The sequence below is a fragment of the Euphorbia lathyris genome, chromosome 5 (assembly GCF_963576675.1).
Source record: "Euphorbia lathyris chromosome 5, ddEupLath1.1, whole genome shotgun sequence".
In the NCBI taxonomy this organism is placed as follows: domain Eukaryota; kingdom Viridiplantae; phylum Streptophyta; class Magnoliopsida; order Malpighiales; family Euphorbiaceae; genus Euphorbia; species Euphorbia lathyris.
This window is the reverse complement of record NC_088914.1, coordinates 1,137,087-1,209,175: the sequence shown is the minus strand read 5'-3', so window position 1 is coordinate 1,209,175 and position 72,089 is coordinate 1,137,087. Positions and strand designations below refer to the sequence as shown.

The 72,089-nt window shown below is 34.5% G+C and overlaps 3 protein-coding genes and 1 long non-coding RNA gene across 4 annotated transcripts in view; 2 read left to right on the top strand and 2 right to left on the bottom strand.

Moving 5' to 3' along the window:
• The first annotated feature begins 47,696 nt into the window (after positions 1–47,696).
• Positions 47,697–55,650, top strand: LOC136229531 (beta-glucosidase 42). The gene is made up of 13 exons (XM_066018387.1): positions 47,697–47,956; positions 48,069–48,135; positions 49,573–49,631; positions 50,622–50,697; positions 51,469–51,543; positions 52,366–52,453; positions 52,594–52,819; positions 52,959–53,074; positions 53,254–53,468; positions 53,572–53,606; positions 53,692–53,794; positions 53,917–54,022; positions 55,245–55,650. The coding sequence occupies exons 1-13, from the start codon at positions 47,846–47,848 to the stop codon at positions 55,438–55,440; spliced, it is 1,473 nt and encodes a 490-aa protein (XP_065874459.1). The 5' UTR covers positions 47,697–47,845; the 3' UTR covers positions 55,441–55,650.
• Positions 48,304–57,327, bottom strand: LOC136229532 (uncharacterized). The gene is made up of 2 exons (XR_010689160.1): positions 57,013–57,327; positions 48,304–48,658 (listed from the first exon to the last, which is right to left on the bottom strand). It is a non-coding gene; the product is annotated as an uncharacterized lncRNA (long non-coding RNA).
• A 4,534-nt stretch (positions 57,328–61,861) lies between these two features.
• Positions 61,862–65,253, top strand: LOC136230106 (sm-like protein LSM36B). The gene is made up of 4 exons (XM_066019045.1): positions 61,862–62,041; positions 63,968–64,097; positions 64,734–64,847; positions 64,944–65,253. Exons 2-4 carry the CDS (start codon positions 63,983–63,985, stop codon positions 64,988–64,990), a joined length of 276 nt encoding a protein of 91 aa, XP_065875117.1. The 5' UTR covers positions 61,862–62,041; positions 63,968–63,982; the 3' UTR covers positions 64,991–65,253.
• A 3,568-nt stretch (positions 65,254–68,821) lies between these two features.
• LOC136229387 (sister chromatid cohesion 1 protein 4) overlaps positions 68,822–72,089 on the bottom strand; it is a 15,822-nt gene continuing 12,554 nt past the window's right edge. Inside the window, exons 11-15 of the mRNA XM_066018141.1 lie at positions 71,324–72,089; positions 70,430–70,463; positions 69,910–70,006; positions 69,353–69,482; positions 68,822–69,271 (exon numbers count right to left, since the gene is read on the bottom strand). The exon at positions 71,324–72,089 is cut by the window's right edge and continues 706 nt beyond it. Coding sequence (XP_065874213.1) covers positions 69,173–69,271; positions 69,353–69,482; positions 69,910–70,006; positions 70,430–70,463; positions 71,324–72,089 — 1,126 coding nt within the window. The 3' untranslated portion in view covers positions 68,822–69,172. The remainder of the gene's footprint in view (positions 69,272–69,352; positions 69,483–69,909; positions 70,007–70,429; positions 70,464–71,323) is intronic.

The window sequence follows — 72,089 nt, the reverse complement described above, 5'->3', positions numbered from 1 at the left end:
AAACATCGGAAGAAAGTGCGGTGAGAGCGGAATGACACGGAGGTGAAGGAGACGAACTAGACACGACTGGATAGAGATCCCCGGTACTATTACATCTCATGATACGCGTTCCCGTCTGTAAATCCTTCACAGAGAAACCCAAAGGATCAAATTCAACAGAAACTTGGTTATCAGTAGTAAATTGACGGACAGAAATGAGATTTTTGATTAATTGAGGGGCATGCAGTACATTTTTCAATTTAAGGGGGTGGTGTTTAGTGGCTAAATATGCATTACCAGAGCCCAAGATGGGTACACAATTACCATTACCAACAACAATATTACCATTGAGGCGCGAATCAAAATAAGAAGTGAGTGTACCTTGATGAGCCGTCATGTGTGAGGTAGCTCCGGTGTCCATGTTCCATTGATCAGGAGGTGTGATGGACATGGTGTGCATGGCTTGTTCAATGTCGGTCGGAGCATAAGAGGGGCCAGCCATGTTGAGGTGTGCCTGTGGCAAGTTAGGTCGCGGGCCAAGGATGCCGGACTGTGATTGGGGATGACCATGAGGGGACGGCTGAGGCCAGGGTGCCGTCGGGTATGGACAGGGCGGACTGGCCCAAGGTTGCTGCGGTGCCCAGGGGTAGTACGGAGCCCACAGGTAAACCGGAGGACGGTAGGAGGAGCCGGACTGACGATTGCTGTATCGCCCTCCTCTGCCGCGATAGGGCCGATCGACATGGCGATCGCCACGAGGAGCGTGGTGCGATCGGTTTGGCACATGCCGAGATGGTGTGTAGTGGGATGGCGGGTTGGTGGTGTCAGTAGCGGTGGTGAGAGCTACCGTGTCAGGGGAAGGAGTAATCTTGCGAGCTCGTGCCGTTTCTTCGAGAATAAGCATAGATCTGGCCTTGTGGAAAGGCGGAAGGGGGTCACCATGGCGAATCTGGGTGCCGACAGTGCCATAGGCATCTGTTAAGCCAGAAATAAGTTGCAGAACCATTTGGTCATTAGTAACAGGACAGTCAACATTGGAGAGCTGATTAGACAGGGATTTGAGATGTTGACAGTAGGAGGAAATGTCAGAGAAGCTTTCAAGCTTGATTTTGGAGAATTCTTGTTGGAGAAAGAGGGCACGGGAGTTCTTATTGTCTGAGAAAATATTGTTGAAACACCTTTCCACATAATTTTGATTTGACAAAATTGTTTAAGTATAAATTAAAATACATATTCTAAACACACTAAGTTTAAATGCTTTGATTTATTCTACTAATGTGTTTGTTCAATGTTGAGTTATAAATGTTAGAAGTATTGGAAGGCCCAAGCCCAATACGGAAGCCAAGGCCCAAGTCAAACAACTCAGTATACTCGGCCCACGTATGTCAAGACGTTGCCGTTTTGACGCAAAACGCAACTCAGCAAACGGAAGGATCTAGAAGACCTTCGGAAACAACTTCAAAATGAAGCTGCTGAGTAGTCTCGACAAAGCGTACAAGACAGCAGCTGGCAAAGGAAAACTTCCAGACAAAGTGTTTCCTCTTTTGGCAAAGTTCAGACGACACAGTATGCTGTCCAGTTGACTTTACCATAAAAGGAGAGACCATCTGCTGAGCTGACCGAGGACAGAAGATACACGATTCTGATTGGCCGAGAGCTCTGTGCAAGTCAGGATGACAACGACATATAGCCGTTTCCCTCCAACGGTTATTTCGAAATTCGAAATGACCAAATGCCCAGACGTCTCTATAAATAGTGCCATCAGAAGCTTCACAATTGATAGAACTTGATCAAGCCATTACGCTGACCAAATCTCTACAAGTTCCGCAAGCTAAGAAGCAAAGCAAATTTCTTACACTACAATTTTCTCATCTGTGTAAAAGTCTAGAGTGATTGTAAAATCGTCTAAAGTGTCTTAGCACATCTTTGTATTAGGACAAAAACACTTATCATTTCTAGAGATAGAAATGAGAGGCTGAGTACTCGGTTTTAAGTACTCAGCGGAGAGATTAGGATTGAGTAGAGGTATAAAGGAAGGTACTCTTGTCATACTCAATTGCTGATATTGTAAAAGGTTTGAGGCTCTACCTTTAAAGAGCTCAGTAGAGGATTTGAAATCTCGGAAGTGTTCCGGGGACAGGACGTAGGCTTAGAAGAAGCCGAACCTGGATAAATCTGCTGAGTGAAGTATTTCTTACCTTAACTCCTTATTTATATTGCTTGCTTTAAATAATCAAAACTGACCAAGTGGAGAGGCCAAGTTGAGTTGTGGGCGTTGAACGTCTGAGCTCAGGAATAGACTCTAAGTGCTATCTCCTGACTCAAGCTAAGAAACTGACCTAGTCACCTGTTGACTAAGCCAGTATCTTGCTGTTTACCCAGCGCTGCTGTTCAAACCTTCTTCTTTAAAAGAAAAAGAAGTCTGCCTAAATTGAAAAAAGTTTAAATAGTTCCTAACCCCCCCTTTGGAACTATACTTGCAACTAAACAATGGACCAACAAGTGGTATCACAACATAAAGGCTCACCTTAAAAGGTCTAACAACCTTGAGCTGATCCCTACCATGGGCGAAAACAGCACTCGGTTTCTCCCTGGAAACCAAACAACTCAAATACTACCTGAGGGGCTGTCCATTACTAGGCCTCCCCTATTCTTCGGGTCAAACTATACCTTCTGGAAGAATAGGATGAAAAACTTCATTCAGGCTACAAACATGAGTGCCTGGCTATCTATAGTCAAGGCCCGTTTGTACCTGTCGAGGTTGTGGCTGGCCAAACAGTTATAAAAGCTGAGGCCAAATGGACAGAGGATGATCTTAAGAAGCTTCAAAACCATGCTTCGGCTATCAATATGCTTCACTGTGCGCTCGATGCTGCAGAATATAACAAAATCTCAGGTTGTGAGTCGGCACAAGAGATCTGGAAAAAGCTGGAAGTCACCTACGAGGGAACAAACAAAGTAAAAGAATCCAAGGTGAATCAGCAGATGAGACTGTACGAGCTGTTCGAGATGAACAATGATGAGGGCATTTCAGACATGAACGCAAGGTTCACCAACATCATTAATGAGCTCAAGAGACTTGGGAAAATCTTCACTGAGGAAGAACAAGTCAAAAAGATACTCAGGAGTCTTCCGAAAGACTGGCAAGCAAAGAAGACAGCAGTTGAGGAAGCTCAGGATTTAACCACCTACAAATATGACGAACTCATCGGTTCATTACTGACCCATGAGATATCCATGAAAAACTTTGAGGTGAAGGAAAAATCTGATGACAAGAAGCAGAAGTCACTTGTCATGAAAGCCGACTCCACTGACGGGAGTTCAACTGATGATGAGGAGATGGCTATGTTCACAAGGAAGATGAAAAGGCTATTCAGGAAGAGTGACAAATACTCTAAAAAGCCTTACAAAAAGTTTGATAAGTATAAGGCTGACTCAAGTGACAGCAAATACAGAAAGGATAGCTCAAAGCCCATTACATGCTTTGAGTGCCATCAAACTAGCCACATTAAGTCAAACTGCCCCACGCTGAGGAAAGACAAGAAGAGTGGGAAGAAGGCAATGGTGGCTACTTGGAGCGACAGTGATGAGTCTTCATCCACAGAAACTGAGGCCACCAAGTCAGCGAAGATATGCTTTATGGCTGACGAACTTGCTGAGCCATGCGTCTCTGAGCATGCTGACCCATCTATCGCATCAGATGATGAGGAGCAATCAAATGAGGTAATTTCTCTTCCCCAGCTCAGAAATGATATGGTTAATGCCCTGAGTGATCTCTATACACTTGTCAAGAAGTGTAATAAGAAAGTTAGAGCACTCAGCAGGCGCTGTGACGAAGTGGAAGAGGTCAAACTCAGTGACCTCAGATTCCTTCTTCAGGACAACTCAACTCTGCATGATAATATGAAAATCATTGCTGAGTCTGTCTCTGAAGTCCAGTCAGTTTCAAAGAAACTGAGGAAGGACGTCACAACTATCCAGAACCAACTAAAGGTTCCTAAGAAAAATAACATTCCTCTGAGAACTCAGTACCAAGGTACTCAGCAGAGATAGAATCCCCAGCGAAAAGTCCAGTGTGACTTTTGTGGGAAGTTAGGACACACCACTAAGGTGTGCTGGCACGCTCAGCACTGGGGTGCTGACAAGTCAGTAAAAAATCCTAAACAGAAGGTCAGTTGTGACTTCTGTGGAAAGAATGGCCATACTGTCCATGTATGTCGCCATAAAATAAAATATGATGCTATACCTGTTGCACTTAACAAGTCAGGACCCAAAAAGAATTGGGTACCTAAAAGTAACTAGTTACAATGCAGGTAAGTCTGAGATGTGCCGAGAAGTCAAAGATGTGGTATATTGACAGCGCATGCTCAAGGCATATGACGGGTGATGAAACTCAGTTCATCATGTTTGAACGTAAACGAGGAGGGAGCGTAAGTTTTGGAGACAACAAGAAGGGTAAGATAGTAGGCTCAGGAACCATCGGAGGTAATCCTACTATTGAATCTGTCTCCCTAGTCAGCGGACTCAAATATAACTTACTCAGCGTAGCTTAGCTATGTGACAATGGGAGAAAAGTTATATTTGATGCTACTGGATGTAAAATATACGAGGGTGAAACAAATGAGTTAATCTTAACTGCCCCTCGGATAGATAATGTCTTTATGCTAGATTTAGAGAAAAAGTTTTCAAAAACTGTGTGCTTAGTAACAAAGGAAGAAAATTCCTGGCTATGGCACAGGAGACTTGGTCATGTAAGCATGGACCTCCTGGCCAAACTAGCAAGAAAGCAATTGGTTGAGGGACTGCCCGAACTTAAATTTCAAAAAGATCAATTATGCCACGCTTGCCAAGCTGGAAAACAAACCAAACAATCCTTTCACAGTAAAAACATTGTCTCAACTAAACGTCCGTTAGAGTTACTACACTTGGATCTCTTTGGTCCAGTCCAGCCGCTGAGTCTGGGTGGAAGAAGATTTTCCTTGGTCATTGTAGATGACTTCTCTCGGTATACGTGGGTCATCTTGCTGACCAGCAAGGATGAGACTTTTGAGACATTTTCAAATTTGGTTAGAAAAATTGAAAATGAAAAAGACCTAAAATTAGCTCATATCCGTAGTGATAACGGTGGAGAATTCAAAAACCAAAAGTTTGTTGAATTTTGTGAAGCCAGCGGCATTGACCATAATTTTTCTGCTCCTAGAACACCTCAGCAAAATGGGGTTGTAGAAAGGAAGAACAGAACTCTGGTTGAAATAGTCAGGACAATGCTGGATGAGCATAGGCTTCCAAAGTATTTTTGGGGAGAGGCTGTTAACACAGCATGCTACATTCTTAATAGGGCTCTAGTTAGACCTATACTTAAGAAAACCCCCTATGAACTTTGGAAAGGACGAAAGCCCAATATTGGATACTTTCATGCCTTTGGCTGTAGATGTTTTATTTTAAATACCAAAGATAGCTTAGCAAAGTTTGACTCAAAAGCTGATGAGGCTATCTTTTTGGGCTACTCAACAAACAGCAAAGCATACAGAGTTTTTAATAAGCGAACTCAAGTTTTAGAAGAGTCAATACATGTAGAGTTCGATGAAACTGACCCTGCAGGTAGATACCAGCCGCTGACCGAAGATGATCCAAACTCAGTAACCATCGCTGACCCAGAACCAGCTACTGAGTCATTCACAAAAAGGCTGACTAAGAGTAAGAGTGAACCCAAGATTACTTTTGCTGACAAGCCCAATACGGAAGCCAAGGCCCAAGTCAAACAACTCAGTATACTCAAAATTATGTGGAAAGGTGTTTCAACAAACTCCCCCATTTTGTCAACTCCGAGTATAGTAGATTGACAGAGTATGTGAATTTGTCCATAATAGTAGATTGGCTCCCTAAACTTTGCAAGTGTCTCACCAACTCCCAACACTTGTCCATAAAAGTAGATTAGCTCCTTAAACTTTATAAGTGTCTCACCAACTCTCTAAACTTGTTTATTCCGTAACAACTAAATACAAAAACCTATTAAATGTAAATTTTAAAAATACATCTTCATCTATTCGAGAGGTAATTTTTTCTCTTCTACCTTTCAACCTATTATAATAGATTTAGTGTTGCAGGTTTGAAAGATTGAATGGTTGAGGATTGAGAGCTAGTATTATGATTTTGGTATTTAGTTGTTACCGAATAAGCAAGTCTAGGGAGTTGGTGAGAAACTTATAAAGTTTAGGAGCTAATCTACTTTTATGGATAAGTTCAGGTAGTTGGTGATACAGAATGATCAAGTTCAAGGAGCTGGTGAGACACTTACAAAGTTTAGGGAGCCAATCCACTATTATGGACAAGTTGATCTTATTTATTTCGTTGGTAAACATGGCTTGGAACAAATTTATATCTTCAATTTCATGAATATCGAGTAACACATTGTAAATCACAGTGGTGTACCTGATTTTATGGAGCGACTTCTAGGTGCTGCACGCTTACTATCACAGGTATATGTTTCCTTTTTTTATCATCAGACGTTTCTGTTTTTGGTGCAGCATTTCGTACTTTTACTTGTCTGTATATATAGATTGATAATTCATCTTTTCTTTCATTTGATAATTAACCTCATGAGGTGAAACTAATTATTCACTTCTGCTGTTTTAGATGGTTGAGCCAATGCTGAAGGCAGCTACGTATCCTTTTTCTTCAATGAGATCATTTTTTCTGGATTCGTTTGTGACACAATTTTCTTTTGTGAATACTTTTAAATTATGTGATTTCAAGGTTTTAATAATTCGGTTATTTGAGTATATAATTTATTCATTTTTTTACTTAATTAAAATTTTATTCTAGGCTTTGCAGTGTTAATGATAAACTTGTTTATGGTGTCATCACTAACCAAGTTTTATTTTGTACATGGCACGCTCTAACTGTTTTACTTGCACTTTTAGAACAATTTGTTTGAGCGAATACGTTGTTAGTAGACTATCTCATATTGAATTCTTCAATTTCAGACCTTCAGTTACCATTTTCTTTTTTTCCCCTCTAAATGTGGTTTGTTTATAGGGCTTGAAAAACACTTAATACCTTCGTAGCCCCCAAGTTGTTCCCATATTGCAACTGACCCCTCGAACTTAGACTTGTGACAACTATCCCCCTCAACTTGTTTATTTGGAACAAATAACCCCTCAAATAGGTTAATATTTGTGATTTCGGGAGTTTTTTTACCCTTCAGTTATTGTATTAGTAGATTAGTTAGATATTACCAACTGATATTTTGGAAATATTTTATTTCTGATGTAATATTATGTTGAATGCTTTTTCGGGTTTAGGGGTTATCTGTTCCAAAATAACTTGAGGAGTTCTTTTTTCCAATTGAGCAATTTGAGTATTTGTTCCAAATAAGCAAGTTGAGGGGGGTTAGCTGTCACAAGTCTAAGTTCGGGAGTCAGTTGCAATATTGGGACAACTTGGGGGGCTACTTGGGGGGCTGGGAAGATATTAAGCCATCTTTTTTTAGACTGTTTATATAAGTTGATTGAAAAGAGGCCTAAGTTTAGAGTTGGCCTAATACGTTACCAGCTCCTTGAACTTGTCCAAAATAGTAGATTAGCTCCCTGAACTTTGCAAGGGTCTCACCAGCTCCCTAAACTTGCTTATTTCGTATCACCAGCTCCCTAAACTTGTCCATAAAAATAGATTAGCTCTCTGAACTTTGCAAGTGTCTCACCAACTCCCTAAACTACCTTATTTTGTAACAACTAAACATAAAAACTTATTAAACCTAAATTCTAAAAATACGTCTTCATTTATTCAAGAGGTAATTTTTTCGCTTCTCCTACCTTTCAACCTATTATGAGAGTAAGTGTTGCAGGTTTCAGAGATTGAATGGATGAGGATCGAGAGTTAGTATTATGGTTTTTGTATTTAGTTGTTATAGAGAATAAGTAAGTTTGGAGAGTTGGTGAGACAATTGCAAAGTTCAGGGAGCTAATCTACTTTTATGGCCAAGTTTAGGGAGCTGGTGATACGAAATAAGCAAGTTTAGGGAGCTGGTGAGACACTTGCAAAGTTCATAGAGCCAATCTACTATTTTGGACAAGTTTAGAGAGCTAATGATGTATCAGGCCTTTAGAGTTTGTAATTTTAGGTTCTCATTGTCTAGCTAGGTGGTGTTCACATTTGTTTGTAAATGTTGTTGGATGAGTTCGTTCTTTATTAATTTTTACTTATAATCTTGAACCAATTGTGAAAAAGTAGAGTAGCTGCATGGTTGCCTATTTTCCATATGGATAATTCCCTTAACCATTCTGAAGTGAGATATCTATTTTGCTTGCACAATCTTTTTTTATGGGATTTTCTTTGACAATTCTGGCATCGCTTGCACGCCTTCGAGTTTTAGTTCAGCAAGTAAGTCCTATATATTCTCTAAGCTTTTATTTAATGCGCAAGTTAGGGTGTAAGGCAAGATATGGATGATGTTTGAAATGGTATATGCTAGCTTGATGCTTAAGAACTCACATTGATATGGAGCATGTTCCTGCAGCAGTAGAAAATATATAACATGAAGATAGAACAGTTGATTGATATAGCGGATAGATGAGTGAGGCATGTCGAAATTGGGTTTTCTTTTAGGCCTAATACATTACTAGCTCCCTGAACTTGTCCATAAAAGTAGATTGCCTTCCTGAATTTTGTCAGTGTTTCAACAGCTCTCTAAATTTACTTATTTCGTATCACCAGCTTCCTAAACTTATACATAAAAGTATATTAACTCCCTGAACTTGTCCATAAAAGTAGATTGGTTTTCTGAACTTTGTTAGTGTCTCACCAGCTCCTTAAACTTGCTTCCCTAAACTTGTCTATAAAATTATATTAGCTCCTTAAACTTTGCAAGTGTCTCACCAGCTCCCTAAACTTTCTTATTCCGTAACAACTAAATACAAAAATTATTAAACCTAAATTCTAAAAATACATCTTCATCTGTTCGAGAGGTAATTTTTTCTCTTCTCCGACCTTTCAATCTATTATAAGAGTTAGTGGTGCAGGTTTGAGAGATCGAATAGATGAGGATCGAGAGTTAGTTAGTATCATGACTTTTGTACTTAGTTGTTACGGAATAAGCAGGTTCAGGAAGTTGGTGAGACATTTGCAAAGTACATGGAACTAATCTACTTTTATGGACAAGTTTAGGGAGCTAGTGATACGAAATAAGCAAGTGGAGCTGGTGGGACACTAACAAAGTTTAAGGAGCCAATATACTTTTATGGACAAGTTTAGGGAGCTGTTAATGTATTAAGCCTTTCTTTTATGTTGGTATTGATTATCTTTCAATTAGTGTCCGTTTGTTTTACCTGGATTCCCTGCTTTTATAAAAAAAAGCTACTTTTCAGCTAAAAAGGCAAACAGGAGAAGTCTAACCAAGCACCTAAAACTCTTATTTTCAAAGTGAAAAGGCAAATAGGAAGTCAGAAAGCAACAACCAAATCTGGATATTTAGTTTTCAGTTGGAAAAGCAATCTAATTTGAGCCTATGAGATGTTTGTTGTTAGCATAAAACATAGGGTAAATAATTTATTAGTACTATCTTTTTATGTAACATACTGTTTAGTCTCCTTATTTTGAAAAATACATTATAAGATTCCTATCTTTTATCAATATTAACCCTTTGATCGTTCTGTGTATTTTTTTTTTTAGATTTTTAAAACATACTAACATGTTCATTTTGTACCGTGCTATGACTGTCTTGAAAGTTAAGATATGTTTGGTTAAAAAAAATTAAAAAAAAATGACCAAAAAGTTAATATTGACAAAAGATAGAAACCTTATAATGTGTTTTTCAGAATAAAGGACTAAACAGTGTGTTACGTAAAAAGATGAGGACTAATAAATTATTTACACTAAAACATACGTTGCTGCTTCTAATAGAAATTACCATCTGATTTTCTCCTATAGGTATTACTTGATTTTGTCTCTACATTCAACATGGTGTCTTCTCTCTCCCTAAAGAAGCAATCACTCAAGCAGGAATTGAGGTTTGTCTCGGGTATTTCAAAACCCTTCTATTGTGGAAAATTTTCTTATCATCTTTTGCTTAAATGCTTTCTTACCTTTTTTCCTTCAAAATTCATGCAGGTTTTTAGAGATATTTATCCAACAAATAAGTATTTCATCACTTTAGAATGCACATGGGAGACAGACAAGTTTTTGTTGGTTGAGAGAACACACAAAAGAAATCTAACAAATCAAGTCGGGTATGTTGAAGATGCTTTTCTCTTGAAAGCGACCGTTGATGGTCTCAAAATAAAAAATTTGAAAAGTTAATAATATACTAAGGAACTTTAATTCTTAAAAAATTTAGTTTTGAGGTCATTTAGAGTGAAGTTTTAGAGAGAGAAAGCTTCAATAAAAAATGTGGTTTGATAGTAAATGTCATTCTGAACAACTTCTAAGGAATTTTAATTCTTGAAATTTTTTGTTTTGAGGTCATTTATGTGTTGTTTGGTTAGAAGAGAGAGTGAATTTTTAGAGAGAGAAAGTTTCAATAAAGGAATGTGGTTTCATGGTTAATGGTTATTTTAAGGAGTTAGTTAAAGTTGAGTAGCAACCCGTATTAAAAAGTGTAAAGTTCAATGATCATATTATTAAGAATTGAAGTTGAATGGTCCGCCATGGGTATAATTTACCCGAGGCTGTGGGATTATTGATGTGCTGCAAAACATTCTGAACTTGTAATATCCAAATGTTTGTAATATATATTAACTTATCAAGTGATGTTGTTTTTGAAATAAATAATTGTTTGCGAGAAGTTGGTGTTTTTAAATGGTATTATCTAAGTACTGAAAGGGTTATTGTAAAATTTCTCAATAATAATGATTTAGTGGATTATTAAATTTAGCCACCATTTCCCACCTCTAGCCCCGTGAAAAGACGAAATTGCCCTTTCAACAAATTCACTCATCTTTTCAAATTTTCAAATCCTCTCAAAAACACAAAAAACACAAAACTCTCCAAAATCTAATCCGGACTAATTTGGTAAAGGAAAAACGTGGGAAATCACTAATGATACATAATTTTGTTCAAAAATATGTTTTATTTACGATTGTTATAAGTAAAATCGAATGATTTTTTAAAAATCAAATTTTCGGTGTCGGGGCATGTGAAGAATATGCATATGTGGTGGTGGCATATTCTTCACATGCCTACGTGAGAATTTTTTTTTTCTAATTTTACATTTTAATTATTATTATTCTAAACAATTATAAATACTACAATTATTCTAACAAATTGTAAATATTATTTTGAGATTAATATTTATAAATTCGGTGAATTTTTTACTCTAATTCGTACAAAACATAGTATATTTTTTCTTATTTCTTTCACATCCCAACATATGTTTGTGATTTGTTACTGATAAAATAACGCATGTGTGAAGTGTAGTATGACCGAGAAAATAGTTTGATGAATTATTTCTCAAATTGACCCAATTTATCAACGTTAGGGGTAAAATTGCTCTCGGCTTCCAATATTAGGGATACTTTTTTTTCTAATTTTACATTTTAATTATTATTATTCTAAACAATTATAAATACTATAATTATTCTAACAAATTGTAAATATTATTTGGAGATTAATATTTATAAATTCGGTGAATTTTTTAAATTTTTTACTTTAATTCGTACAAAAGAGAGTATATTTTTAATATTTTTTCTTTTATTTTTTCACATCCCAACATATGTTTGTAATTTGTTACTGATAAAATAACGCCCGTGTGAAGTGTAGATGACAAGATTCATGACCGAGAAAATAGTTTGATGAATTATTTCTCAAATTGACCCAATTTATCAATATTAGGGGTAAAATTGCTCTTGGCTTCCAACATTAGGGATAAAATTGTACCATTTTAGACGTTAGGGGTAAAATTGCTCCTAACCCAAAACGTTAGAGGTATTTTTGCACCTTAACCCTAAAAACAATAAGTTCTAAACAATTCTAAATATTAAAAATTACAACAAGTCAATTCGTCTGGTTCCATGGAATAATAATAATTAAAATGTAAAATTGGAAAAATAAATTCACACGTGAGCATGTGAACAGTCTTTCTTAAATCTATCATACATCGATTCATTGAGGAATGGAACTGGACGAATTAACTTGTTGTAATTTGTTAATATTTAGAATTCTTTAGAACTTATTGTTTTTAACACATGTTTGATACTTAATGTATATTATTTAATTATAATGTTAATAATTATAATTCAAATTATAATGTTAATATTTAGAATTTTTTAGAATAATTATAATTTTTTAGAATAAAAATAATTAAAATCTAAAATTAAAAAAAAAAATCACGTGGTGGGGCATGTGATAGCCACACGCCCGTGTTTCGTAGAGAGAGATTTTTTTTTCCAAAGACTAAAACTAATAAGGGTAGTTTGGTCATTTCATGGGGCTAGGGGTGGAAAATTGGGGCTGGGTTTAACAACACCCTTCATATATCAATATAACCAATTCGAATCCTCCAAAACTAAATTTTTACTTTAAAAACACACCCATAAGACCTAAAACACCCCGAGTTAATGTTTAGGTTCAGAGGAACGAACGGTCTGTCCAATTTTCCAAGAACAAACGCATGATTATTTGTTAAAATTAGAGGATATGAGAGCAAAAACACTGAATGAATTACGTCCAAGTTGATATATGGGAACGCTTTACAAACATAGCGTGATTATGATGACTATAGAAGATAAAGTTAGATATGAATATAATTAATGAAGTTTGTACTTATAAATGAATATAATTACATTTATCAAGTTGCGAAGAAGTTCGTGTTTTTAAATGGTATCATCTAAGTACTGATTCAGGATTGTAAAATTACTCAAAATATAACCAATTTGAATCCTCCAAAACTAAAATTTTACTTTAAAAAAAACACACTCCTAAGACCTAAAACACCCTGAGTTAAAGTCAATGTTTAGGTTCAGAGGAGCGAACAGCATGCTTAATTTTCCAAGACCAAGCACATGATTTATTTGTTAAAATTAGAGGATATGAGAGCAAACACCTGAAAACACTGCAATGAAATGAAATACGTCCAAGTGGATATATGCGAACGCTTTGCTTATTGAACTTGGTGTTTCATGCACACTTGAAGAGGGGCAAATAAATACACATTAATTTGACTAAACCGAACAGAAAAAACCGAATATCGAAATGATCAAAATAATTGACACCGACACTGAACCGAATAATACGTTAAACCGAATTAAAACCGGACTGAAATATGCGGTTCGGTTCGGTTTAAACCGAAGAAACTAAATGAAGTTAAAAATAACAAATAACAAATAAAAATCATTATATTTTCTTATTAAATTTACCTTAAGAATAAAAAAAAATTGAAATACTTTCAAAATATATTGGGTTATTATCTCAACAATAATAAAAAAAAAAAACTAAACCTGTAAAATCAAATACATGTGCGTGTATATATATAAAATACTAGTTTTTGACCCGTGCGATGCACGGATTCATCTTAATATATAAATATTAATAAAAATATAATTTAAATTCTGTAGAACTCTTAGATATAGTACGAATAAAATAATCTTTTTATAAATAAATATAATAATATAACTAAATATAATAATATAACTAAAGTTAATATATTATATTTTTTATCACTAAAAAATGAGAAAATGACACATCAGCTCCATCGTTACTGTTTTATATTATATATATATATGCAGAGAATTAGAGAGATTTTAGGGATTAATTTAAATTATGTAGAACTTTTAGATATAGATATGCAGAGAATTAGAGAGATTTTAGAGATTAATTTAAATTCTGTAGAATTCTTACATATAGTACGAATAAAATAATCTTTTTTATAAATAAATATAATAATATAATTAAAGTTAATATATTATATTTTTTATCACTAAAAAAGAGGAAGTGACACCTCAGCTCCATCGTTACTGTTTTATATTATATATATTTTTGACCCGTGCGATGCACAGATTCATCTTAATATATAAATATTAATAAAAATATAATTTAATAATTATAATTTAAATTCTGTAGAACTCTTAGATATAGTACGAATAAAATAATCTTTTTATAAATAAATATAATAATATAACTAAATATAATAATATAACTAAAGTTAATATATTATATTTTTTAGGGTAAAGTTCAAATAAAACCTCTGTGGTTTCACTAATTTTCAGATAAAGGACTGTGGTTTACTTTTTGTCAAAACCAGGATTGAGGTTTTTAACTTTAACAAAATAAGGACTTTTTCGATTGACACTATTAAAATCACATTTGACGACTTCAAAAATGACATATTTTAAGAACTACTAATATTCTAAGCAACTTTAATTCTTCAACTTTTTTATTTTGAGATTGTTTAGATGATGTTTGGTAAAGAGAGAGAAAGTTAGTGTTTAGAGAGAGAAAGTTCCAAAAAAGATGATTTTCGAAAATCGAAAATGTAGTTCCATCGAAAATATGACATTGAACAACTTTAATTCTTGAAAATTTTCATTTTCAGGTCGTTAAAGATGGTTTTAATAGCATTAATCCAAGTTTGAAACCTCAATCCTTGTTTTGACAAAAAGTAAACCACAGTCCTTTATCTGAAAATTAGTGAAACCACAATGGTTTTATTTGAACTTAACCCTATTTTTTATCACTAAAAAATGAGGAAATGACACATCAGCTCCATCGTTACTGTTTTATATTATATATATATATATATATATATATATATATATGCAGAGAATTAGAGAGATTTTAGGGATTAATTTAAATTATGTAGAACTTTTAGATATAGATATGCAGAGAATTAGAGAGATTTTAGGGATTAATTTAAATTCTGTAGAACTCTTAGATATAGTACGAATAAAATAATATTTTTTATAAATAAATATAATAATATAACTAAAGTTAATATATTATATTTTTTATCACTAAAAAAGGAGGAAGTGACACCTCAGCTCCATCGTTACTGTTTTATATTATATATAGATTAGATATAGTACGAATAAAATAATCTTTTTATAAATAAATATAATAATATAACTAAAGTTAATATATTATATTTTTTATCACTAAAAAATGAGGAAATGACACATCAGCTCCATCGTTACGGTTTTATATTATAATATATATATATATATATATATATATATATATATGCAGAGAATTAGAGAGATTTTAGGGATTAATTTAAATTATGTAGAACTTTTAGATATAGATATACAGAGAATTGGAGAGATTTTAGGGATTAATTTAAATTCTGTAGAACTCTTAGGGATCAGAATCCTCCCCCGTTCAAGATCTCAGCCCTTATTCAGTTTCAAGGGCTAAGATTTCAAGTTTTATAATACTCATTTTTATATCATTAATTACTCTGCTGAATTGTTTCTTTTTCAACATTTCCACCCCACCTTTCGGATAATTATATCAATTTTTTTTTTCATGTATTGGCTAAATTACATTTATGACTACTAAATTTTATCCATTTTTATAATATAGCCACTAAATGTCACAATATAGCATAAAAACTCAACTTTATGGTGTCTTCTATGGTTACTTTGTTTTTGACAAAGTACCATTATTTGGTGTGTTTTCACCATTGAATGATGGAGTATAAAATTAATCCAATGGTGAAAACACACAAAGTAAGGCTTACTTTGTTTTGGGAAAGTATCAATTTAGGCTTCATGTACAAAATAGCACCAATATAGGCTTAATGTTTAAAAAATAATATCAACTTAGACCTCGATAACGGATTAGACACATCATTCTTATTACTCCGTTAAATTCTACTTTCTCCCTCCATGTACAATTAACATAACTTAATGAGGTAATATCAATGACGTTTCTCGTTCCGTTATCGATGTCTAAATTGGTACAATTGCTTAAACGTTAAGCCTATATTATTATTATTTTGTACATAGAGCCTAAATTGATACTTCCCCAAAAAGCATAGACATATTTTGGTACCTTGTCCCATTATTCATCAAATTGTTTTCTTGGTCATGAATCTTTTCATATACATTTCAACTGTATGTCATTTTATCACTCATTAGTAACAAATCACAAACATATAATTAAACGTGAATTAAAAAAAATAAAAAAAAATATACCGTATTTTGTACAAGTTGGATAATAAAGATTCAAATATTTCACCGAATTTAAAAATATTAATCTTCAATTCTATTATTAAATCACGAAAAATATGATTTTTTTTAGAATCAACTTACGTGCAATTGTTGCAAAATAAGGAACAAAATATCTGTATTTTATAATAATGTCTAAAATTGACCCAACTTACTAACCTTAACGGTAAAATTACTCTTGATTATCAATATTAGGACTAAAATTGCACATTTTAGATGTTAAAGATAAAATTGTTCCTACTTATAAACCTTAGGGATAATTTTCTTTTCATAATTAAATATTGAATTAGAAGCAAATGAGTTTATTGCAAATATAATTGTTTTATAGGTGGCAATGTGGAAAAAGAGATTATGAAATGTGGAAAAAAGAAATGAATAACGATAAAAATTAGAGTAATTAATGATATTAAAAGTATTATTATAAAATTTGAAATCTTAGCCCTTGAAACTGGATCAAGGGCTGAGATAATATTAACAGGACCTCTCCTGTTTGACTTGAACGGGGGAGAGGATCCTGATCCAACTCTTAGATATAATACGAATAAAATAATCTTTTTTATAAATAAATATAATAATATAACTAAAGTTAATATATTATATTTTTTATCACTAAAAAAGGAGGAAGTGACACCTCAGCTCCATCGTTACTGTTTTATATTATATATAGATGTGTAATTCGATGTGGTTCGGTTTTTAATATTTTTTATCAAACCAAACCGAACAGAGTACCTGAATACACTTAAAATTAAAATCGATGTCGAACCGAAAATTTGAAAAAATCGAACCAAAAACCGAATCCAATCGATTCGGTTCGGTATGCGGTTTAAACTGAACCAATACACACCCTAATGATGATACACCAAAACTCTTAAAACCTCCTTTCATTTTCAACCCGCACAGCTACTATCAATTTAAGCTCCACATATAAAATAGCACCAATATAAGCTTAACGTATAAAAAAAGTACCAATTTAGGTCTTGAACTTAACGGATTAATATAAATGACGTGTCATATTTCGTTATCGAGCCTAAATTGGTATTCTTTTTTAAACGTTAACTCTGCATTAGTGTTATTTTATATGTGGAGTCTAAATTGATACTTTTCCAAAAACGTCAGACCTATTTTGGTACCTTATCTCTTGTTTCTTTAACCTCTATTAGAATATGTAACTCCTATATTATATAAGGGTATAATTATAGATATATTATTGAATAGGTTGTCATATTGTAGTACAAGTACAAATACAAGTGTTTTTTTTATCAAAAATAAATAAATAAATATATATATAATAAAACCTCTATGAATTAATACTCGATAAATTAATAAACTCTTTAAAATAATAATTTCTTCTGGTCCTGACTTGGGCCAGTTCAAAAAATGATCAATTTTAATAAATTAATAAGATAATAATTTTCTGAAACAACCCTTTATAAATACATTGTATTATTCCCTCTATAAATTAATAATTTCTCAAATACATATGCGAAATATATATAGATATACATACTTAGGATAATTTAGCAAAAATATGAATCTATAGTATTTTATTTTTTTAAAATTTAAATTAGTTGAATTTCAGCTCTAACTATTTTCATTGCATTCAAAAGTTCCCGCGTATCCTTGTCAAATTGTAACAAATTGTAAAGAGTTGATGATGCTATAATCGCTTCATTTCTTGTGACTTGTTTCAAAGGTACCGAATCATCCTCAGCTTCATCCTCAATTGAATTTTGCTTAACGCTCGACACAATTTCTTCTAAACTTGAGCATTCATTGTTTTCACTTGGATAATATAATATTTGATTGACATCCATTGGACTGCGGTAACCAAACTGACCAATCATTCCCTCAAGTTTATGAATGTCTTCAGTGGTTGCTTTCTCTAAATTCGTTGTGACAGATTCATAAGAAGTCTATTTTTGGTATGATTTAAAACAACATTCCATATAAATTTATATAGTAATTCATTAACTATGATACATTGAATATTTTTAACATAAATACAATAAACTTCCAAGTTCAATTAACTTATATAATGCACATTTAATCTTATTTGTTCATTGATTTTAGAGAAAAACTTTATTTAAATTAATAATTTAAACTTTATTTTAAAAAAGAATTAAAATCACTCTATAAATTAATAATTATTAATTTATCGATTAATTAATAAATTTCAAAATTAATAAAATTCCATGGTCCCAACATTATTAATTTATAGAGGTTTTACTGTATAGTATTCATTATGATTGCTCCTTGTGAGAGTCGTCCCTTCCACGTAAGAGTTTTGTAGGGTTTTGTTTTCTTTTTTCTCCCTGACGGTTGGGACGTCTCTTCTATTCCGTTCTATTACGGACGATCAACTTCAGCAATTAAGGATTGTGGATGACGGTCTAAAATTCTCCAACGAATGGATACAACAGGTAGTCGACGAGTATAAGTTGTCTTAGTTGGTCGGGTCTCTCATTACCGATCGAACATTTAATTTCAATATTTTCAAAAGTAGAATGGCGAGCATTTGGAGACCAGGTCGGGGTTTAACGGTAAAAGATTTGGGAGGCAAACTGATTTTATTCATATTTTATCACAGACATGATTTTCAGTGGGTGATGGACGGCAGTCCGTGGACATTTGATAACAACCTTCTTGCCCTTCAAGAAATACGAGCAAAATAACCGGTAACCAATTACCAAATCGATAACCGAATTGAAGTTCTAGTTTGGTTCATTTATTTTAACATTCTAGTTCGGTTCTGTTTTAATTTTGGCTTAGTTTGGTAATCGGTTATCAGTCGGTTACTAAAAAATATATCGGTATAACCAATAACCGAACCAAACTTATTATATAAATATAAAAAAATATAATTTTATTTACATATATAAATAACTTATAAAATATAAAATCCAATTCCTAAAAAATATATTTTTATCTTTATATATATAAAAATTTTGATTCATTAGTCTTTAGTTTCTTCAATTATAACTTTTATATAAGAACATTATTTGAAAACCAATTAAACAAAACTATAAAAAAAAATATTATAAGTTTCGGTTATTTGGTCGGTAACCGAACCGAACCGAAAATTTTCAGTTAAATAAAATTCGGTTACTAATCTTATTCGGTTCAGTTCGGTTATGAAAATTGATTTTCTTCTTTTCTCTGCATTTTCAGTAACCAAACCGAGTATTGAAATACACTTAAATTTAAAATCGATGTCGAACCGAAATGTTAAAAAAACAGAATCGAAAAATTGAATTCAATCAATCCGGTTCGGGTAGACTGGATGCGGTGCAGCATTACGGGACTCCATCGATAACTTTATCGCGGCACGAATAACATTGACAGATGGTCTAATGGAGGTTCGAGAAGGGGAAGCATGGACGCTGCTGCAAGCAATACAATGCGTAATTGGAATGCATGTGTTGAATATCATATTCGAAACAGACTCGAATCTAACATGTGATGCCATTCACTCAATAAAACTGGATCATTCTGAATTTGGAGATCTAATTGATTATTGTCGAGCCTTATCGTCAGTCAAAAACAGCTTCTCAATCCGTTTCATTAAAAGGCAAGCAAATAGTTTAGCTCATGCTTTGACACAGAAGACTTCTCAACATGCTAGCCTGACAACCTTTGATGTTATTCTGAGCTTTATTTCGTTATCTGTACTAAAAAAATCATACCACGACCCATTAATGAAGTTCCTTTAAAAAAATAAACTTAAGAATTTATATTTTATATTTTAGTTTCTCTCTCCTATAAACTATACATGGTATTAGAGCAGGATAATTAGTTGTTTTTCTTTTTCACCATTACTTTTCATTACCTTTTATACTTCTCGAAATATCCACATGGCTAAAACCCTTCAACCTTTCATTTCCCTCAAAAGACGATATGGTTCCTCTTCTTCCAAAGTTTTTCTTCTTGTTTCTCTCATACCATTCTTCAAGATCTTTGAGTTTTCTACGGACTATCAATGACGAATCCCCTTGAGCTCGGTTTTGTTGACTTCGAGATAGATGATCTTTTGTCGGATTCCTCACAGCTGCCATTTGAGCTCATGAAATCTCACATGTCACTGTCGGCGCTACAATTGATAGAGTTATCTTTTCAACACCGATCTCCTCCTGCGAAGTACCGATCTCCCTCAAATCATCGATCTCTTTCATTAGAGAAGCTCTGTCATGGTGGATCTGTTAAGATCTTAAGTTTTCCTCCTTCAGGTACCTCTATTCTCAAAGAGAAGAATAATATTCTCCGCTAGGGAAGACTGAGCATAAAACAAAAGATTATTCTTCTCTTTGAAAACGGATGTACCTGAAGGAGGCAAATAAGGGATCTTAATAGATCCACCAAAACGGAGCTTCTCCGATGAAGGAGATCGGTGATTTAAGGAAGATCGACTCTTCGAAGGAGGAGATTAATGTTGAAAAGATAACTTTATCAACTGTAAATCTGACGGCAACATGGGAGATTTCACGAGCTCATATGGTAGCGGTGAGGAATCCAACGAAAGATCGCTTATCTCGAACTCAATAAAATCGAGCTCAAGGGGATCCACCATTGGTAGTCTGCATAAAATTCAAAGATCTTGAAGAACTGAGGTATGAGAGAGACGGGAATAAAAACTTTGGAAGAAGAGGAACTAAATCGGCTTTTGATGGAAATGAAAGGTCCATAGCCCGTGGATATTTCGAGATGTACAAAAGGATTTTTCTCACTTCTGCATACATTTTTCTATTCGTTGATTTATTTTTCTAATCAAACAAACACAGGAAAATCCAAAAAATATTTTCATAGACTATATTTTTCGTCAAACAAACAGTGTCCAAAATTGTTCATTTTTTTACCAATTGAGATTGGCTCGAGTGCAGAGAACCTCTAGTCACTTAAACTAGATCTTCCTAGTGTACACAGGAAACCTTAACTAGGAAAGAAGCCACTAAACAACCTTAAACCGAGTAATTAAATTATTTAAAAACAAATGTTGGTTTTTTTATTTTTTTAACAGAAATAATCGTTAGAAGTCAACAATATATAAAAAATGTGATTTTTTTAAAGAAATATTAATGAGAAAATCCAAGTTTTTCTCACCATTATCATTCTTGGATGAAAACGAAGTAGCACAGATGATAAGTAACTTGTAAAAAATCTTTGACCAGAGTCCCTTCCTTGTAAGGTACCGTTGAGATCGGCGAGTGTGTAAGAATCAATAAATGTCCCTCACCGATCCCAATGGCACCTCACAGGAAGGGATTCCGATCCAAGATTTTTTACAAATTATCAATCTCCATTAATAATCTTCGGGAACCGTTGCAGATTCAAGAATGTGAAAGGCCTAAGGTATGCTTTTCTTTATATAGGAGAGAAAGCCATTTTTTATGGAAATTTTTTTTATGGTAAATTTTATTGAATGCTGATTAGTAAGGAATTTTTAGAAAAGGTAAATAATAATATTTGTTTGGGAGAAAAAAAAGGAAGTATGTGAAGGGTAATAAATAAGTGTACAAAAATAATAATAAGAAATTTAGTGCAAAAATATATCTAACGGTGACAGTCTGGAGCAATTTTATCTTTAACGTTAAAAATAGTGTAATTTTACTCGATATATAGACAACAATGAGCAATTTTACTTTTAATATTGACATGTTGAGTCAATTTCGGGTATTATTAAGAAAACACAGATATTCTGTTCATGTATTCTACATCAATTTGCATAGGAGTTGGTTCTAAAAAAAGATTTTGCGTTTTTTATAATTTTATAATAAATTAGTGATTAATATATTTTTAAATTTAACGAAATATTTCATTTTTTTTATCCAACTTGTATAAAATACAGTATAATTTGTTAAAAAAATTACACTCATATGTTTGTGATCCGTTACTGATGAATAATAAAAATGTATATGAATTCTTTGAATGGTGATTTTTTTCGTGGAAATCTTTTAATGATAAATTTTATCGAATGCTGATTAATAAGGAAAATCTTAGAAAAGGTAAATAATAGTTTTTGTTTGGGAGAAAAAGGTATATGAAGGTTAATAAGGGTATTAAAAAAAGGGGGGGATTTAGTGCAAAAATAGTCATAAAGTCAGGAGTAATTTTATCTCTAACGTTTAAAAATGATGTGATAAGTATGTGAAGAAACTCTTGAATCGACCCAGGTCCTCGATGTCAGACCCCGTTGGGCCCGGACCCGATCCATCGATTCCAGGCAAAACCCTTAGCCTGGAGGAACCGCACGAGGGTAACCTTTCCTCTCTCTAAGCACTTGGAATTTCTCTCTATAATACTTTTACTAACTTGACCGTCATAGTGTATTCAGGGGACCCCTCCCAGCGCAGGTCGACCTACAGTATACAGTGAATTCGACTACTCAACAATATGTGTATATGACATTTTTTTAGAATGTAATTAAGAATATCAACTATTAAAAAAGAAAATAATATCATAAAATATCAATGTCCTTATTTGTCATTTTACATAAACAGCTCTTAACAATTAATTAAGTTTTACCAAACAAAGTTACACAAACTGTTAGTCAAATCAGCTAACTAAAAAGATAATCAGCTAACAGTTAACATGTAATAGTTTTTGATGGGATGAGAGTGATAAGCTTTTCTTCTCTAATGAAATTAGTTTTTGAAAGATAGAGAAAATAGAGATTCAAGAGAAAAATAGTGATAAAAAATAAATGAAATGAAATGATAAAAATATCCTTTCTACTTTTGACTTTGATTTTTTTAATTTTTTTAATATCATTAGTCAGTTTGAATTGTCTTTGCTCGCGGGATGAACCTCAAAACCTTTGTTTGTCACATTTTGAAATACGGGACTGTGTTTGAAAATGACCGAAACCACATAATTTATATTTGTACTTTTCTCTTATTTTTATTATATTTTAAGAACCAGCATTTATAAATTAGGGGTCTAGAATATATTTTTATAGGGTTTAGGATTTATGAATTGGGACTTAGAATTTTAAAATTTTGTCATTTGACTCATGGTCTATTATTCGATCATATTTGGCCCCTAAAGTATCCCAATTGGTGAAATTTAACAGAATTTGGATTGAGATTTTACAAAACTGTTATTCTCTTGATATATAGTGATATTTTGACACATGGATTTAATACGTCTTAAATTTTATTTTCCATATAGATTTTATTATATGTAAAACAATTAATTAGATTAAAAAAGAAAAAGAAAAAAATATAACTCCTTAAACTAAAATTTATCAAGTTTATGTGTCAAAATATAGTCACGGGTTAATAGGATAACGGTTATCTTGAGTCTTCATTCAAATTGGATGAAATTTCACCAATTGAGATAGTTCAGGGGTCGAATGTAACCAAATAATAGATCAGATGTTAAATGATAAAATGTTGAATAAGTTAAGGGCAAAAGAGTAGTTTAAGCCTTTGAGAGCAGACTTGTTCATGGGCCGAGCTCGGGTTAGGCCAGCGGGCTTTTATCTAAAAATGTTCATCATGTGCCTAGCCTAGCTTGCTGTTAATTTAGACGGGCTCGGACCGGACCGAACTCGGATTTAAAAATCAAATCTCAAGCACAACCCATATATATATAATTTTTACTAATAAAAAAGTATTTTTAAAATAAATATTAATATATAAATATATAAATTTATTAATTAATATTAATATGCGGATTGGGCTAGATCGGCCCGTGCTATTTTTATAAATCCTAAACCCGCCCAAAATATAAACGGACTTTAACGGACCTGAGCCGGGATTTTGCCCCCATTTGAGGCTTCTATAAAAATTTATTCCTATTACAAATTTTGATTTAACATATTACCCACTGTGGACCTCTGTTAATTAAGATCGAAACCAGTAAACTTTTTACCGGTTTTATTTTGTAAAGAATCCGGTAAATTAGCTACTGGTTTCATAATTTTTTTTTTTTACTAGTTTCACTTTTATATTGAAATCTGTAGCTACCAGTTTCACTTTTATATTGAACTTGTATGTGGTACTGTAACAAGTGTAGGCTTTTCAAAATTTCAGAAATGGTCCTCTATTTTTAAATTTTTTTTAATTTAATTTCAATCTTTAACTTTATTTTTTAATTCATTAATTAAATATTTTCTTATTAAATTAGTTAGTAGTGAACATCTAATTCCGTTAAAAAAATTTTATTCTTTTAAATGTGAATTTGAAATTATATTTTTTACATTTTAAATTAGAGTTTTTACAGTTTCTTGATAGTCACATTATAGTTTGAAATTATATTTTTTACATTTTATTAGAGTTTTCACAGTTTCTTGATAGTCACGTTACAGTTTGAAATTATAAATTTAACCATAACGTTTTCAAACAAGATCAATTTTAGCTTTACGTTTCTGAAAATTGAAAAAAATGGTTTAACTGTTATTTAACTGTCACATCGAATCTTTCAAACGAGTTTGTGGATAAATTGAAATAGTTTCATACGTTTTTTGTTAATAATTTGTAACTATATTAGTAACACAATAAATGTTTTAGACATTTTGACAATATTTCTTTTTTGTGATTAACTTATACGTGACAACTTTTTTATTGATAGTTTATCCAATTTCTCGGTTCGAGACTCGTAAGACACCTTTAGATGGAAATTAAAAATGCTTTATTCTTTTAAATGTGTTTGAAACTATATTTTTTTTACAGTTTCAATAAAGTCACACTAAAGTCTGAATTATGGTTTCTATAGTTTGAAATTATAAATTTAACCATAATATTTTTAACTGAGATCAATTTTAGCCTTACGTTACTGATATTTGAAAAAAAAAATTGTTATTTAACTGTCACTTGGAACTTTCCAAACGAGTCTACTAATAATTGATGTTTGGAATATATGAAGTGACAGTTAAATAACAGTCAAAACTGTTTTTTCAAATTCCCGGCGAGGTTAGGTTAAAATTGATTTTACTTAGAAACATTAGGTTTAAATTTATACTATTTCATATATTAGGGTTAAATAATCATTTTTTAAAAATTAAATAGTAAAATTTAAAAATTAATAGTTTGAAGTTAAATTAAAAAAAATTAAAAGTAAAAGGACTACTTTTGAAAATTTTGAAAAGCTAACAGCTTTGAAAAAAAATATTAGATGAAACTGGTAGACTAGCAACCGGTTTCATAATAACATAAAAAAAAATTATGTTATTATGAAATCGGTAGATTAGCTACCAGTTTCTTTACAATTTAAAACCGGTAGACTAGCTATCAGTTTCAATTAAAAAAAAATTAAGAAAATAATTTTTTTATGTTATTATAAACCGATAGATTAACTACCTGTTTCTTTGCAATTTCTAACCGGTAGGTAAACTACCGGTTTCGTCCGTAGTTAGTAAAGACCCACAATGGGTAATATGTTAAACCAAGACTTTTATGATGATTAAATCCTTGTTAGACAAACAATTATGTCCGTCTTAAAAATATTAAATGTGATTAACCAAAAAAACAAAATGAACACAGAAAAACATTCGAACAATAAAAACAGAAATTAAAAAGGAAAGAGACAATTCCTTAAGACAGATGTCGTCGCTATTGACGATCGTCTCCCATGACACAAAAGATTACGCAAGCGAACTCAACCGTATGTAGCCTAGTTATCACCGGAGTAGGAAAACAAGAACAATGTGAACAGACAAAAAGTATTTTGAAAAACTTCAACAACAGCTTTTCCATTACATATGAATTTGACAATCCATTCTATATAAATAGAACTCGAAAGGATATGTCATTTCACGAACAAACACGACTATACACGGACAGACACGACTGTTTACGTACAAACACGATTGTTCACGAAGGACACGACTGTTCATGTAAGAAGGTGTTTGTTGATATTAAAATTAACAAATAATTTTATTCAAAATTTCCCAACAATCCTTATAAGGAATCCAAATGGAGGGAAATCGACCTAGGTTTAAGGATAATTTTTTTTATCCAAACTCGGTCCAGAAAACATAGATCTGGACAGACCGAGTGGGTATCCGGACCCGTAAAAAGGTCTATTTGAGAGTCGGATCAAATACATGAATATCATAATTAAGTACAAAATTACAACTAAGTCATATCACCAAACCTAATTCTTAATATGTCATTATTCATTATATATTTATAATTTTACACCATAATTTAAAAATTCTAGACTGCAATTCATGAACAATAAACCCTAGAAAATATATTCTAGACTTCTAATTTATAAATTTTAATCCTAAAAATATATTAAAAGTACTAATTTTACTAGTTTGATATAATCCAAAATTATGACTTGACATAGTTGTAAATAGTTTTTAAAAGATGAATTTCTGTGTAGTTTTTAAAAAGATATAATACCGATTTCGCTCTTTAAATTAAGAGGAAATTACATATAAAATTATATTTGAAATTTTTATTATGTTTTTGTCAAATATACAGTTATTGTTTTTTAGTTTGAAAAAATAAAAAAACCTACCAGTTTTCACGGTTTGAAAACATGGTAAGCCACTAAAAAAATATATGCTAAAACCACTTTTACTATTTAAGTACTTCACATTTTAAGAAATTCTTTATAAAAATGAGATAGTTGTAAATAGTTGGCTAAATAATGACTAATACGTAATTTACCCTTAAATTAAAGCTTTAATCCGACAGCCTTCAGGGGAGTAGAACTTGGAATTAATTAATGGGATCTTTGTAGATCGGGATACAGAACTTATTCAGAGGATTCCTCTAAGTCGCCGTTTGGTGTCTGATGCGTGGGGATGGTATTGGGGAAAGAGAGGCAAGTTTTGTGTGAAAAGTGCGTATAAACACTTGTGGTCTGAAAAATATGGCAATAATCCATCATTGACAGTTGATGGAGTCAATTGGGGTTCAGTATGGGCACTTCAGGTTCCGCCCAAGGTAAAAAATCTAATTTGGAGAACATTGGCTGGTTGTTTACCGTCGCTGAGCGCTTTATCTGCTAGAAGGGTTCCGATCAATAACTTGTGTCCTTCATGCCTACAATCTGAGGAGGATGACTTCCATGCCTTAGTTGGCTGCAGTCAGGCTCGACTTTTCTGGGATCTGACTAGTGTTGCGGGTCTGGGAGATTCTTGCTCTTCGTTTAGAGAGTTCTGGGAGAAGTTGGGGTTGTTGTTCCCGTCGGAAACTGGTACGGTGGCAGTCTGCTGCTGGTTCTTATGGCTTAACCGGAACAATAGAGTATGGTCAAAACAAGTCATGACACCTACCATACTCTTCTCCACTGCCATGCAATTTATCTCAAGTTGTAAAGCTGCCCAGAGCCAGGGAAGTGGTGCGGTGGTGACGACTGCTGAAGTAACTCAGAAATGGTGCAAACCCCCGCCAGGTATGTTAAAACTTAATATTGACGGGGCCATATTTTCTGCCTCAGGTACTGCTGGTTATGGATTCATCCTGCGGGATAGCGATGGCGGGTTCCAAGCTGCAGGTAACGGTACTATTTACTGTTGTCTTGACCCTTTTCTAGTTGAGGCGATCTCGTGTCGCGAGGCGTTGAGCTGGCTGAAGGATTCTGGTAGACAAAATGTGTTGGTAGAATCGGATTCACAATTGCTAGTGTATGCTATTCAGCGAGAAGCTAGTGGCAATTCGGCTCTAGATCTAGTTATTGAAGACTGCAAAATCCTTATTAAGGATATAGGTAATGTGTCAATCTCATTTATTCGTAGGTCAGCGAATTCCGCTGCTCACTTTTTAGCCCGTGCAGCTACACCTGCTTTTGAGAGGAAGGTCTGGATTTCAGTACCTCCTTCTTGTGTCTGTACTGCTCTTGCTGCTGATATTTAATAAAATTACCTTTGTTGTCAAAAAAAAAAAAAAAAAAGCTTTAAAGTCAATTAGAACCTTAAATTATTAAAATCATCAATTAGATTTATGAACTAATTAAATATTATCAATTGAGTCTTCATTCTAAACAAAAATTATCAATTGAGGTCTCGTCGAAAATCACTAGGTTGAACAGTTTGAGACCATCTTTTCCAAACCATTTTGTATCAGCACATAAATTATTACGGTCTATATCAAATAGTCACAGTTTCTGATTTTAGGATAGAATGAGGATTAGTTTAAAAAAATGATAGGATAATGACTCAATTGATAATTTTTACTTAGCTCAGAGACCTGATTGATAATTTTGATAGTTTAAAGTTGTAGTTAACTATGAAACTTTAGTTTTAGGATTCGAAAAGATGTAATGCCTTTAATCAATAATCCATTCAGTATTTATAACTAAGTTTTTATATAATTAGACATTTTTTTTGAAACCATATAATTAGACATTTAATATGTATAATTGTTAATTTAATTAATGCCAAATTAAAAAATTTAAAGAATTAATGAATAAAAATCGAAAAGATTATAAATTTAAGAGTAAATAATTTATTAGTCTCCACCTTTTTACGTAACATACTGTTTAGTCCTTTTATTTTGAAAAAAATATTATACGGTTCCTATTTTTTTATCAATATTAATCATTTGGTCCATTTCTATATGTTTTTTAGATTTTTAACCGAAAATATCTTAGTTTTCAGGATAGCCATAGTACTATACAAAATGGTCATGTTACTCTGTTATTTTCTGTCTGTCTATTTATGCTAAATATAACGGTTAAAAATCTAAAAATAAATAGAGATAATGACTAAATGGTTAATATTGATAAAAGATAGAGACATCATAATATGTTTTTCAAAATAAGAAAACTAAACAGTGTGTTAAGTAAAAATGAGATGACTAATAAATTATTTACCCTAAATTTAAAGATGCTTTTCTTTTTTCAAATAATGTAATATATTTTAAATTCAAATTGAACTAAAGAGGTTAAGGTGTAAATATACCCCTAACGTTTTGGGTCAGGAGCAATTTTACCTCTAACGTCTAAAATGGTGCAATTTTACCCCTAACATTGGAAGCCAAGAGCAACTTTATCCCAACGTTGATAAGTTGGGTCAATTTCAAACACTATTATAAAAAAAACAATTATTTTTTTTCTTTATTCTACACCAATTGCATAACAATTCGTTCTATAAAAAATGATTTCATGTTTTTTATAATTTAATAATAGAAATTCGTTGAATTTTTTGAATTTTTTATCTAATTCGTACAAAAAGACAGTATATTTTTTTATTTTTTTTCACATCTCAACATATATTTGTGATTTGTTACTGATAAAATGATGCACGCGTGAAGTGTAGATGACAAGATTCATAACTGAGAAAACATTTTAATGAATTATTTCTCAAATTGATCCAATTTATCAACGTTAGGGGTAAAATTGCTTTTGCCTTCCAACGTTAAGGGTAAAATTGCATAATTTTAGACGTTAAAGATAAAATTACTCCTGATCCAAAATGTTGGAGGTATTTTTACACCTTAACCCACAATTAAAGTATTGAACTATCAAAATCATCAATTAGTTTCGTGAACTAACCAAAAGTCATCATTGAGTTTTTATCCTATTCTAAAATAAAAAAATTGTGACTATTTGTCGTTTAAACGACAATGATATATGTGTTGGCTCAAAATGTAGAGACAAATAGAAGAGAATTCACTTGACTCAATAATCTGAGCTTTATTAATAAATACCAAAGGCTTATATAGCCATACAGAAAACTGAAACAGAGAAAAAATAGGAACTAAATACATAACGTGATTTGGGTAACAGCAAAACAGAAAATTCAAAATCAGATTACCCTAAACAATAGGATCTTATTCTAACAGACAAATCCTAACTCAAACCAACTACTTTCAACAATCCCTCTCTTGAACTTATTGCTTCTAAAACAATCAGTTCATATCTGGAACTATACAAACTCCAAGTTCTTCACGAAATCTTTGAAAATTTTCCAGCTTCAACGGTTTTGTCATCAGGTCTGCGACTTGATTTCGGGTTCCACAATGAATTAAATTAATAACCCCTTCTTTGGTGAGATCTCTGAGGAAGTGAAATCGTACATCTATGTGTTTAGATCGACCATGTAACACTGCATTCTTTGAAAGCTTAATAGTAGAACTATTATCACATTGCACCATAGTGCTTCCTTCTTGTGAATGATCAAGTTCTTTCAACACTCTTCTCATCCAAATTGCTTGACATGCACAAGCTGCTGCTGCCACAAATTCAGCCTCAGTTGTTGATAGAGTAACAATGGGTTGCTTCCTTGATGACCAGGCTACTGCACCTTTACTTATCAAAAAGGCATAGCCAGATGTGCTTTTCCGATCATCCACATCACCTGCATAATCACTGTCTGTGAAAGCCACTAAATTATCATCTCCTCCTTTCTTGTATAGGATTCCATAATTCATGGTTCCCTTTACATATCTCAAAACTCTCTTTGCTGCTAGTAGATGTAACTCAGTTGGATTAGACATAAAGCGACTAATCAAACTTACAACATACATAAGATCGGGTCGTGTTGCTGTGAGATACATCAAACTTCCGACAATTTGTTTGTACAACGTTTCATCAACTTTGATTCCCTTCTCATCCCTGCATAATTTGTGACCTGGAACTATTGGATTGCAGACTGAATTACACTCCTTCATACAAAAACGATCTAATATTTCAGCTGCATATTTTCTTTGACATATAAAAATGCCATTTGTTCTTTGCAGCACTTCAATCCTAAGGAAAAATCTCATTTTCCCTAAATCAGTCATATCAAATTCCCTTTTCATGGAGCATTTAAACTCACACAACATATTTTCATCATTACTAGTGAACAACAGGTCATCAACATAAATACTCACAATGAGAATTTTACCTTCTTTGTTCCTTTTGATGAATAAAGTCTCTTCACTGTGACTTTTCTGAAACCCCTCCTTGATGAAGTAAGACTCAATTCGAGTAAACCAAGCTCTTGGGGCCTGTTTTAGCGTAGCCTGTACACCTTCTGCTCGCTTCCTTTCTTTTCATATCCCAAGGGTTGCTCCACGTAAACCTCTTCACTTAACTCTCCATGTAGAAAGGCAGATTTGACATCTAGTTGATAGAGTTTCCAGCCTTTATTTGCAGCAAGTGCTATGATTAGCCTCACAGTGTCCATTCTGGCCACAAGTGCAAAAACCTCTGTATAGTCTACTCCATGTTGCTGCGAGTATCCCTTAACAACCAGCCGCGCTTTGTATTTATCAACCTCTCCAAGCTCATTGAGTTTAGTCTTAAAGAGCCATTTTACTCCTATTTTTTTCGCTCCAGCTGGTAAATCGACTAACTCCCAAGTATGATTTCTCTCAATGGACTTAATTTCATCATCCATAGCCAAACACCACTTTGAACTTTTTACTGCTTCATTAAAATTCAATGGATCTGAAGATACATTAAATGCCAAATTCATCTCCTCTTCTTCAGATAAATCTTCTCCTGCAACATAATCTTTCATCCACGAGGGAGGACGTTGATTTCTTTTTACCCTTTCTTCATTGTTGGTGCCGGTAGGGACAGGTTCAGCTTCAATGACTTCTTCAATTTCAGTGTCGTCTGCTTCAGCTCCTTCAATTTCACTTTCAGATTCTCCTGCTCCAGCCTCCTCTTCTTCTGTATTTTCTCCATATTCCTCCTCCACATGTTCGTTGTCATTCCATTCTATATCCATCAACAGCTCATTTTCATAACTTGCATCCTAATCCCATCGTTTATTTTCTTCAAAAATTACATTTTGGCTCACAATAATTTTTTTGGCAATGGGATCCAACAATCTGTACCCTTTGGATTCATCGCTCACACCAAGAAGCACACAGCTAACACTTTTGTTGTCGAGCTTTGTTCTCTTAGCATCAGGTGTATGGACATGTGCCACACATCCGAATACTCGAAAATGTCTTACCGAAGGATTTTCACCACTCCAAGCCTCTTCTGGCGTTTGGTTTTTCACAGCTACCGTAGGCGAACGATTCAATACATACACCGCCCATCTAACTGCCTCAGCCCAGAAACTTTTTGGCAATCTTTGCTCTGACAACATTGATCTAACAAGATTCATCATAGTTCGATTTTTGCGTTCATCCACTCCATTTTGTTGCGGAGTGTAAGCCGTGGTTAGCTGCCTTTTTATCCCATTCTGCTGGCAATACTCATTGAATTCCAGAGAATTAAATTCTCCTCCTCTATCTGTACGCAAACACTTAACAGGCAAACTGGTTTCCTTTTCCACAAGAGTTTTGAAACATTTAAAGAAATAAAATGTTTCTGATTTTTCTGACAGAAAATATATCCATGCTTTTCTCGAATAATCATCAATAAAGCATAATATGTGTTGAATGTATAGTTTGATATACGGGAATTATGGAGATAGAGAGAGATAAGTAATAACACAATGAATGGTTTGAATCACCTTAGTGATTATGGCTCAGAGGCCTTGTATTTATAGTGAGCCAATAGTAGTTTGTATAGGAATACAATACACAAGTATAGTTGTATTAGAACTCTACCTAGCTAGGGTTATAGACAAATTGAAACTCTAACTAGATAAGAATCTATTTACAGAGATAATAGGAACATTATCTCTAACACCCCCCCTCAAGCCGATGGCGGGCACGAACAAAGAGGCGAGAGCATAGCATCGTGAAGCGAGCCGGAGCTAGCGGCTTGATGAGTATGTCTGCAACCTGATCATCGGTGGGAATAAATCTGACACTGAGAAAACCTCTGTGAGATAAATTGCTCCAACATTATCACACCATAGCTGAACCGGGGTGGGTAAGGGAAATCCGAGATCCGAGAGAAGAGATTTGAACCATAGGAGTTCTGCTGTGGCATTTGCCACTGCCTTGTATTCACTTTCTGTTGAGGATCTGGCTATTGTGGGTTGCTTGCGGGTCTGCCACGATACAACGCTGGATCCAAGGTAAACACAGAAGGCACCCGTGGATCGTCGATCATCAGGACACCCTCCCCAATCACTATCTGAGTAACAATGGATGTGCTGTATTGGTTTGATGGACATGACTATGCCAAAGTCTGATGTGCCCTGAATATAACGTAAGACCCTCTTAACTCCTTTCCAGTGCTCATCAGTCGGACAGTGCAGAAACTGACATAATTTGTTAACTGCAAATGCAATGTCAGGACGAGTGAATGTTAAGTATTGAAGTGCTCCCACAATGCTTCGATATTCATCTCCAGAGGTTAAGCTGGTGCCTAGCTCCTTTGAAAGTGTTGGCGTGGTGGCCATGGGCATTAGTGTGGGCTTGGAGTCAATCATCTTCACTCTGTCTAGGATGTCAGCCACATACTTGGCCTGACACATATGAATGCCATCCTTCTCATATCTGATCTCAATTCCGAGAAAGTATTCTGCCTTGCCAAGATTGCGAATGGGAAACTTATGTTCGATGGCTGCAATAGTGTTGGTGATGTGTGCAGGGTGGTTACCTGTTATGAGTATATCATCAACATAGCACAAAATGTAAGTCTTTTCAGTGTCAGTGCGTCTGATGAACAGAGAGTTGTCAGCCTGTGACATTTTGTACCCAAGGGAGAGGAGGAATGTTCGAAGGCATGTGAACCATTCTCGCGGTGCTTGCTTTAATCCATAAAGACTCTTTTTGAGAAGACAGACATGATCTGGTCGGTCACTATCCCGAAAGCCCTACGGTTGTTCCATATATATTGTCTCTGATAAGTTTCCATGAAGAAATGCATTAAAGACATCCAGCTGATTGATGAACCAGTTGTTTGCTGCTGCAATGGCAAAGACAGACCTAATGGTTGTAGCTTTGATTACTGGACTGAATGTTTCTTTGTAGTCAATCCCAGCATTTTGAGTGAATCCCCGTGCTACCAAACGGGCTTTGTGACGATCAATGGTTCCATCAGACTTCTTCTTTGTACGAAAGAGCCACTTGGAGGTGATGACATGCTGATCATGTGGTCTCGGTACAAGTTGCCATATGCCATTGTCCAAAAGAGCTTGAATCTCTTCAGACATTGCTATACGCCATTCGGGTTGTTTGTTGGCTTTACTGAAGCATGTGGGATCCACTGTGCCATTTGGATGTGTAGCTAAAAGTCCCTCAAACCGTCCTCTTGAGTGAAGAGACGAATGTCGAAGTTGCATATAATGTTGTCGTGGACCAATCAGTGGTGCATTGCAAGGTTTGGGCCTTTCATTTGGAATAGGAGCAGGTGGTGCAGTTTCAGGAGGAGGAGACTCTGTTTGTGGCATGATGTTCTCTTCATGAGATACTGCATTCTGTATTTCCGGTGTGGTGATGTTCACGGCATCAACTGGTGTGCTAGGATCATTCTGAGGAACAGGTGTTGATGCAGCAGTGACGACTGGTGACAAACATTGATGTGGAGCTAATGGAGCAGTGTTTGTGGCTTCAGAGTCAGGGGGAGTAATTGGGGTACCAGGATGAGGTCCAGAGTGGACAGGTGTGATGGGTTGGGAGCATGGAACTAAGTTAGAAGTAGATAATATAAGATTGGGATTAGAGAAATTATATGGATACGGGCCGAGTAAAGATGGTAGTTGACACGATGTGCTTACCCCCGAGTTGCTAGATGAAGGTGATAATGCAGTGACTGCTGATGCATGAAATACTTCTTCATTGTGCTGCACAAATTTGCAGATGTATATGCGCCCGGTGGCATACTCAAGATAAATATCCCCAGAATGATTTTCTGATGGACCAAGGTAGACACATAGCTTGGAGCGAAAATCAAATTTGTGCTGATTGTATGGATGAAGAAGAGGATAGATACCACTGCCAAAGATGCGTAATGCTTTATAGACAGGCTGTTTCTTGTAGAACAAGAAATAGGCTGAATTGTTGTTCAGTATTTTGGTGGGTAAGTAGTTGATTAGCCTAATGCTATGTATCATGGCATAGTTCCAGAATTTTAGAGGTAAAGATGCATTGGCTAACAAAGTAAGGCAGGTGTCAACGACATGTCTAATTTTTCTCTCAGCTATACCATTTTGTGCATGAGTGTGAGGGCATGCAATTTTGTGTATAATGCCATGTCGTTTGAAAAAAGGTTGTAGTTTTTAGAACTCTCCCCCAAGATTTGAGTAAATATTCTTAACCCTTGCACTATACTGATTAGAGATCATGGCATAAAAATCACAAAAGGTTGAGAAAACATCACTCTTATTCTTTAAACAGAAAACCCATCCAAATCTAGTGAATTCATCAATGATTATTAAAAAATAACGGTGACCAAGACAAGAAACAACTGGAGCTGGTCCACAAACATCTAGATGTAAGTTCTTAAAAATAAATGTGCTAGAGCGACTAATAGAGGGTAAAGGGCTTCTAGCAAGTTTTCCTAATGGGCAAAAAGAACAATTGCTAACTGATTTTGAAGAGGATAGATTGTTTCCTTTGAGAACTGTGCTGACTGTCTGATTCTGACAATGACCAAGCCGTGTATGCCACCTTTCAAAAGACACATTCTCTCCGACTAGCGCCTCCTTCAGGGTGGGTGTAAGCACATAAAGCCCATCTTTACTCGGGCCCCGTAACAGGATTTCCCCAGTTGTTTGGTCCTTCACAAGAAAATGGTTAGGCCAAAATTCAAAGAAACATGAGTTGTCACGGGTAAATTTTTGAACAGATAGTAAAGATTTGGTAAGCTTAGGAACAAGTAGAGCATCATTAATTTTCAAATTATTGATATTTGAGTTTCCAAAGTGAGAAATTTGCAAACCTTGACCATTGCCAAACTGAACCGTATCATATCCTGGATATGGCTGCATTTGATGAAGTTGAGTCGGATTTGCCGTCATGTGATTAGTTGCTCCTGTGTCAGGATACCACGGCTGATTAGGACCCATGAATGGATTTGGTGGTTATTGCCATGCCATGTGTGCTTGTGGTCCAGGATTGTAGTTTGATCTTGAATTGTTCTTTGGTCTTTTGCACTTATCAGCCCAGTGACTTGGATCACCACAGTTGTAGCACTTGCCACTTCTTCTCTTCTTTGGATTCTGCTTCTTTGATTGATTTGTTTCCATGGTGGATACATTAGCCTCCCGGTGCGCTGATATACCGTCTGATTGAAGCAGAGTAGTCTTTCTGGTTGATTGGATCATGCCTTCAACTGTTTTCAGGCTGTGCAAGATCTCCTGATAATTGATGTTAGTACCGCGCTGAGTGACAAGATTCTGGACAGTGGAGCGATACTCTTCTAAACCCTTGTAAAGAACTGACGGTAGTAAGTGCCGAGGGTAAGGGTTCCCCGAGGCAGCCAGATCATCAAGAATAGACTTCACTTTTTGCATATACGCAGTAACTGACATCCCCCCTTGCTCAAGTTCATGCAGTTCGACTCCCATCTGAAACCGCTTGCTTCCTGTAATGAGCCCGTAGGCTTCTTCCAATGCTAGCCAAATGTCATGTGAGTATTTGAGATAAGCAATATCAGGAAACACCTCTTCGGTGATTGAATTTAGGAGCAAAGTCCTAACCACATTTTCTACATCATCCCATTGGGAAAAAGATGGATTTATGATTAAATCCGCAGCAGATGTCACAAAACCTGTTCTAGAAATAAATTTGGGTGGAGGAGGTGTTGAACTAAGAATGTGAGAAAGAAGATGATAGGTTTGAAGGGTAGATTCCATGGACATTCTCCATGCTTTGTAGTTGTGAGGGGTTAATTTGATGTTAATGGTGATATTTGTGGGTGGTTGTCTTGGTTGATCGATATGAGTAGAAACAGGTTCTGGATGGACAGAATTTGGTAAAATAGTGGTATTTGAGGGAGGAATAAAATTAGGTCGAAAAGTATTTGAAGGTGCATCGACTGTATTGTGATACGAATTGGAGAAAAAGGATGGAGACGGATCATGAGTTAATTGAGTATTATACCCAAATGGTGAAGAATTGGATTCAGAAATTACCTGACGGTTGTTACTGGCTTCGGCTGCCTGATAGGCGGCTAGGGCAGCGAGAACTGATGGAGAAAATAAAGTTTGAATGGCCGAGGTAACCGACAGTTGTTGTGATTGAATCCGTTGTTGCGGAACCGGAACATTGTGATTTTGCGACAGCGGAACAGCGGCCTGATATGCCGCAAGGGCAGCTAGTACCACGGCATCGGCGATGGAAGAAGTTAGGGTCAGGAGAGGCGCGGCTTGCGCGTTGAGGGCAGACGCTGTGGGGATCGCATTTGCCGCGGCCGTTTGGAATACGGCAAGCGCGTCGCGCACCGCTTGCGGCAGCATGTCGCCTACGGTTTGCGGGAGCTGATGTTGCGCAGGTGGCTGGGGCGGCTGCTGCGTCTGTTGTGGTTGCGATGGAATCTACCGGTTCGTCGTTGCCGCGAGGAAGGACGACTCGCCTGTGACGAACGGCGAGGTAAATCGCCAGCCCAAGCTCGGTTGAACTGACCCGCCTGATATGTTATTCATGCTATTATCAGCGGCGGTGGTTGGTGCAGATACGGTGGGAGCCGCGGCGGTGGCGGCGGCGGCAGATGCAGCGGCGACGACAACGACTTTGTATTGGGAATAGGTTGGTGATTGAGGATGATCCGAGGATTCGGAGGATGCGGAAGTTGATACTACTGATACCATGTAAACAAAGGCCTAACTCACCCCAAAAGGTACCTCAAAAGGTGAGGATTACCAATGTGGGATGTCTAACACGCCCCCTCACGGCCAATTCATTTGGTGCGTGATGCTAATATCAGCGGGAGCCCCAACATTGAACTATGGCTCTGATACCATGTCATGGAACCGATTGAACTAAAAGCTCGAGCTGATAGTTAAGGCCTAATCATATATCTTATATTAATCTCCAACACACCCCCACACGCAAATGCCCCTTGGGCTTGCAGCGTGCACAACACAGGCCCATCCTGCCATGTGTTTTAATTCCACAAATAAATGAGGTTGTCGGGACTCGAACCCTCGACCGTTTGGTCCTAGAGGCTCTGATACCATGTTGAATGTATAGTTTGATATACGGGAATTATGGAGATAGAGAGAGATAAGTAATAACACAATGAATGGTTTGAATCACCTTAGTGATTATGGCTCAGAGGCCTTGTATTTATAGTGAGCCAATAGTAGTTTGTATAGGAATACAATACACAAGTATAGTCGTATTAGAACTCTACCTAGCTAGGGTTATAGACAAATTGAAACTCTAACTAGATAAGAATCTATTTACAGAGATAATAGGAACATTATCTCTAACAATATGTACCTCTTGTTGCTATTTGAAACTAGAGTAATAGGACCGCATATGTCAGCGTAGATCAGTTGAAGTTTTTGATTTGCTCTCCATGTACTCTTTTTGGGAATGGAATCACGATGTTGTTTACCCTTTATGTAGTCAATACACACTACTGTAGAATTTGGAAATTCAGGAAGGTCTTTAACCATGTCCTTTGTCTGTAGTATCTTCAAGCCTTTGTAACTGAGATGAGCATATCTACGATGTCATAGTTCATTGATATTTGGTGCAGTAGCATTGAAACATGATTGACTTTGGGTTTGAACAAACAATACGAACATTCTATTTGCTGTCATCTTGGTTTGAATAATCAAACCTCTGCGAGGATGATAAATTCGGCACATCCCTGATTGAATTAGGACAGCCAAACCTCGTTCTTGCAATTGGCCCAAACTCAAGAGATTATTCTTAAGTTCAGGTATGTAAAACACATCAGTGATCACATAAGCTATTCCATTCAACATCAACTTCACATTTCCCTTTCCAAGCACTTGCATTTCAGTGTTATTCCCAAGCTTTACAACATGTCTGAATGAATCATCCATCTCACTGAAATTGAACTTTTCTCCACACATGTGATTTGAGCATCCCGAATCAAGGAACCACGCCTCATCTCTCTTGGGTTTGTTCATCTCCACGTATGACATCAACAAGATCTCTTCTTTGTCATCAACCTCAGCATAATTCGCCTCCTTGTCCCATGAAGGGCACTCATATTGAAAGTGCCCAAGATCATGACATTTGTAACACTCAACTGTGGCTCGATTAAAGCCATGTCTTCCCCTTCCTCTACCTCGTCCTCTGAAGGTGCCTCTGCCTCGTCCTCTAGTGGAAAAATTTCCAACTGAACTTACTTTCAAAGCATGTTCCTCACCATTTTTCTTTCAAAATTTTTGTTCATGTACGATCAAAGAGCTTTGCAACTCATCAACCGAGAGGGAATCGATATCCTTCGACTCTTCAATGGAACAAACAATGTAATTAAATTGTTCTGTTAAAGAGCGAAGAAATTTTTCCACTACTTTAACATCAGCCACGTCTTCTCCATAATTTCGCATATTATTAGCGACTGTCATCACTCTTGAAAAATAGTCAGAGACAGACTCTCCAACTTTCATCTCCAAAACTTCAAAGTCCCGTCGAAGTGCTTGAAGTTGTGCACGTTTTACTCTTTCATTCCCTTGGAACTTCTTCTTCATCGACTCCCATATTTGTTTGGATGTATCCTTTTGAAGGATAGTCTTCAGGATTGATTTGTCAATGGACTGAAAGAGATAATTTTTTACCTTTAAATCTTTCAGCTTGAGCTCATCTAACGTCTTTTTCTGTGCAGCAGTAGTCCCCTCTCCATTTTCAGCATCACACCCAGTTTCAATGAGATTCCAGTACTCCTTTGATCTTAGGAAATTCTCCATCAGCATGCTCCAGTGATCATAATCTCCATCAAACCTAGGAATGTTGGCCTGAACAAAGCTAGCATTTGCTTTTGTTGCCATCTCTCAATGTTTCACACACAGGTGTTTCACTCAAAGGTGTTTTCACTCTCCTTTCGTTAGGATACTGCAGTTCCTAACCTCACACACTCAATTTTCAACGATCAGGCCCTGGTTAGGCTCTGATACCAATTGTAGAGACAAATAGAAGAGAATTCACTTGACTCAATAATCTGAGATTTATTAATAAATACCAAAGGCTTATATAGCCATACAGAAAACTGAAACAGAGAAAAAATAGGAACCAAATACACAACGTGATTTGGGTAACAGCAAAACAGAAAATTCAAAATCAAATTACCCTAAACAATAGGATCTTATTCTAACAGACAAATCCTAACTCAAACCAACTACTTTCAACACAAAAATGGATTTGGGAGAAGAAAGTTTGAAACAATTTAACCGAATGATTTTCAATGAGAACTCAATTGATGATTTTTACTTAGAATGAAGACTTAATTAATTATTTTTGCTTAGTTCGAAGACTTAATTTATAATTTTAAAAAGTTTAAGATCTTAATTGATTTTGAAGCTTTAGTTTCGTCAGTCAAATAGATTTTATGTCTTTTAAATATACCAAATTAGAATAGTTTAATAATAATCATGTTAAAAATATTGATTTTATTACTGAATCGTATTACCAAAATTAATTCTAAATATTTCACTTTTTTCTATATATATTATAAATAAAATAGGGTAAATAATTTATTAGTCTCCTACTTTTTATCTAACACATTGTTTAGTCCCTCTATTTTAAAAAATATATTATAAAGTCTCTATCTTTTATCATTGTCAACCCTTTGGTCCATTTGTCTATTTTTTTTAGACTTTTAACCGTTATATTTGGCATAAACAGATAGACGGAAAATGACAGAGTAACATGGTCATTTTGTATTGTCAGTAGCGTTCACCTGGACCCTGAATGACCAAATGAATTTGGTCATTCATCGTTAGATCTAGGTTCATTATAATCATACAATGGAGATCCAAAGCATCCTAAGGTGTAGATTTAATGAACCTGGATCTAACGGTGAATGACCAAATTCATTTGGTCATTCAGGGTCCAGGTGAACACTAGTGTTTGTATTGTACTATAGCTGTCTTGAAAGCTAAGATAAGTCCGGAAAAAAATCTAAAAAAATAGACAAAAAGGATCAAATGGTTAATATTGATAAAAGTTAGAGACCTTATAATGTGTTTTTCAAAATAGGGGACTAAATAGTGTGTTACCTAAAAAGGTGGGGACTAATAAATTATTTACCCAATAAAATATGATTTTATATCCTAATTTAAAAATTCTAGATACAATTTATAAATTCTAAATCAAAAAAATATATCTTAGACTTATAATTTATAAACTTTAGTCCTTAAAATATATTAAAAATAACAATTTACTTAGTTTAACATAATTCAAATTATAATTTAACATAATTATAAATATTTTAAATTTCTCTAAATAATTTGTGTCAATATTTTTTTATTTCATTTTATTAAATGAAAAAGTATAAATACAGACCAAAAATTAGAAGGAATAAACCATGTACACATACGGGCTACAACCAGTACAAGATCCATAAAGAGAGAAAAAAAGGCTACAAATAGCAATAAAACTCATAAAAGGTACAAACACAACAAAGATATAAATCATATGCTTCTCATAAGTCAAATCCCGGGGAAAAACCGTTGTGGTCCATTTTTCATCATTTATTTAGGGTCTTCTGGACATTCGGATATGAGTTCTTCTTTTTTTTGCAACCGCGCATACCGATAGATCTATGGACAAGATGAATCTTTTTAGCTCTTACTAAGACCGAAAAAATAATAAATGAAACAAGTATAGCTAACATGTGTAGATATGATAAAAAAAAAGAAGGCTCAACACATCATTTGCCCCCTGAACTTGTCCAAAATGGTTGATTGGCCCCCTGAACTTTCAAACTATCTCGATAGCCTCCTGAACTTGCATAAAATTTTCAGTTAGCCCCCTGAACTTGCGTAAAATGTAATCAATTAATCATTCGGTTGTAAAAAAATAAGTCAAATGCGGAAGATATGTTACACGTGTCTTAGAATGTTATTACATACTTCACAAAATAGATTAAAACATGTTAAAAAAAGAATTTCTTACTTATTTAACTATAAAACATTTTCTTCTCTAATATTATAATCGCATACCCCGACATTGGTCGTTTTACTTTTTTAAGGTGCATGCAACATATCTTCCGCATTTAACTTACTTTTTTTACAACTGAGTGATTAATTGATTATATTTTATGCAAGTTAAGGGGGTTAACTGAACATTTTATGTAAGTTCAGAGGGCTATCGAGACACTTTAAAAGTTCAGGAGGCCAATCAACCATTTTGGACAAGTTCAGAGGGCAAATAATGTATTAAACCAAAAAAGAATTTTAATCTATCTATCTATATATATATATATATATATATATATATATATATATATATATATATATAACAGTAACGATGGAGCTGATGTGTCACTTCCTCCTTTGTTTACTGATAAAAAATATAATATAATATATAATATATCAATTCTATTTATATTGTTATAAAAAGATTATTTTATCCGTACTATTATACAAAATTTAAATTAATCTCTAAAATCTCTTTAATTCTCTGCATATCTATCTATATATAATATAAAACAGTAACGATGAAGCTGAGGTGTCACTTCATTCTTTTTTACTAATAAAAAATATAATATAATATATAATATATAATATATTAATTTTATTTATATTGTTATATTTATCTATAAAAATATTATTTTATCCGTACTATTATGCAGAATTTAAATTAATCCCTAAAATCTCTCTAATTCTCTGTATATCTATCTATATATATATATATATAATATAAAATAGTAATGATGGAGCTGAGGTGTCACTTCCTCCTTTTTTACTGATAAAAAATATAATATAATATATTAATATAATATATTAATTTTAATTATATTATTATATTTATCTATAAAAAGATTATTTTATCCGTACTATATCTAAGAGTTCTACAGAATTTAAATTAATCCATAAAATCTCTCTAATTCTCTGCATATCTATCTCTATATATAATATAAAACAGTAACGATGGAGATTTGGTGTCACTTCCTCTTTTTTACTTATAAAAAAAATATAATATGTAATATATTAATTTTAATTATATTATTATATTTATCTATAAAAATATGACCTAATGCATACCCAGCCTCCTAAAGTTGTCCATTTTGTTCATTTAACCCCCTCACCTCACGGGGCAGCCCTTTAACCCCCTAAATTCCAAAAAAAAAACGCTACTTTTAACCCCATATTTTAGACTGTCGATATATAATGTTGTTCGTGTGTATCACGCGTGTGACACGTGTGTAACGGGATATTCCCTCACATGCTCGGCGAGCAAGAATGGGTGTGCTCGGCGAGCACCTTGGGGAAATCGATTTTCCCACTTCATCAGGCACTCAGGGCATCGACCAAGCGAATTAGGACTTCTGCTCGGCGAGCAATAGCATATGTGCTCGGCGAGCAACGACTACCTTTCTTGTATGCATTATATTGTGTGATGGCTACCTTTCTTGTTTGCTGCTGTTCTTATCTTGTATATGCATTATCTTGTATAATAGCTACCTTTCTTGTATGCATTATATTGTGTAATGGCTACCTTTTTTTAATATGATGAAATAAACTTGATTTGCTCTTTTATTTCCTACTTTCTTCTTTTGAAAGTCCTTAATATTAAAAATTTACTATAAATATCATTTAGTCATCACTTCTCTTCCACTGTATTCTATACTTCATGTCAAATCAGATTTTAACTCTTCCTTTGTATTGCCTTCCACTGTATCTATATACAATGTGGTCATAATTCATACAAAGTTAAAACATTTTTTACAATTCCAACGTGGATTGAGACCAAAAAAAGCACCAATTAAAAATTAGAAAGACACCAATTAAATCTTCTTTATCTCCAATGCACGTACTTGAGTTGGAACTAGGAGTTTTTTTTGGAGTTTAGGGGGTTAAAGGGTTGTCTCGTGAGGTGAGGGGGTTAAATGAACAAAACGGACAACTTTAGGGGGCTGGGTATGCATTTTTTTTAATCGTTGGAGGCAAGAACAAAATCCTCCCACGCGCCTCATGTGTTTGAGACACAAACGTTGACTAGGTCAATGCCACGTCGGACGATATGAGGTTAAAAGTAGCGTTTTTTTGGAGTTTAGGAGGTTAAAGTGTTGCTCCATGAGTCGAGGGGGTTAAATGAACAAAACGGACAACTTTAGGGGGCTGGGTATGCATTAGGCCTAAAAATATTATTTAAAGTAAATGTGAAAATAAAATAATAATATTTAGTTTATATAGCACCTTTATATCATTAATGGTAATTATTAGATTATATTTTTTTTGGAGATTATATTTTTGATAATATTTATATGTTAAGATGAATCCGTACATCGTACGGGTCAAAAACTAGTAAGATATATAAATTTCAAACCAATAAAAAAAATATATAAATATGAATCTAAAAACTAAATCTAAAATATAGATGGGATGAAATAAACATGATTAAAAGGCTATATAGTGAAAAACATGAAAAGATTAAAAAAAAAACATAAAAGGAGGAGTCCCCCGCTCTAATTTATTTCCTTTATCTTCTCCATTTTCTAAAAAAAAATGTTTTAAAAAAATTCAAAACCAATTTTAGAATTCAAAGCTATTTTTTCTGTGTGTTTTCGTGTCATAATTTGTGTCAATATTGGAATTTAAGGATAATAATAGTCAAATTTAACTTAGATTTAGGGAAAATTATAAAATAGGTTAAATGAGATACTCATTTATATATTTAACTCATTTACTCAACCTACTACATATTTAGACTGTTTTTATGTGACTTTCCCATAATATTCCTAAACTTTCCTCTTCCCTCTTCTACTTGGTGGTTATGCGAATGGTTGGTTGCTCTTCCATTAATGATTTCCAGACTTTTGATCTTTCTATCTTCCTTTAAATTGTATGAAATCTGCACAATTTCTCCAAATCACCATGTATTTCTCTTCATCCTCTCTTCATCTCTTGATTCTTCATCTTCCTAATCCTAGAAAACGAAGTCATGGTTCTTCACCTTCCATTTTCTGCTCGTTTCTTGGTTTCTTTCTTCTTGTGACCATCGAAGAAATGGTGATTCTACGTTATTTTCATCGTTTTCCCCAGTTTAACATATTGTTTTTGTCGAAAAATGTAAGTATATATTGTTTTCTCTGCGTTTTTTTTTCCAAAAATTCACTTAACATATGCCGTTTTCGCGAAGTCTGCGGGGAGAAATTTATCGATTTAACTTTGCAAAACGATGATTACGCGAAGTTTGCGAGGTAATTCGATAAACTTAGAATATACCGTTTTCGCGAAGTTTGCAGGGAGAAATTTATCAATTTAACTTCGCGAAACGATGATTACGCGAAGTTTGCGAGGTAATTCGATAAATTTCTCCCGCAGACTCCGCGTAATCATCGTTTCGCGAAGTCAGAGCGTCACACTTCTCCTCGCAGACGTCGCGAAATCATCGTTTCGCTAAGTAAAATCACCCTCTTCCTTGCACATTTATTTTCGCATACTTAGCGAATCATCGTTTCGCGAAATCAAATCTTCCTCTTTTTTTCTGACTAACACGATTAAATTTTTCTGAAGGTGGTTGAATACATAACATCCCGCAAGAAGGCGGTGTCCTCAGATGCAGATGGGATGACTTTCCTTCTGATACAGGGAGAAATTCCCATCAAGATTGGTCACATTCAACTTTAAAGTGATTAGTTAAGAGTTATTGTGTCAATCTTGTTCTATACCGTGAGATACATCTATCCCAAAAGTCTGGACTTTCATTTCTCACCCCAAAAGGTCTAGACTTCCAATACAGGGAGAAATTTCCGTCCACATTCGTCACGTTCACTTTGAAATGATTTGTTAGGAGTTTATTGTGGCAATCTTGTTGTAAATTTTGATAATGTTATGATTTTAATGTTAGAATCTATTATTGCTTGACATTTTTTTTTGTTATATACCACTTATCCAATTTTGTTAAAAACACATCCAGGCTTCGCATATGCCAATTAAAATCATCAACTAAACCAAACATTAGCTTCGCAGGTTTCGCATATGCTAGAATCTGCGAAGTCAGACGGGAGGGAGACACCCGCATCGTAAAATTACAAACAAATTGAGGGTATTTTGAGAAAGTCACACAAAAACAGTCTAGATATGTAGTAGGTTGAGTAAATGGGTTAAATATGTAAACGAGTCTTCCATTTGATCCAATTTTATAATTTTGCCTTAGATTTATCATATAAATTTATCTTATGCGCCATTTGCGACTGAATTTTCATGCTCACTCAATTTTAATTTATCTGAATAAAATCATTCAATTTTAAATTTTATTTTAATAAAGTCATTATGACAATTTTAAAAACAAAAATGCACTGAAAATATAACATGATTATTACATCAACAATAGTCAACTTTAACCACTAACCGAAACGACATGTGACTGCCACCTAACTAACCGAAACGATATATAATGTGTCATTTCAGTCAGCTAGGTGGCAACCACATATCGTTTTGATCAGTGGTAAAAGTGACTTTTGTTGATATGGCCGCCACACTATTTTTCTGGTGTCCTTTTCGCTGTCGTTGGAGTGACTTTATTAAGACAAAATATAAAATTAAATGATTTTATTAAAATAAATTGAAAGTTTTTGAAATCCTATAATAATTTATATTTGGAGAAAAAAACTAAGTTGCTAGATTGGCCTATGGCCCTGTTTGGCAAATAGTTGTTAGTTGTTAGCTGATTACATTAGCTGTTAGCTGATTTGACTAGATGATTGTGTAAACTTATTTGGTAAAACTTAGCTGATTATTAATAGCTGTTTGCGTAAAATGACAAATAAGGACATGATAAAATCTTTATTTGGGGTTAGATTGTAATAAATAAGGGTAAAAATGACATTCAAACGAGACGTGACAATAAGCTAATTGAAAACGCTCCTAAAATGAGGTTTTTTTTTTAAAAAAATTAGTTTTTTGGACCCAATAAGCTCATTTAAACATCTCTCCACCAAACACCATTGTTAGAGATTTGACTAGTCAAAACTTCTAGGTGTTTGTTATAAGGGATATAGGATGTGTGACCGTGATAAAAAATACGAGATAAGTTGTCCCGTGTTTGTTTGAGAGATAGAAGAGTGAGGCGGATGAGGGATAAGCTTTTTATCCCTCAAATTCTATACCCATGAGGGGGTGGTACAAGGAAGTGAGATACGCTCATACGATTTTAATAGGATGGAAAAATCCATATTATCCCTCAAATTAATGTTATCTAGTTTAAATAAGGTTAAAATAGTAAAATGTATTATTTTATCCTCATCTCTATCCCACGTACCAAACATTAAATATTAATTCTCCACTATCATATTTTTATCGTTATCCCAACCATTTATCATTATCTCTATCTCAACCTTTATCTCTATCTCTATCCCAATAGAATAACAAACGCCCTCTAAAGTATTTCAAACCTCTAATTTTACTCTAAAATGCTATTTATTAAACAAAGTCAAAATCTGTTTTCTAATATTCTTAATTTTTATACAACTTACTAAAAGACACCTAATATGAAACGGATGATCTATGAACAATAAACAAACACGCAAACCAAACACCTCCAAGTGTCATTATTCTCATTTTAACTTCTATTTTTTATTAGGAAAGAAGCAATTGACATTTCAACTACAACATCACATTCATTGGAAACTTTGAGGTGGCAGATTGCGACTTTTAAAAACGCTGAAAAAAGTAAAAGAGATCAAAAATTTGTAAAAGATTCGAATTCCGTCATCTTGTATAAAATTCATATTTTCGCCAACTACCCGCTTCAGTCCTTCACCTTTCAGTCGTTCCCATTTCTTATTTTCTATAAAATCTCAACTTCTTTTCCCCCATTGAAACTGCAAAAATGATGAAGGACAAGTTCATGAAGGAACATGAGTATTTACAGCAAAAGGAGATCTGTCGTTCCGATTTCCCTTCTGATTTTGTTTTTGGAGTAGCTACTTCTGCTTATCAGGTTTCTGATCTGGTTTTAATTTTTTCCTGTTTTGCGTATTTTATTTGGTTGGAGGAATGCCATGTGGAGATAGGTATTTACTTTGATTTTTCTGTTGTTTGGTTATTTGTAGATTGAAGGTGGTTGCAGTGATGGTGGTAGAGGCCCTAGCATTTGGGATGCTTTTTCACACACAAAAGGTACAGAGTTTTCCACGTTTGAGTGGTTTCATTGTTTTTTGGGATAAGCTACAAACGTAGTTCTATCCAGGAACAGAGCCAGACCAGGGCTCTGGAGTCCGAGCCCTCCGGTCACAGGCTCTACAGTTGAGTAGTAATGGTTCCACCCTTGTAGTCCCCTAATATTAGTTTATACAAACTATATGTATTATTTCAATAATTTAAAGTAGATGATATGGTTTGAGATGCATGTTTTAACTAAAAATAAGTGTAAAAATGTTATAATTTCTTAGATATGAGCGTTTGAACTTACAGAAAATTATATATGTATACTCTTTTCACCTTGGATGCTTTTAATTTTGTAAACACGACCATGTTTTAACGTGGTGGATAGCTGTTCTGTCTTCTGCCATCCGCAGAAAAGAGAGTTCTGACTCGTCGGTTGTCCATGGCTAACATTTTTTGCCCCAACCGCACAGCTAAAATTAGCTCCCAAGTTTAAATTCCTGGCTCCGCCACTGGTTCTATGCTATGCTATGCTGCACTGAAACGGAAAGGGAAATTGGAACCGGAAAACATTATTCATAAAAGGATAAATAATTGATTAGTAATACATTGTACTTAGTTTTTGTACTATTCAACAATGGCTCCTTAATTTTTATTCTATTCAACAGTTTAGTCTCTTACTGGCTACTAAACTGTTGAGTGATTCAAATGTTGGAGGTATTATTCTTGGAAAGAACGAAAGTTAAAAGGACTAAATGGTGTATTACTAAAATATAAGTACTAAACAGTGTGTTGGATAATGGAAACGAAATGCGGAAAAGCTAATGAAGAAGAGTTTCTATGCAACATTGGTTCTATGGTTATTAGGGGCAGCGGATTACAAAACATTGTCATCTTAAGTTTAACGTGCACCATACGGTGCAATTTCAAGTCTCATTAACTAAAGATGTGGTTTTTATGTGCAATTTCATGTTATGACCACCCTCCAACCTCTAGCGTTCTAACTGTCCAATAAGTCTTCTCATCTTCTCGTAACGAGGCTTGAAATTGCACTGTTTCCGCTCTCTCTCAATAAACATATAGCTAAATTTGTAACTTATCTCTTGCTTATTTATTTACAAGGTCATACTTTTATTTTAGGGATAAGGTATAAAACTAGTCCTTTGGAGAGAGTGAAATCCACGTACAAAACAGTGCAATCTTAAACCTTATTCGCTGCCTAGAAAGTTGGAGGTTGTATGGTGGCCAAAACATGAAATTGCACATGAAACATAACTCATTTTAATGAGGCTCGAATTGCATTGTTTTGTACATATAGGCTAAATCTGATCTCTCCCAATAACCATATAATCATAGACTAAATTTATACCTTATCCATTTTATTTATCATTCTCAAGGTTCATTCTGATTTTGATTGTGAAAGTTCATTCTGTTTCCTTCTAATTTTATTAGGAAAGATTATTGACGGAAGCAATGGCGATGTAGCAGTGGATCATTACCACAAATACCAGGTTTAGCTTCAATTCAATAGCTTATCTTTTCTATTGTAGCAAGTAGATGTTTGTTTGTGTTGCTATTAGAATCTTACAATTCGGTTCAACTCTATTTCGAGCTGAATCTATAGGACGAATCTAAATTATAACAGAAGCTTCAAATTATACGATTCGATTTGATTCAGCTCTGGTTTGAGCCGGATCATCATCACTGTTGATCAAAAACTTCAACAACACTAACTGCTAAACTCACTCTCCTCTAGTCCGATTGTTATTTATCAAATTATCAACTCAAACTAATTCCATTCGAATCTCGATTTGACAACTATGGATGTCTCTCAAAACTTTTTCCCTTGTGTATAATTTGAATTTCATTAATTTTGTGAAGTAATTAATCTATGTAATGAGAATCAAGATTCAAAATTGACAATGTGGAATAGATAGCAGGTGGAATGTCCACTGGTAGCTACAAATGTAGTTATATGGTTATTAGGGACCACAGATTAGAAAACATTGTCATCTTAAGTTTAACGTTTACCACATGGTACAATTTCAAGTCTCTTTAATGAAAGATGTATTTTTTATGTCCAAATCATGTTACGGTCACCCTCCAACCTCTAGCATTCTGACCGCCTAATAAGTCTTGAAATTGCAGGTCTTTCCTTGACGAACTCATCTTCTCGTAAAGAGGCTTGAAATTGCAGTGTCTCTTGTTTCATTCATAGGAAAAATAGTAAATCTTGACATAAGTAAAATTGCACCGTCTCTTAAATTGCATTGTTTTGTACGTAGAAGTTAAATCCGGTCTCTCTCAATAACAGTACCGCTAAATTTGTAACTTATCTCTTGTTTATTTATTTCCAAGGTCATACCTAAATGTAGTTAGTTTACATAGGATGTTCGATTCACATATCATTCGTCCTCATTTCCTTGAACCGAATAAGGTATATAAATTCTACTTTCATCTTCATCAGATTACTGTCTTTACTTCTTACTATTGATATTCAGGAAGACATTGAACTCATTGCTAAGTTGGGATTTGGTGCTTATCGATTTTCATTGTCGTGGTCTCGAATCTTTCCTGGTATGTTCTCTTCTTAGTAAATGCATGATTTATCGGTTCACTGCTTTTAGAAGTTGAAACCAGTATTGTTATTATATAATTGCCGGGTAAAAAGCACACACGGTCACTAAATTAGAGAGTATTTGCACCGGTGATCGCTAAAGTAGATTCTTCGTCAATAAAGTCACTAAAGTAGTACATCTCTGTCAATATGACCAAATCTAACGACTTACTCCACCGAAATACTGACGTCAACAACATGTCATAAACATGATTAGCCACATGTCATCCATATGGCTGCCAAGTATCCAAAAAGGAAAAGAAAATATCAACGGACACTTTTGTTCATGTGCCTGCCACATGACTGCTGCTCATATCATGTTTATGACGTGTCAATGAGGTGTGGTTGCCATCACATTTTAGTGGAGCAAGTCGCCGGATTCAGACGTAGTGACTTTATTGACGGGATGTGCTACTTTAGTGACTTTATTGTCTCAAAATCTACTTTAGTGACCATCGGCGTAAATACCTTCTACTTTAATGACAGTGGGTGCTTTTACCCTATAATTTCCATTCCTATATTGTTAATTGACCCTGACAAAAACTATGCACAACATGTTAATTGACCGCCATGATTAGAGTTTTCGTTATGCCTATTTATCAATTTTGCGGTTACGCCTTTGCAATTACAACCTATACCTTATTATTAGACCATTATTTTCTGTGTCTTTGCAATGTTTGTTGTGTTGTTCTACTGTACTGTTTTTTCACATGTGTTTCGTGTTCCTGCAGATGGTTTGGGAACAAACGTAAATGACGAAGGGATTGCATTCTATAACAATATCATTAATGCTCTTCTTGAAAAGGGTACGAACTCAATATTGCTTAATTACTGTCCACGTCTGGTTGTAATTCATTTCGTATAAACTCTATGTATGTTAGGATTGTCAATTTCTGACACGAAACACAATTGACATTCTATAACAATATCATTGTGCTCTCCTTGAAAAGGGTATGAAGTCAATATTGCTTAATTACTGTCCACGTCCGGTTGTAATTCATTTTGTATAAACTCTATGTAGGTTAGGTTTGTCAATTTCTGACACGAAAACACAATTCACATTCTATAACAATATCATTATGCTCTTCTTGAAAAGGGTATGAAGTCAATATTGCTTGATTACTGTCCACGTCCGGTTGTAATTCATTTTGTATAAACTCTATATATGTTAGGATTGTCAATTTCTGACACGAAACACAATTCACATTCTATAACAATATCATTAATGCTCTTCTTGAAAAGGGTATGAAGTCAATATTGCTTGATTACTGTACACGTCCGGTTGTAATTCATTTTGTATAAACTCTATGTATGTTCGGATTGTCAATTTCTGACACGAAACACAATTCACATTCTATAACAATATCATTAATGCTCTTCTTGAAAAGGGTATGAAGTCAATATTGCTTGATTACTTTCCACGTCCGGTTGTAATTCATTTTGTATAGACTCTATGTAGGTTAGGATTGTCAATTTCTGACACGAAAACAGAGCTAATCCGCCTAACATGACCCTGTTTGACACGATTATCATTTTTGTTGCATCTAGATCATATATAATACTGTGGAATATATAAATCGCATAACACGATTATGACAGGATAACACATTTTGATACACCTAATGTAGGTATTAAGCCATATATAACTTTGTACCACTGGGATCTTCCACTGCATCTTCAAGAGTTATTCGGGGGGTGGACGAGCAAAGAAATTGTGTAAGTATTGATGTGAAAATTTACTTTGATAAATAGTGCTTTTGTTTCTTTCTTTTATGAAATTAAAATATACAAAATTTTGAAGGCGGTTTTTCGGATTAAGCATTAACAATCTATATTACTTCCTTGGCAAACATCAGAAAATACTTTGGAGCCTATGCAGAAACTTGCTTTGCAAATTTTGGAGATAGAGTTAAGGATTGGATTACATTAAATGAGCCTCTACAAACAGCGATAAACGGACACGATAGTGGGATTTTTGCTCCCGGAAAATCCAAACAATCAGAAACAGAACCATACTTGGCTTCACACCACCAGATCTTGGCCCATGCTACAGCTTTTTTGATATACCAAAGCAAGTACAAGGTAAATTGTACAACTTTCTTTTTTTGAAAATTTTCTTTGAAATTACCGTCGTTATTTGTTTATCTGTGTGTTTTATTTTTCATAAATCATTGAAGAGTAATGCTTATGCTGCTTCCTTCTTTCAATTTTTTTTCTCCAGGAGATTCAAGGCGGACGAGTAGGTTTAGTGGTAGATTGTGAATGGGCAGAACCTAATTCAGATGAAATTGAAGATAAAAAAGCTGCAATAAGGCGTCTCGAGTTTCAGCTCGGATGGTAGTTTTCTTTTCTTCATTCTGATTTCTTATGTGAGCACCTAGGGGCGGGGTTTTACAAGATTTTACAGTCACATCATGTTCTTAGAATTACAAAATGAATTTGAAGGACAATGCTGTTCTTTGATTCTATAATCACTTCTGTTTTCTGCTTCTTATCAATTTCTTTTCCGGGTTTAGGTACTTGCATCCAATATACTATGGAGACTATCCGGAAGTCATGCGTGATATACTTGGAGATCGACTCCCAAAATTTTCGGAGGAAGAAAAGCAGTTACTTAGGAACTCAGTAGACTTTATAGGTCTAAATCACTATACCACAAGGTTCATTAAGAACGCCAATGCGAGCCTTGAAGGAAGTTTTTACTATAACGCTCAATCGATGCATCGACTTGGTAAATATTAGTTGTCACAATAGCTTGTTTCCTATCATTTGTTGTTTCTTTCATTATTGTTGCTCTTTGTTTTTCATTTTCTAGTGGTTTTGTTTATAATCAGCTGAATGGGAAGGCGGTGAACCAATTGGCGAGAGGGTATGATCTGATCTTGTTCTCATTTCCGCTCATATTTGACATATGTTGCTTTCCGTGTGATTATGAAATGTTTTACATGCATCAGGCAGCGTCAGAATGGCTTTATGTTTGTCCTTGGGGACTCCGAAAAGTTCTCAATTACGTCGCGCAGCAATATAAAAATACTCCAATTTATGTCACTGAGAATGGTATGTGTTTGTGATATAGGCATTAATCAGATTCTGTTATGAGTACTTGATTTCGGGTACTTACGAATTGAGACAGTGAAGGTTTCGCCTTTTCTCGACGCTTATTTCATGGCATTTGACAGGTATGGACGATGAAGAATCCGATGCCCCATTGCATGAGATGTTGGATGACAAACTGAGAGTTCAGTATTTTAAGGGATACCTTGCTTCAGTTGCTCAAGCAGTCAAGTGAGTTACTTCACTATTGCTGATAATGCCATACATTTGCATATTATCAAGGGCTGTCAACTTCTACCCGCTTGACACAATAACCCGATTACGTGGAATATATAGATTACATAACACGATTATGACACGATAACTCGTTTTGACATCCTCTCACAGTCTTGTGGGAGAATTTAGTAAGCCACGTTGTTGGGGATGTAAACGGGACAGGGGTTACATTCCTCATCCCCGCTCCCTAACCTATCTGGGGTTCCCCGTCCCTGAATCCTAAATGGGGGAAATTTTGTCTCACGTCCCCGTCCACGCGGGGATCCCCATTTCTTGTTTCATTTTGTTTTTATATATATAAAGTTTTTATTCTATTTTTTCTCCATTTTATTGGCATTTGGCATAGTATAACGACAAAGAATAAGATTGAGTTTGAATCAAGGGGCAGACAAAAAGAATAAGATTAAAAAAAATCACAAAAAGTATATATATAAACAAAACAATTCCCATCCCCGCCATGCTTGCGGGGGGACAAAACAATAAAAGCGACACATGACTATTTCTACTAGGATCGTGCTTCGGCATAGATTCATGTTTTCCATTACTTTATAGTTCATGAATAGAAGAATACTAAGGGTTGTGTGTTGATGTACCTTTTCTATTTATAAGGTGTTAGAGGTAATTCCGACAGTTTGTCAGTTTCTACGCTCTAATAGTGATTCAGGACACGTGTAGTGATGACAATGAATAATATCCTCCAATTGGCCCAATGGGATTTGGCAAACAAAACTGTCCTCCTGTAATCTTGTAGCCGTGATTTCAGGCTTCTTCCATTGGTCCACGTGATGTACCTTTTCTATTTATAAGGTTCAGGAGTAATTTTGACAGCTTGTCAGTTTGTACGCCCTAATAGTGATTCGGGACACATGTAGTGCTAACAATAAATAATATCCTCCGATTGGCTCAATGGAATTTGGCAAGCAAAACTGTCATCCCGTAATCTTATCCGTGATTTCAGGCTTCTCCATTGTTCCATGTGTTAATGGCGGTTACACTCTGACAGAGGCGTGTTCATTGGTCCACGTGTCCCATACGGTTATTTGTCTGTTATCACAAGTCTACTATTCCATATATTCCACTTGTTTCTGTGTTAGTGTGTCTATTTGTTGTGCTTGGATGTCTTTATAAATGCGTGTTATCTTTATAAATTGTGTTATCGTGTCTGAAATTGATACAGGGACGGAGTAGACGTGAGGGGATACTTTGCATGGTCATTGTTGGACAACTTTGAATGGGCTCAAGGTTACACAAAGCGTTTTGGTATAGTGTATGTTGATTACAAGAATGGGCTAACCAGGCACCCTAAATCTTCTGCTTATTGGTTCTTGAGATTCTTGAAAGGTGACCCTGAAAAGAATGGCAAAGAAGACTGAATGAATTGGCTGCTGTAGTTTGGGATCTGATTCACACGAAAACCGGAAAGTACGGAAAAAAAATTGTATGTGATTTTCCCTATTTGCAAATAGAAGTACGTGGTTTAAAAGTTTGCAAATAGATGTACGTGATATGTTTTTTTTTACAAAATAAAATATTTAGATTATATTGTTAAGTTCTGATGACAATCAAGAACATTTTTATTTTTATTTTAAATTGCATTTATATATTCATAAAACATATACTCTAAAATCGAATTGCAGTTGTGTAAAATGAACTTAAATATAAATTTAGTTCATAAATATCAAATAAGTAAAAAACGTAAAATGTATACGGTATGATTTGTGGTTTCAATTTAGGGAGCTGTTTTTGGGGAGGGGATAGTTATGTTTTGTTGATATGTAAGAATAATGTTTTCTAAAGACAAAAATATCATTGGTTATAATTAGAACTTAATAGTGTAATTTGAAATACTTTGTTTTGTAAATAAAACATATTGCAGATTTTTATTTGTAAACTTTTAAACTACAAGCCTTTATTTGCAAATTGGATGAAACACAAATATTTTTTTTTTACTTTTCCCTAAATTTTATTTTCTTTCAATAAAGTTATTGATCTCCTTTTTTACTAAGGTCGTAAAAACCGTTAGGTGTTAATCAGATGTACAGTGCTTTTGGAGATTAATTGGATTTGTATTTCCTTATATAAATGTAATTAAATTATGTATTATACTATTTAAAAATAATAATATAAAATGATTTAATATAGAAAAATATGTATATTTATAACATATATTTTTAAAAACGTGTAAAAAAATGTGCTTAAATTCTTTAATCATAAAAGCAAATAGAGAACGCAACTAAACAAAAATATTCAAAACAATAAATAAAATTTACCAAAAACAATGTGACAATGTTTTACTGCGAATAAATCAAACAATCAAAAAAATAATGAAAAAACAAACATTTTTTTGTATTGATTGCTGCCCAAGTGGCCTCAAGATGACGGCATTGCCAGTAATCGGAACAGATTCTCGATTTTAAGTGCCTAGACAGTTCAAACGGCCTGTTCTTCAACACTTTAAGTTATTTCTATTATGATGGTAATGTAAACCTAAGTCAAATTAATTTATTATGATTGTAACGTAAACTTACTAACAATGTGAGACTATTTACTACTCCCTTCGTTTTTTAATATATATCGTTTTAAGATTTTCAATTTGTTCATTTATATATGTTGTTTCGTATTACTAATGTGTTTTCGGTATATTTTCTCAAATTTGCCTTTATTTATAATAAGAGATAATTTTAGTTAAACTATAAAATTTAATAAGAGAGAATTTTTGTTTCTTTCTCATTGATCCCATTTCAGTCTTTTGACATTCCTTTTCAGTTTTATCTAGCTTCCTCAATAATCCAATGATAGTAGGTTTTACAATTTGACTCATAGGTGGATCCATTCACTTAAAGAAGTTGCAGTCATTTCGTCTCTATTAGAGAGGAAAAAAAATTCAAAGATTTTGCACAGAAATAAGAGGAAGAAAAAAAATTTAGATAACAAATATTCCTTACCTCGGAATTCCTATAGTTAAAATACATTTTCCTTGGATTCGACTCACTCCAAGAAGTTGAAAGAGGTGCCTGGATTTCACAGCATAAAGTTGTGGAGATTTTGCGCAGAAGAGGAAGAAGACATCTTTCTTGCATTTTTAGGATTTGTTGATTTTACTATTTGTGCAGATAATTGCGTTTGATTCTGTTGATTAGGGTTTTATAGATTTTTTAGCTGCAGAGGAAATGGAGAAGAAACAAGAAAATCGGAGAGAGAGAGAGAAGAGGGAAATGAAAAAACAAAGGACATGGCGGAGGAGTGAGAAAAGAGGCATTACAGTTGATAAGGATGTGATTTTGAGGGAAACCGCTTAAGAGTAAGAGGGTAATTTAGGGCTTGCATCGGTTCGGTTTAAATCGCATACCGAATCGAACCGAGTGAATTCGGTTTTTCGGTTCGATTCGGTTTGATAAAAAATGTGAAAAAACCGAACCGCACCGAATTGCACATATTTTACATTTATATATATATATACACATATATATTTGATCATACAAGTTTAATTTTTTTTATTATTATTGAGATAATAACCCAATATAGATATATTTTGGAAATATTTAAATTTTTTTTTTGTTGTTGAGGTAAATTTAATGAAAAAATATAGTGATTTTTATTTGTTGTTTGTTATTTTTAACTTACTTCGGTTTGTTCGGTTTAAACCGAACCGCATATTTCGGTTCGGTTTTAATTCGGTTTTACCTATTATTCGGTTCAGTGTCGGTTTGAATTATTTTGATCATTTCGGTATTCGGTTTTTTCGGTTCGGTTCGGTTCGGTTTTGTACCGATGCACACCCCTAGGGTAATTTCACGTTCCGTGGTTGCCGTGTTTTTTAAGGGATAGGTTGAAAATAGATGAAGTGGCGGGTTAACCGGCCATTTTTTATATTTGTATATTTTAGTGTCACGTCACTCATAAAATGGGTATATTTGTGTTCAAAATTAAATGATGTATGTCAAAGTGTGATAGAGGTCAAAAATTGTACCACGTATGTAATATACCCCAAAAATCAACAACAATATTATACACTGTCTTTTTTTTTTCAATCACTACCTCCCAATAATAGCACAATAAGGGGCCTCCAAAATTTATTCCACAACTTAGTACAAAAGAAGAATTCGTGATTTTCGATTTATAAACACGGTTCGTGGTTTAAAACTTATAAACAAAGATATGTGGTTTGCACGGTTTGCAATTACAAGATTTTTGAATCAATTTTTTTAGTTAATTTGTAAAATCATTGATAATTTAAAGTGAGGAATTTTTTTTGGAAAAAATTGCAACTCATTAAACAGAAAAAAGCTCCTTAGATATTACATCAAAAAAACCAGCTGGGGATGGAAAATGAAATAAAATCATTAGCAGTGGAATGAGCATGCCTAGCCACCAAAATGGTTGCTTCATCCGCTAATTTATGAACAAAAGAGACTGAAAAGTTTTGATTAACATTAAAAAGAGTATTGCAATCTTGAATAATGCTATCAAACTCCCAAAGATTGGGAAGAAAAGAACGAATGTTGTCAACAACAGTTTTAGCATCTTTCTCAAATTCTACTTGAGAAAAATTGAGAGAAATAGCCCAACTAAACTCTTCTGAAGGGTTAAAGTTTCCACAATCTTCGGATCACGAATACCCTCAACCACCCAACTTCCACAAACCTGAAAACTCTCATCTTCATTTCTGAACACAGTTACTAAACCGCAATCATTCGTATGGTAGAAAATGGCACCGTCAATATACACTTGATGAAACCCTCTTCAGACGCTGCCAATAAATAAACACGTTTGATTTGAGGGGGTGTATTGAGTATTAGGTCCCCGCGCTCAACAACACTTCCAATCACTCTATCGAGTAAAATAAATTAGAAGAACGAAAACTTTCAACTGTCGAAAATGGAGGTGTTATTCCACAACAAGTTGTTACATTGTCATATGGTGTAAAGAGCCGTCACTGTTTGAATAACCACATCCACAAAAGCTGATAAGCAGAAAGCTAACAACCAACATGTCAAATCATCAAACTCGCCACTAGGGTAAGGCAAGTTTGCTGCATTCCGACAACCCACCGCATAGGAACAAACCACAAACAGGTGTCAACTGTGCTCATCGTCCAACTCGCATAAAATACAACTAGCTAGAATCGGAACATGACGAGCTCGAAGCATATATCGGAAGAGAGATAGTGTGAGGATTTTTAATTACTCCAAATCACTCTCATTTGCTATAAATTATGCTATTTTGAGGGAATGCATGTGTTTAAACTAAACAGCCCAGAAACTCATATTTGCAAGTTTTGAAATCATGAGACCATGTTTTGTAAAAAGGTCAAACTATAAGAATTTTTTTTTTTTTTTGTAAAAAGGTCAAATTATAAGAATTTTTTTTTTGTACTTTAGTTTAACAATAATATAGTGACTAACTATTCGTTTTCTGTAAAGTGTTCCAAGGCTTTGTTCTTTATTTGATTCTTTTTTATCAAGTCAAAAATTAATTAAGCTTTTTATTATATATATAAGTTTAAGGTTTATAAAATACTAGAATCGTCTATATTTTTCAGATCACATATGATTTTACTGTATCCATATTATATTACGTATGCTATATTCATTAAAGATGATAGGTAAAAATATAGAATGTTCAAGTTATATTTACATATAATATAATAATTATAATTTTATTATTGTTATTAATTATTGGACATAAATAATAGGGTTAAGACGCAAAAATGCCCCTAACGTTTTGGGTTAGGAGCAATTTTACCCCTAACGTCTAAAATGGTGCAATTTTACCCCTAACGTTTTTAGCCAAGAGTAATTTTACCCCTAAATTTGATAATTTGGATCAATTTCAGAAATAATTCATCAAACTATCTGCTCGGTCATGAATCTTGTCATCTACACTTCACATGTGCGTCATTTTAACACTAACAAATCACAAATATATGTTGGGATGTGAAAAAAAAAAATACTATCTTTTGTACGAATTAGACAAAAAAAATCACCGAATTTATAAATAGGGAAAAGTACAAAAATAAACCTTGTGGTTACACCCATTTTCGAACAACACCCATGCGGTTTAAAAGTTTGCAAAGTGGTACCATGTACTTCATTCCGTTAGCAAACACATACCAAATTGACTAACGGTGTTAAAAGTCAAAAGGAAAAGAGTTAATTTGATCCTTATATTTATTTATTTTTATAAATTGACCTATTTATTATCTAATTATCACAAACAAACCCCGAAATAAAAAATAAAAATCAAATATACCATCTTTTCCATTTCTCTTTATTTTCTTATTTTTTTCTTCTTTATCTCCTCTCTCTCTCTCTCTTAATTCCAATTAAGGTTACATCAGAATGATAATGACAGAAGTGAAATTGATTGCATTTAGGGGAATTCGAAAACAAAAATAAAAATGGAATCCTTAGAACAATATGATTAGACAAAAGAGAAATTTACAGATTGGAAAAGAAAATCTATGTATAAGAATCATAAATGAGGATGCGAAGCGGGAGGGGAGGCTGTGAAGAATGAGAAAACGAACCCGCCTAGGGAAAGGGGCGACAGTGACCATATGCTCGAGTACCCTGAACCGCCGACTCCTGCATCGCCTCCGCTATGATCGCCACCAGTATCATTATTCATTGAGGATTTGTTGGATAGAGAATTAGAGATTTAGAGAAGGTTGAGACATATGTATATGGAGTTGGAGTTGTTTTCGCCCTTGTTTTAATGTGTTAGAGAAGACAAGTGTAGAAGAACCACGGCGCCATCAATGTTCTAAAATTCTAACAGCAACGGGATTTCTTTTCAGTGTGCTGTGCTGGTACTTCCTTCCATGTGGCCGGCTGTGTCTGTCTTTCACAATCTTTCTTCGAAACAGTTTGTAATATTTTTCAATCAAACTAGTTCACATACACCTCCCCTTCTTCGAAATAGCATCACCCTCCCTTTCTTCGAACAGCCGGAGAATGGGTGGAGAGAATGGCGGAGGACGGAATATTCTTGATTTTCCGGAAGATATCGTAACAAACATCTTCTCATCCACGAGTCCTCGTGATAGTTGCAGATTATCAACGTATCCTCCAAGTTCACAGATGTTCTTGAGTCCGACGCAGTTTGGAATAGATTCCTTCCATCCGAGTTACAGTCTATTATTTCTCAATTGTCTTATTTCAGAGAGAGGAGAGAGAAAGAAGAAAAAAATTAAAGAGAGATGGAGAACATGGTATATTTGATTTTTATTTTTTATATTGGGATTTGTTTGTGATAATTAGATAATGAGGGGGTCAATTTATAAAAATAAATAAATATAAGGACCAAATTAACTCTTTTCACTTTGATTTTTAAGACCGTTAGTCAAATTGGTATGTGTTTGCTAACGGAATGAAGTACATGATACCACTTTGCAAACTTTTAAACCATATGGGTGTTGTTCGAAAATGGGTGTAACCACAAGGTTTATTTTTGTACTTTTTCCCTTATAAATATTAATCTTCAATTCTATTATTAAATTACAAAAAATATGAAATCATTTTTTTTTAGAACGAATTGATATGAAATTGGTGCAAAATAAGGAACAAAAATATCCGTGTTTTATAATAGTGTCTGAAATTGACCCAAATTATCAACGTTAGGGGTAAAATTGCTCTTGACTATAAACGTTAAGGGTAAAATTGTACTATTTTAGACGTTAAAGGTAAAATTGCTCGTGATCCAAAACGTTAGGGGATATTTTTGCGCCCTAACCCATAAAAATATATAAAATAATAATAATTTTAAATATTTGTTATATTTTGTCATCTTAATTGCTAGGTAAAGTGCGCGCCCACCGGAACTCTCGGCCGCCTCACTCACTCTGGAAGCTCGAACATTTCTCAAAACTCAAAACGCAGAGCCATTGGTGGCGATCGGTAAACTATAAACTCTCTAGAATCTTATCCCTCGGCTTAAAGCTTCCTTTCGTTCCTCAGATCCTCAACTTCATCTGTAAGATTTCTTCTTTTTCCGTGTTCGCTTTTGATTGATTATTTCCTAGTTTTTGGCTTTCAAATACCGAAACAAGGATATGCCAAAACGAAAACGAGATCAAACTCTGATAACAAAGCTCAATTTTATTTGTTACTTCTTTGTAGATTATTAGTAATTGTTGTGTGTACGACTCGAAGCATACATTTTGAAAGCTTTTGAGATTTTATGTTCGATCAAGGTTTAAGCATTTTCAATCTTCTTTTTTGGTTTGTATAGGTATAAAGCTACCGATGCTTCATGTGTGTGTTTTTCTCTGATTTTTGCACTTAATTGTATTGGGAATGGCTGAAACCCTAATTACTCTAATGTATCTGTATTTCGGCTGTCTTAGATAGTTGATGTGCATCATATGAATCTATTTCTCGTCCTTTTTACTTATTGCCAATGCCTTTTTCTTAAATAGACAGCATTGTGGTCTGACCTGATACCAATATTGCAGGGAAACTCTTTTGCATTACCATTTGCTAGCTATATTTTATATTTTTGTAAAAAATAAAGTTTCCCCATGTCTGTTTCCATGCAACATAGCATGATACAGTCTTCATGTGTATTTTCTGAGTTTTGCACTTAATTGTATTAGGAATTGCTAAAACCCTAATAACTCTAATGTATCTGTGTTTCTGCTGTCTTAGCTAGTTGATGTGCATCATATGAATCTATTTCTCGTCCTTTTTACTTATTGCCAATGCCTTTTTCTTAAATAGGCAGCATTGTGGTGACCTGATACCAACATTGCAGGGAAACTCTTCTCTATTAGCATTTCGGGGTTTCTTGTCTGTTTCCATTTTCATCACCGTCTGCTAGCTATATTTTTGTAAAAAATAAAGTTCCCTGCTGTCTGTTTCCATGCAACATAGCCTGATACAGTCTTCATGTGTATTTTCTGAGTTTTGCACTTAATTGTATTAGGAATGGCTAAAACCCTAATTACTCTAATATATCTGTACTTCGGTTGTCTTAGATAGAAGATGTGCATAATATGAACCTATTTCTTGTCCTTTTTACTTATTGCCAATGCATTTTTTCTTAAATAGGCAGCATTGTGGTCTGACCTGATACCGATGTTGCACGGAAACTCTTTTCCATTAGTGTTTCCGCGTTTCTTGTCAGTTTCCGTTTCCATTGCGGTTTCCTAGCTATATTTAAAAAAAAAATAACTTTTCCCACTGTCTGTTTTGAACTTCTAAAAATAATTTCGATCAACTGTGTCCTACACATAATTCAGTCTTCATGTGTGTTTTTTCTCTGATTTTTGCACTTAATTGTATTGGGAATGGCTCAAACCCTAAGTACTCTATTTTATCTGTATTTCGGTTGTCTTAGATAGAAGATGTGCATCATATGAATCTATTTCTCGTCCTTTTTACTTATTGCCAATGCCTTTTTCTTAAATAGGCAGCATTGTGGTCTGATCTGATATCAATGTTGCAAGGAAACTCTTGTCCATTAGCGTTTCGGTGTTTCTTTTCTGTTTCCATTTCCATTACCATTTCCTAGCTATATATTTTTTTTAAATAGCGTTTCGAGTCTTAGGAGCGGCCTCTTGCCAAAAAAAACTGGCAGGGGAAGGCTTGCCCCCAGTACACCATTGTGGTGGGACCCCTCCCCCCGGACCCTCGCTTAGCGGGGACGCGTAGTGCACCAAGCCGCCTTTTAACGTTTCCCACTGTCCGTTTCCATGCAACATAGCCTGATATTGGAGTTATGGTATTAATATGCTTGAACTTCTGTAAAATCTTTCGATCAACTGCATGCTACACATAATTCAGTCTTTGGGTTACTAATTTAGGTTGGATGTTTGAGTTTTGGATATTGTAGAACGAAACTCGTGTTTATTATGCGTGAATCTTGTCCCTGACTCTCACTTATGCTGTGTTGAGACAGTGAACAACAAAGAAGATGAGTACTGGAGGAGAAAGAGGGTCAACAACAACAAAAACGCCTGCTGATTTCCTCAAATCAATCCGTGGGCGACCTGTTGTGGTTAAGCTCAATTCCGGAGTCGATTATAGAGGTCAGTTATTCTTTCAATTTCAATGTTATGGGCAGTATGATTGTAATTTTGTTCATTACCTTTCACCATTTTGACATTGTTCAATGTAAGTTTACTGATCAAGTAGAGCAAGCAATATGATGACAACATCAATGCTTGTGAAACTATGAAGTTTGACATTATCTTATGTTATCCCTTCAATAACATATAATGACTTCACATTTCAACCTTTTTCTGTTAGAAATTGAACGGCTGGGGACCAATGTCTAAATAAAATCTAAGGCGGCTACTTTGAAGTTTTCTTCCTAAATGCTGCTTGATTGATAGATAGGAAGAAAATGGAACAATGCACACTATAATTCTGAATGCTTTGAAGTTTTCTTCTCACAGCCTTGTCGAGACTAGGTCAGCAGAAATTTCTGTGATGTTTGGAGTGTTTATAGGCATTGCCTTTCATCTTAAAAGAGAAACTTTTATGAGATTCTTCTGTTTTGCTTATTTGGTTGTTGTTTTGATCATAACATCCTGTAGTTTTATTTCATGAGATGTTATTTCCTAATTCAGTTTCTCACATTCACACAAGCGTTGTACTGTAAGGACTGTAAAGATGTGACCCGATGAATTACGAATAACAGAGGCTTAGTGTACATTGAACAGGTATTCTGGCATGTCTGGATGGTTATATGAACATAGCAATGGAACAAACAGAAGAATATGTAAACGGGCAACTTAAAAACAAATATGGTGACGCATTCATAAGAGGAAATAATGGTAATGACCCAAGAGAATTTTACTTACTTTTGGAACATTCCGCATGATGAACATAGACAAAGTAGAAAATTTGATGTTTCGCCTATTTTGATGCAGTTCTCTATATCAGTACATCGAAGAGGACGCTAGCAGATGGTGCATAAGCTTAAATGAAACAAGGATTGCTGAAAAATGGTACAAGAACATTTTGTTGAACTTATGATCAAAAAGTGTTGCTCCAAGTTTAGAATTATTATTATGTAGATGTGAGCTTTTGACTGCTGATCCATGCTGGGCTGTGTAGTAGCTCCTCTACTACATTAAAATGTATTGATTTCAGTTTTTGTAGTGCGTATGATAGGTAAAAAACGACAATGCACCAAAACTTATTAGTTCATCAAATGTCAAGCTTTTGATTAATACAGTAGACACATTTGAGTCCTGAAATGCATATCCAATCAATCATTATCATTGTTAGCTTAGGGTTGCAAATAGGGTGGGGAATCCCCAATTAGAATCCCTGCGAGCAGAGATGGTGATTCTTTTTCCCCACCAAGCGGGGACGAGGCAGGAACGGGATATGTGACCCCGCCCTATGGGAATTCCCGTATTTGTCCCTGATATGCCCCTACAGAGATCTTCGCGGATTCCCCAATTAAATTCCTGTTTAACTTTTAGTTTTTGGTACATACAAGAACATTTTGTTAAACTTAGGATAAAAAAAGTGTTGCTCTATGTTGGGTTGTGTAGCTCTTCTACTACATTAAAATGTATTGATTTCAGTTGTTGTAGTGCCTGAGATAGGTAAAGAATGTCAATGCACCAAAACTTATTAGTTCATCAAATGTCAAGCTTTTGATTAATACAGTTGACACATTTGAGTCCTGAGATGCAAATCCAATTAATCATTGTCGTTGTTAGCTTAGGGTTGCAAACAGGGTGAGGGGACAGGAAATCCCCGATTAGAATCCCTGCGAGCGGAGATGGTGATTCTTTTTTCCCCAGCAAGTGGGGACGAGGCAGGAATGGGATAGGTAACTCCGCCTCATGGGAATCCCCGTATTTGTTCCCAATATGCCCCTACGGAGATCTTCGCAGATTCCCCGATTAATTTCCTATTTAACATTTAGTTTTTGGTACAAGAACATTTTGTTGAACTTCGGATAAAAATGTGTTGCTCCTAATTTAGAATTATTATTATGTAGATTTGAGTTTTTGACTGCTTCTCCATGTTGGGTTGTGTAGCTCTTCTTCTACTACGTTAAAATGTATTGATTACAGGTTTTGTAGTGCGTGAGATAGGTAAAGGATGTCAATGCACCAAAACTTATTAGTTCATCAAATGTCAAGCTTTTGATTAATATAGTAGGACATATTTGAGTCCTGAAATGCATATCCAATCAATCATTATCCTTGGTAGCAAGGGTTGCAAATAGGGTGGGGATTCCCCGTCCCGGTTGGGGATGGGGAAAGCCCGATTAGAATCCCCGCGAGCGGAGATGGTGATTCTTTTTCCCCCTTCAAGCGGGGAAGAGGCGGGAACAGGATAGATAACCCCACCCCATAAGAATCCTTGTATTTGTCCTCGATATGCCCCCATGGAGATCTTCGCGGATTCCCCGATTAATTCCTTGTGTAACCTTTAGTTTTTGGTACAAACTTTGGATAAAAAAGTGTTGCTCTAAATTTAGAATCCCAATCATATTATCATTGTTAGTGATAACTTGTTACCTGATCTTGATTACGTGTCCAAGTCGTGGTGATGATCCGACGTTGTATTGAGCCTATAAAACAGTATGCAGGTCAGACGGGGGCCGGAGTCCGGCAGACCCGCTCTGATGCCAAAGTCAGTTTCTGGTTTAGGACTGAATGGAAGGGTATAAACAAGTTTGAGATAGTAGTTAACGTACCGAACCTTGCGTCCATATCTCTCTATTTATAGTGTTCGATTAGGTTTATAGTGTTCGATTAGGTTTAAGGTTGTTACCTAACGGAGCTAGGGTTCCTAATCCCTTAAGGAGTTCGAATCCTGTGAGGAATTCTTTGTCTTGTAGGATTCTAGAATATATCTTTGAAGCTCCGAGGTTAGAACCTCGTGAGTTGCGATGGGCTGTCGCTTGTTGGGCTTGGACCGTGGTAGGTATATCAGGGTCTGTCTTGGGTGTTATTTGAGCCCTTATTACGCTTGGGATTGGGCCGCGGTGAGGATGGTGATGATGTCATACGTTTGACATCACTCAGTTAGCTTCTGCTGAGGTTGCAAACCCGACGGGGACTTGTCGTTTCCATCGGGGATGGGAAATCTCCAATTAGAATATCTGTGGGGTAGGTATGATGATTCTTTTGTCTCTCGCAAGCGGGATGGGATTAGGTATCCCTGCTCCGTAGGGATCCTCGTCCTGTCCCCAATATGCCCCCACGAGGTTCCCTGCAGATTCCCTGATTAATTTTCAGTTTAACATTTATTTTTGTGATTCTTTTTAAAGTTATTATGTCAATTTTATTCTTTATGTCCGATGCTCAATTCAAATTCAAATTTATTCTTTTATTGTTATTATATTATGCTAAAATGCCAAAAAAAATTGGAGAAAAATAGAATAAAAAATTTATATATATATATATATAAACAAAATGAAACGGAGAATGGAGATCTTTGCAGGGTCGGGACGGGGACAAAATCCTCGATAGGTTGGGGTGTGGAGATGGGGAATGTAATTTTAGTCTCGTCTTGCTACGTTTACATCCCTAGCTTTTCCATGGATTTGGAAAGTAAAAATGATATTTTTTAAAACGTGAGAAGAATAATACAAGTAATAAAAATATAGTATAGACACATGCTATATACATCAAAGGTAACGAAAATATGAGAAGAATCATACAAGATATATATATATATATGCTTAATACATCAAAGGTTTTATGTATTTATTCAAATTGTACCTTCTAAATTTTGGAGTTTTTTCTAAACTTTCTAAATTTGCTTAATAATTTGCTTAAAGTGATCTATTGATCTCTCGAAATATTTATGATAATCTATTAGTTTTTTGAATTTGTTTAAATGATATTAATTAAAGGGATGTTTGATTACTTATTTTTTCTTCTATTATCCTTTCACTTTTATTTTTCTTTAGTTTTTTTTTATAGAAACAGGGGATTCTTGCTCTCTTTAAAAGCTTGCAAACAGAGGTTTGTGCTTTTTACAGTTTACAAATTCAATAATTCTTTCTATTCGATCTATCCATATGCTCTTGCTCCAACTTTTTCTTCGTTCGTTTCTTCTTCTTCGATTCAACTTCTTCCGTTTCAACTTCTTCGGTTCATCTTCTTCAATTTCTGATATAAATCGTTAGCGAATTTTGAAATTATTGAAATATTATGTTCAATTTCCCATAGAAATGGTATGTTTTTAGCTTATACGCCTACTTTTCTCGCTGGTCTGGCCCTTTCTTTATTTGTAACGGTATTGTTTCAATTTCTTCTATTTTCCTCCATTGTTGTTGCATTTGTGATAAAATTTGTCGCATTTCGTCGCAAATGCGACAACTCTTGTTGCATTAGTGACGAATTCATCACGAATGCGTCATCACAACAGTTCAATTGTTAGATTTTTTCTTTCTCAAAATGAGCTTTCCATCCTAATCCTCTTCTGCAGACACCAATTTTTCAAAGGTTAAACGAAACATAATTTTTTCTCTCTATAAACCACTATCTTTTCGTCGGTTTGGGATGGCGAAAAAGACATTAAATCTAAAAAAGATGGTGAATTGAAATAAAAGCATTCTTATCCAAAGTGGATGAAAATATCTAATTTGGTGAGATGGAAGCAAAATGGATCAAATATGTTAATGAATCCCTTCAAATGTACTAAATTAGTAATTAGCCCTATTTTGGACTTGACAATTTTTACAAATTAATTATACAAACATACCCCTAGCCAATTTTCCTGTGTTTCGATACTGTTTAAAACACTTTAAAATCAAAATCTCCGTGCAACATAAAACATAACAATCCATCGATTAATTGCATAATTAGATTCGAGTTCGACGGATCCAAATCGGATAAAAGTTATAGATGCAAGCAAACAAATTAAATTAGCATCTATACTCACATAAAGATACTATTTTCACATATATTTACATATAAATACAGTCTACATTACAACAACTTTGTTATGATCACCTTACACTGCTAATCTACCAGTAAGGTAAACAAAATATCAAGCCCAATTTTTTAGGAAAGAAAAATTTTCTAATGTAAGGAGATTTCAATCTCCGTTTTTGCCCCGACTATATTGCCCAATCTACAACTACACTTTGACGCATTTGAAAAACGTACATGAGGGGTGATCAGAAGTCTGATTTCATTAGCTTTGATCGGGGCTTTATACTGATATTGTTGAAAGACTCTAGCTGTTCAACTTGGATATAATCCCTGGTTTTCAGAACCTGCAGATCCAAAACGAACATTAACATGTTATAAACCTTGCTAGGGGGACATTTAGCTCGAGTTTCGGAGCAATTACGTACCAAAGTTTCGAAAAACATTCTTGATGCTTCCTTGCGAGTTTTACCAGCTAGGAGATTCTCCATAGATAAAACCTTTCGCCCGTGCTCTGCTTCCTTATCGAATAAAGTTTGGAGATATCTGGCTACAGCTCTGCAAGAGTGTAATGATTGATTCATCAAAATTTGTTCAATGTCGGATTTTGTTCTATTGATATACCACATGCTTTGAACATATAGAAAGCTGTTGCATTAGGTAGGAGTGACAATTTCTGACACGAAAACATGATTTACAGAGACAACCTGACTGACATGAAAATCATTTTTCTAAGATTTATGTCATATATGGCGCATATAAATGAGATGACACGATTTTGAACTGCTGCATTAGGTAGGTGTGATAATTTCTGACACAAACACGATTTACGGAAACAACCTGACTGATACGAAGATCATTCTTCTAAGATTTATGTTATATATGGAGCATATAAATGAGATGACACATATATAACGATTTTGACAGGAAACATGAAATTGCCACATCTAATTAGGTAAACTGAAATAGCACAAGGCATACGCACCTGGTACGAGAAGACCAACCAGTGTTCTCAAGAAGGCGAGCATCTTCAGTGTTAGGCATGCCGCCTTCATCATCGTCATCATCGACATTCAAAAATTCTGTAGAAGGGCCCAGCAATGGTATTAATTCCGGGAAAACCCATCAAACACAGATGTAGAAAAAAAATTATTCACACAAAAACCAAATTACATTTCATGGAGAAATTAAATACTAAATCTGTATTAATTCCGGGAAAACCCATCAAAAACCAATTTCAATGACTTTATTGAAACAAGATGAAGTTAAGTGAACTTTCTGAAACATACCCCAAACTTCAATGACCATCCGTACAATTTACTCATTAGGAAATGGACCCTTAATAATTATACCTATTGGTGCATAAAAGGTGATAATACTTAAAACAGACGGTACATAAATTCTCTCATAGGGCAATGAAGAAGAGTTTTCGTGCAACATAGAAGAATCACCGTGAATGTCCTGTAACACGAAACAGGAAACTGAAAACAAGAGAGATGTAAAACCTGTATCATTCGCAAAAGGATCACCGTGAATGTCCTGCAACACGCAAAGCACAAAATTAGCGAAAGTAATCATTTAGAAGAGATAACTATAACGCAAGAAATCACTGGTGCAATCTACTACTAGATGGAAATAACATCAATCTGCAAGTTATCCTTATCTTTTGTCAATCATGGTGTTCTATGCTTCAAGTGGTACACTAAATAGCACGACTTTATACCTAAATGACTACGAGGATATCCAAGTACAATTATAGAAAAAGAGAACACTTAACAGAACGAACAATAAAAGTCTGCACAAGGTCAAAGAGGGGTCAAATGCACCATTGGTCACTTAACTTATATGGTTGTCTCAAAATGATCACTCAACTTTGAGATTTGTCTCAATTAGATTATTGATTAAAAAGTATCGGAATAATGGCATACGTGACACGTCTACATGAGTCAACTCAAATCTCTAACCAAAACAACACATGGCATTAACGTGTCCGTTATTTTTATGAAAAAAAACTAAATTTTGTTTAAAAATAACCGGCACGTGATAGCCATGTGGCGCATACGTGGATGTCATGTGTTGTTTCAGTTAGAGATTTGAGTTGGCTCATGCAGACGTGTCGCATATGCCATCATTCGGATGCTTTTTAATCAATGAAATCATTAGAGTGGCCTAATTGAGACAAAACTCAAAGTTGAGTGATTTTATTGAGACAAATTGAAGTTGAGTGACCATTTTGAGACAACCATATAAGTTCTAACCAATGCTGCATTTAACCTGGCCAAAGAGAAGAAAAGGGAAAGCATTTTATAGCTATGAATAAAATGCAGATGAAACCTTTAGAGAGAAGATGCCTCGCATGATAAACCAAAGGACAAATGAAGTTAAGTAGTCTAACTTACATCATAATCTCCAGCCGTAACTTGGTGAAGAGTATTTTGTGTATCCATGAAGTTCTGATGATCAGATTCTTGACCTGTAAAATGATCTCCATGATTTATTGAAGCAGTTCCTAAATCACCTTCAAGTCCTACTGAAAATGTAGGATCCATTCTTGATTCATCATCACACAAAGGATCGGGGTTTTGATCCTTGTCATCGATGCAGACAGAACTCGTAACCGGGCCCATATCCTCATTACGAACCCCATCCTTATCATTTTCAATATCTTCCAAACCTTGTTCAACATTTACAGAAGTAATGTTGTCAAAGCCACCATTGAGAGAAGACACATTAGCAAGAGAAGCATCGACGTTATCATTAGGTGCAGAACCATCTAACAGTTCATCTGAAGCACTAATTTTTGTTTCCTCCAATGGAATTTCCTTTTCTGTTCTCGACTCGGTTCTATCTGAGACAATTTTCTCTACAGACAGATCTACAGCCTCAGTAGCGTCAACTCCTACAATAGTGCTCGTATCCTTTAAGGAAACCTGCTCATTCAGTTGAATATCAATCTTGTCAGCCGATAAATTATCAGTTGGCAATTCAGAAATTTGCCCCGGCACTTGTTCACTTTGCAACATCTCCATCGTATCTTTTAAGAAGGGAACCTCCTCATTCAGTTGAATATCAATCTTGTCAGCCGATAAATTATCAGTTGGCATTTCAGAAATTGGCCCCGACACTTGTTCACTTAGCAAGGTCTCCATCGTATCCTTTAAGAAG

What these genes read in the sequence shown, in the direction of transcription:
- LOC136230106 (XM_066019045.1), top strand. Translation starts at nt 63,983, where the DNA reads ATGAGTACTGGAGGAGAAAGAGGGTCAACAACAACAAAAACGCCTGCT. An exon ending in TTCCGGAGTCGATTATAGAG is followed by an intron (nt 64,098 to 64,733) that starts GTCAGTTATTCT and finishes TACATTGAACAG; the next exon opens with GTATTCTGGCATGTCTGGAT. An exon ending in ATTCATAAGAGGAAATAATG is followed by an intron (nt 64,848 to 64,943) that starts GTAATGACCCAA and finishes ATTTTGATGCAG; the next exon opens with TTCTCTATATCAGTACATCG.
- LOC136229531 (XM_066018387.1), top strand. Translation starts at nt 47,846, where the DNA reads ATGATGAAGGACAAGTTCATGAAGGAACATGAGTATTTACAGCAAAAG. An exon ending in TGCTTTTTCACACACAAAAG is followed by an intron (nt 48,136 to 49,572) that starts GTACAGAGTTTT and finishes TAATTTTATTAG; the next exon opens with GAAAGATTATTGACGGAAGC. An exon ending in ATCATTACCACAAATACCAG is followed by an intron (nt 49,632 to 50,621) that starts GTTTAGCTTCAA and finishes ATTGATATTCAG; the next exon opens with GAAGACATTGAACTCATTGC.